Genomic DNA, 72,089 nt, shown 5'->3' on the forward strand with positions numbered 1-72,089 from the left:
TCTTGTCTTCCTAGTTTTCTTTCAGTTAGAAATAATTTTTCGCCTGGAAGTGAAATCTTGCATAAAGTATCATAAGCAAGCGCAAAGTCAAGCAAATAATCTAATGATGGATTCCAATAATTTTGTTTTTGATTATTGAATTAGAATTTTTATTTTCTTTTTACTTTCTTCTATATCTAATATATAGAAGAAAGTATTGGATTCGTGCAAATTTTCGAATTTCGAATTTTGACGGATTCGAACGTTTTGAGGGGTGCTGAGTCCATTTCGACCATTTTTGGAAAATGTCTGTCTGTCTGTGTGTGTGTGTGTGTGTATGTATGTATGTGTGTGTGTGTGTGTGTGTGTGTGTGTATGTATGTGTGTCACGTCTGTGTGTGACCAGTTTTTTGTGGCCGCTCTACAACAAAAACTACCGCATGAAATCGAACGAAATTTAGTACACATATGTGCCCCTATGTGAACTTGTGCCCATTAGTTTTTGGCGCGAATTCCTCCAAGGGGGGTGGAGCAATGGGACGTTTTTCGAGTTAGGCGTGCTTGCTATTCCTCAGGAAGTTACAGGCGGAATCAAACAAAATTTGGTCCATATGTTGGTATTAACAGGAACAGGTGCTGATTCAATTTTGGTGTCAATAACTCAAACGGGGGTTGAGCTGTAGAACGTTTTTTGTCGTCAATTGTGACTGCTGTATCTCAAGAAATAATGAACGGAATGAAAGAAAAATTTATCGGCAAGTAGCCCTTAGTGGGTATAAGAACTGATTTTATTTTTGTGTCAACAGCTAAAAGGGGGGGTAGCGCAATCACCCGTTCTTTTTTTCCATTTTGAGTGCCCTATCTCAAGAAGTAATGCTACGTTCTGGTTGAAATTTGGAATATATGTGAATCCATATGTAAACAGGCTTTGATTCTATTTTGACGCCGATCGCTCCAAGAGGTGTTGATTTTTTTTTTTTTTTTTTTTTTTTTTTGCGAATAAAAATATTTTTTATTAATGCAACAATAAGAAAGATAAATCGTAATAGATTGTCGTCTGCGTATTTCTCGTGATTTTAATTGTATGGAAATGATAGGAAATATTATCCATAGACTAATAATAAGAGTAGACCGAGCTATGACAACCCTTTTGCTGCTCATAAACCAAACCATGTGACTGGTGGATATCCTAGCAACAGCGGGCGTTGATCGTAGCAGACGATCAACGCCGGCGAGAAATAAAATAAATGGAATTGATGGAACACGGAATCTTTTATGGAGTCCGATTTGTAAATTAGTTATTCTAAGTTGTAAATATTTTGTTAATATAGTGAGTTTTTCGTTTAGATAGTATTGTGCATTTTCTTTATTTAATTTCAATAACTCTCTAAGAAATTAAAGATGCAAGTGCTCCAAAAGAATCGGCAAACGGTAAGATTTTTACCTACAATTTCAATTTAAGATACCAATTAGTACATTTTTGCGTTAACGCAAAACGTTTACGCCATTATACGTTCACGCCAACGCTGACGTAGCAGTTCCGAATGAAATTAAAGTTACTGAAAACTGTGATAAAAACTAATTACTAATGTCAAAATAATGCATAACTAAACGAAAAACAGTTCAATATCTGCACCTGGAAAAAAAAATTATAATGAAAACACATTACGTCTTAAGATACATGTCGAGTGCCAAACTATAGATAATGTTGCCATCTAGCAACCATGCCGCCAAAGTTTTCGCCAAGCCTTCCACTAGTCACATGATGTATCCATGAACCAATTTTTTCATCAGCAAGTCTGGGAAAGCTCGGTCTACTCTTATTATTAGTCTATGACTCCCTGCGGACTTTTTCGGGTTGCTGTTTCTTATTTTGGTGTTGCCAATTTAGGTTTTTTCAGCTTTTAGGTTTTTGCTGTTGCCAAATTCAGTATTTTCTTGTATTTTGTACCATTTTTGGAGGTTTTTTTTTTTTTTTTTAAAAGTTTTGTGGCAACAAAACAGGTATTTTGCTTGGCGAGAAAAAGAAATTCGCCAAATTTCCTATTTGGGGGGTACATCAAAGTAGTTCCAAACAGCTTTTTTTAATGTGAATTACAGTCAATTTCGCATGTGATAATTCCTACTTCCCAAACAAACCGAGGGCGTTGCCCAAATTTGGCGATCACTTTAAAATCCCAATTATCGAAACGTCCCTCAAAATGTTTATCACCGATGGTTTTGTAGAGATTCCTAATGTTGCAAAATAAAACCATAGCAGAGCCGCCTAATAAATTAGTTGTTGTGACCTTTTCTTAAGACCTGTTTAAATTTATAACGCACAAAAGGCAATTTTTAATTCGAATTTTCTATATTGGACATTTTTTAGACCTCAGTCAACCTGATATTATGTTCGAGAAACCCATGCTTATTAAGAGATCTTAGCAATTTCCGAAAACAGATGCTTATTAAAGAAATAAGTATGAAATAGTTTACCATGAATAGTTTGCTCCTTTTTGTTTTCCCAGCCAAAAAGCTTTTTCAAATTTAGATGCTTCATAAAAATGAGATCAGAGAAGCCTTTATCTAAACAGCATAAAAATATAGCAATGATAAGTCGCATAATATTAATAAAATCATGTTAATCAGGTTAGTTCCATCGAATTATAATAATTATTATTACGTATCGATGGTTGTGGTAGTTAATGTTTACTTTCCACAATGTGTTGCGTTTCCACCAAATTGGCGGATAAATATCATGAGGTTATTTTTAATCAACGAGAGACGGGGCTTTTCTTAAGAAATAGAAACCCTGTTACTCTCAAAAGCACGAAACTTGAACTGTTAGTACTTGTAAAAACGCTGCGCCTTAGGAAGTAAAAGAGAGGCTTCACAAAAATCATGTGATCGAGTTTCAAAAAATTAAAAGAAATTATTTATGATAATCTACATACATAAAACAAAGAATATATGTGTATGTATGTTCTCTATACAAATCCACAGTTTACGTCGGATCTCGACCAAATTTGGCAGGGAGGTACTTGGGCACCCGAGAAAGAACATAGGGGGGAGGGCGGGCTCGAATGCCAAAACAGTAGCGAACCGCCCGAATTTTAATTCAGCACCCTTAAATGGCTCTTTCTACCGGAAAAAGTTATCCGTTTTGATCTTGATTTAAGTCTCATTTAAAAGCTCACGAAAAGTACCCCCTGATGTAGATTTACTTCTCTCAGATTTCAAAACCACCAAGGCTGTAAAATCACCAGGAGAAAAGTTGAAAGCATTTTTATGTAAGGAACATCAATATTAAATCGAAAATTTGTCAGCCTCGAGTTCAGTTTTAATTAGCGTGAATAAAACCATTGAGAAGAAAAATCTGCTAAAATCTTTTCCTCGACTGTAAAAAATAAAATTCTTGCTTTTGTTTTGAGACTTTTCCTTCAACTGGATTCTTCCAATTGCAAGCCTCCAATTAAAATTTTTCCTATTTGGTTATTTTTCCAGATTTTTTTTTTTTTTTTCGAAGTCTGATTGTTCAACGCGCGTCACTTGACATAACTTTTATTTTCGAGGTGGACCGTGCAAAGCCGGGCGACGTAACTTGGATTTAAAAAAAACATGCTTGAATAGGGGAAATTATCATAACGTAGAACACTTGGTACGTTTTCCAAATGTTCGCCAAACCAAACAGAACAACACGTTTATCTGCTTGTCAGGCGTTGCCAAAATCAATATTGCTGAAGTTTAAAAGTTACTGTTTAATTTTTTGACAAAAAAAAAGCTGAAGACTTAAGTGAACAGGAAAAAGCATCCAACCAATTGAGAAGAAATATATCTGTTTTTAAAATTAGTATATATGCTTTAGTATTACATTAGTATATAATAAACTCCCGATTATACGAGAAATTGGATGCCACAAGTGCCACGGATCAGCACGAATAAACCGCAAAAAGATTAAAATGAGGGAGAAATAAGGTAAAAACAATCCTTCCTCGAAAACTTAGCTGTTTGATGCATAATACTTTCTTCAAACAGTGAAAATATACAGTGCAGTATACCCATCAGCATTCTATGTCGTTCAAAAGAGGTTTTTTTAAGCACTTTTTCATTATACTTAGCCTGATTATCACGTAAAAAATCTGAGGCCTGCTGCATTTGCTTATATCTCAGCAACTATACCACTTTAGATTTCGAGATTTAACTAAATGATTTGCTTAATCTTAAGGTACAACTTTATGCTAAAAAATTCAATTCTAAAATAAAATTATTATTTCGGAGAGGGTGGAAAACAGCAAATTTCATGTAATTTCCCCATCAAATGTTTAAATATAAAACCCATTGTTACAAATTTTGTTGCCTTATAACAGCAATAATAATAAGTAATCGTAATAAAAATTTTGAATCAAGGCTTCTCGGAAGCAAGCACGAAATTTATCCACTATCCTTGCTTTCTTTGGATTTTTATCCTCTTCTATGCCTATAATCGAAAACGTGGCTAAGTAAAGACACATATTAGGATCTTTATCACGAGTAACTTGAATAAAGACACATATTAGGATCTTTATCACGAGTAACTTGAATGCTGTGAAATATGAATTAGTTTGCAAACCTTTAATATTGAACTGGTTCTCATTAAATTATCGCACAAACAAATCCTATAGGAGACCAAGGATTAATTTTTACTGCCAAAGCTTCAAGTTTTAGACGCGTAGATAGTTTTTTTTTTTTTTTTTTTAGTATGAAGCATTTATATGAAAAAAGGAGGTGAAACTTCGAGGTGGAAACATTACTCTATTTCTAAAACACATATACTAAAAAGAATAAAATAACAGACTTTAAAAAAAAAAACTAAGCACTTTTCATAATGCACTCAAAAGGATAAAATAACTTTTCTCGGTCAGAAAGGACAATATATAAGTATTCCTGTAGTTTTCAATTATTCCAAGAAAATGACTCTACAACCGAGCAAAAGTGCGGCTTAAATCATTTCCAACCAAACTTTCCCAGAAAAAAAAGTATGTTTCAGCACTCGAATTTATGACAGAAAGTAAGATAACGATAAGAAATTCTCTATTGACTTGAGCCACACTTTTCCTCGTTTGTAGAGTCATTTTATTAGAAAAATTGAAAACTGCAGAAATACTTAAATATTGTCCTTTCTGGCCCGGAAAAGTTATTTTGGGGATATTTCGATAATTGGGAATCTGGCGATCTTTCTTCATTGGCGTCAATTTTTGGCTTCAGCTCCTGCGCGAGAGGTATTTTTCATTGCAAATCTAAACAAAGAGAACGGAAATATCTATTCACATAGGGCTACTATAAATCAGCAGGGTTACCAAAATAAAATTATTTACTCCAAAAATAAGACGGCCGCGCCAGATTCCCAATTATCGAAATATCTCCGTTATTTTGTCTTTTTGAGTGCATTATGAAATATATATATTTTTAATTCTGTTATTTCTTCATCAAATAAATAAAGCTTGTTCCAATTTTCTCAATTTATTGAACAGCAGAAACAAGGGTTTCTATTTTGACGAAAAATCCTAGGCTGAGCTCAATCCAAGCCCAAAGCTAAATAGCAAAATGCACAAGAGACTCCGAATTTACAAAACTGCCGTTTTGTAATGCTCAGGAGCCCGTTAGCACCTTTAGTTGTACAAGTTAGTTTGGAACCCAGGAAAGGGGTGCTCTTCAAACCTTTTTTTCTTTCAATGTTTCTTTAATGCATATTCCTATCAAGTTCTTTTTGTTCTCAGGTGAGAGCGGGACTGTGTTCTAACTATAAGCTCTTTACTTAAAATTCTATTTTCTACGTGAGGGAAAGGCGGATTTTTGTTTTGTTCAAAATGAAACTCATAACGCACTTTTAATCTGATTCCTTCTAATAGATGATATAAATCTTGACGAATCAAACCTTTGAGGGTTGGTAAGCGTCAGCAAGCTGTGGGCGGACCCCCCTAGTAGCAAAGAAAAATAAGTTATTCACTTACATGAAAAGTTTCATCAAAATGTAAAATTAAAGTATGAGAAGCAAAACCAGCAACATCTATTTCAACAGTAGGGATTTTTTTCGCCTATTTAGCATGCACTACATTATAATAGTCTTTAATCAAGCATGATTTTTTTTCTTAATTTTTAAAATAATTTTCCCTCTGGCAGTTTTTTGTGCACTTTACCTGCCCGTTTTTTCTATTAGTTTTTGCGGATTCATATCACGTTTCTAGATAATAAGTTTCACTATTTTTCTTGTATAACTCTTATCTCTTGCACAGAAAAAAGGCTAGCTCTGAAACACATATCGTCACCTCAGAGCTACAGTAAGACATCTAATCCCAGAAATAACACTAAGATATCCTACTGTTGCTCTGAGGCGACGATACTGTCATCCCTGCTTAACCTGGTAACGGATAAACGAATACCCAGCTTTTACAAATAAAATCTCCCGGATTCAAATGTTTCCCCATAGGTGTAATGTTAGAGATCCCCGGATAATCAAATAATAGTGATCAGCTTTCACATATATTATTAATTGAGAAAATTTTTGAATACGTTAAAAATAAATTAAATAAGAGCAATTATTGACGTAAAAAATTAAAATAGTATTTTTTGGCAAACAATGGGTGGGAAAAACAACATTCATATTCCATCAAAGCATTTAAACTATTCTATCTAGTTTCTTTTGTAGTTGCCAACAGACACTCGATAACTAAATTTAAAAACACAACAAAATATTAAACATTGCAGACAGTAAGAAATTGATAAATATTAATTACGTAAATTCTAATTGAAGTTGGAAAAGTATTCTCAAAATACCTTGAGCAAGGAATCCACTATTGTGGACTTTCTCCAAAAAATATGAACTGAAAAAAGATGTTGAAACAAAGATTGAAACAAAGATTTAATGCCTCAAGTTGTAAGTTACATATGATTTTTATATGTACTTATATTATATCTACTTAATTATTATACTATTTTGTTGATTACTTAGCTTATTTAAAATGCCTTTTAATAAAAAACATTTTTTTTCTGTTACTTAGATATTGATTTATCATTACGTTTTAAGATAAAAGTTGTCAACCATGAAAGGTAAATAGAATAACCCGCTTAATCAAATACCCCATTCGAATAATATTTGTTGGAACCGAAGGTATTCGTTTAAGCGGGCCCGACAGTATATGCAATTTTAACTGAAATTGGTAATTGGACAGAATTTTGTCCAACCTACACATAATGTGGTTTTCCTATTTTCCGATTCTGTACACAACAGTGCCGTAAGTGCAGAAGTAAACTAATATTTTCAGTAAATATTGACGTGACCTGGTCCGTAATAATACATTATTTTGTACCAAAGCCTGAAGATTTCAATGTTAATTTTTTAAGAGTGTAGGTAGCAACTTTTATTTATCAATATCTACCGAACTAAGATATGAGAATATGACCGATTTCATGTTTTCAGAAAATGCAAAGTTTTTACCTCAAATAAAAGACAAAAATACATTTAGAAAATTGTTAAAAATCTTTTATTGAAAATGTCATTTTTATTTGTACAAAATATTATTTTTCTTCTTAAGCTGCTAAAAAGTCAACAACTTTATACAAAATATGTTCTGCTCTCATGCATAAAATACTCAAGAAAATTAACAAAGTTGAATTGAAAAACAGATTAATATGATTAGGTGGTAATTGTGACTCAAATTCAAAATTTCGGGAATTACAACAATAAAAATATTAACATTGTTGCAGCGTAACCTCTTTTTAATTGAAATCGCTAAAATGTAAGGAATTACAGCTTTTCAAACATCAATGGTGAACTTTAGTCACTGAAGATATTCAGTAACTTTGATAACAAATCAAAAAATCCAGAATCGATTTTTCTTTGAAACTAAGACCCCCAGCAAGATCATTACAAAAGCATTGTCAAAGATGATTAAAGACTTTTTCACAATATTTTTTTTACAAATTGGACGGATGAGAAACAAGTAGTGTTTCTGCACATAAAGTCAGAAAATAGCTGCAAAATTTCCTCTAAATCCTCACATGACTGTGGGAAAAACAATAAAATAAATATATGTTCTGTCTAAAAACAACTCTACATACTTAACCAAAGAGCTGGGGAGAAATACTAAAATTGTAAAAAAAATAACATCAAAACAACAAAACATAGTTAACATTTAAAAAAGGTTTCTTTTCACTTCTTAAAAAAATAACAAAAAAAAAACGCCTTTATCTTCCCACAGCAATATTAATGAGTAAAAATTAATTGCAGAAGTGAAAAGCAGTGTGGAGATAAAAACACAAATAACCGCCACCTGTAAAGACTAAGGAAAACTTAAAAACAGTATGAAGAAGTAACCATTTGAGATATCGAAAAACAAATTAAAAATGACAAATATGACCAAATCATAAAATATTTTTATATGAATTTTAAGGACATTTGACAGATGAAAGTTATTTATAAACTGATGTGGATTTCGGTCACAAAAGAATTATTTTTTCACTATGGACATTTTTTAACTGAAAATACAATACTTATTGTTAAAATGATTTTCAACGCATTTCATAACATTTATTTAGTCAAATAATTAAGAGTTAAAAAAAGAACGCTTTCTAATCGTGCTCAATTATAGATGTGAGGGGTGTTTTGAACATACTTTAAAAATAAAATTGGACTTGGATCGCTACTGATTTGCCAGATCGCTCATTAAGTTCACATGCACCAAATCCAAAATAATGTAACATTTCGTTCTTGGCGCATTTGTCTGTGATCCATGCACACTGTGAGCATTTTTTTCGACATTGTTTGATTTTGGAGCTGGGTTCCAACATATATAAGTGGGCGTGGTTTGTGTTGTTTTGTGGCATTGAGTGTACACTGTTTGCCCCACCCCTGGAAAAATTTTAAATGACAGGCCTGTCAGTACTACTTATCTCGTTAAAATTTGAACAGTAAAATTTTGCTTGGAATAAGTTGTTTAAATGATTTTCAGAATTTGTTAGCTTTAACAGTTACTTTTTTAAAAGACTTAATATTTGAAATAATTTCTTTTTAATTGCAACAAAACCTTTTATCAGAATGCTACATTCAAGAATGCAATTGAAGAAAAACCAGTGGCTAAAAAAAATAGTGGACGTAAAAAATGCTGTACTCATCAAAGGAATTAAGAAACCCAAACTAGATGATAAAGAAATAATGGGGAGGTTTCCTTCAGTCAAAAGTACTACTTTTAGTCATTGAAATGGATAGAATGAGCAAAAAAAATTACATGAACCCAGAAAATACTTTCATTTTCCCTAACAGTTTTTTTTTTTTTTTTTAATTAACTTTTTAAAATGTCCGATTTTTCAAACAAGGCGTGGTCTTTATGATGTCACAAATGATGCAATTTGGCGCATCTTTCTACTACGTTTCCACATTATGATAATCAAGCAGCGAATTAAAATTGCGCTCTACGCTTGCTTCAACCATATCGTTGCCAATACACGTGAGTAAAGATGCAAATTAAATATTTTGTTCTGTGAATGGCAACATTGAATGGCATTTCATCATTTGTGATGTCACACGACAGAAGTGTAAACAATGAAAGTGCAACGACTTAAGTAATTTTTTAAAAATATTATACATAAATAAGTTATTTTAAAAATGGTCAGATTCTATGTTTTTAAGCATGCTCTTTCAGAAAAAAATACTTTTAAAATTTTGGAAACGACCCCATTGGAAACAGGTAATGTGGCAACGGAGAATGTGATATAATGGGGGAAAAAATGAAATTGCACCTACATGTTTACACTATCAGAAACTACAAAAAAAAAAAATTTAAAGAAATTTCATAAAAATGCTTTTTTTTATGTATATTTACAAATATGAATAGTTATACTCTTTCATGTAACACTCATTTTTCTTGATTAAAACTCTGAAGAAATAAAAATTAAAGACTTTTTTCTCTCCTTTTTTTTAACAGCTAAAGCAAGAAAAGTTGAATACAGTGGGATTTGAAGAGAAATAAAGTAACATAGGGAACAGAATGCATTATATATTTTCAAACTTAATGAAAACATATTTTTGATTTTGATGCTCAAAAGTATCACAGTTGGTTTCCTTTTAAAAAGGCTGGAATGATTTGAAATCTATGTTACATTATGTCTCTCTTTTAACCCATTAGCACTTAGCATGGTATTTATAAGGCAGTTTTATTTGTACTTCACATCTATAAGGAAACAAACTGCTCTTCAGTGTTTCAATTTTGCAAATCCTGTCAAGGGCAAACTTCCACACCACAATTAGATTGAAATATCACTTCAAACGTTGCTCTTTGCTTCTTGTCATAATTTAAAAGAATTTTGCAAAAATTTATGCTTAAATTAATGCGAGCATTAAAAGATGAAGGAAAAAATAACATCAAATTAGAATCTTCTAAACATAAAACATTTGAGCTACATTATACATTTATAATGTTTAGTTTTGTTTACACCATCAGAAGTTAGTTTCAACATAATTCTACTTTATCCGAAAGTGGTGTATGTCTAGGTTTAACCATCTGACGGTAGACAGTATTAGTAAATTAGAACAGCAGTAGTATTTTGTGTATATAAACGTTAAGAAGCCATTTAATTACAAACAATCTTGTTTTAATAACCTACACTACTTCCGCACATACACTCATCTCAACAGCTCATGTGTTTTTTATGAAATAAATTTAATAAAATGTAAGTTTGTTGGAAGATTAAAAAATCAAGGCATTAAACAAATACAGATATTATAAAAAAACTTGAAAATGCAGTGTTAAAAAAATGTTTTGGAAATCAGGTCAGAACGATATTATTATACACTTTAAACATACACTAACTGAGTGACAATATAAAATGAATGTAAAGTACATCAAACAAACTACATCATTTGAGCGAGATAAATCAATGACAATATAACCATAACACAGTCCCAAAAACTAGCTAATGTGAAATTATTTTTGCTAATGCACGTTTATGTATACATTTTTAAATATGTAAAAATCCACTTTTATATACATTTTTTTTTTAATATGAATATATGTGGAATATACATATTTCTCATACACATATGTTTGTGTACATGATGATTTTCTTGAAAAAATATGTGTTAGTGAATATTTAGTATACTGGTCAGAGTTCATTCCCTTAATGAAAATTATGCTTTAACCGAATCATACACAAAAATTATTGAAATATTGACAATTTAGTGATATCCAGGATAACATAAAATGAAAATAAGAAATGAATTACTTCACAAATGATTTCATGAACATTAGTAACACAAGAAGTTGGAAACAATATATAAAATAAAAGTCCCTTTCCTAAACATTTTCTAAATTGCTTGTCAACAAAATTTGCTGTTTAATGCAAACTTTTCAATAAATAGGATATAAATATGGTAGAGAAATAGAAATGTACTTTTTAAACAACATTGATATAATATAAATTTATAGTAAATATGAAGATCAAAACAACAAATTAAAAAACTTTACATCTTAGTGATACCTAACTACATATCTCTATCAAAGGAAATATAATTTATACACTTGTTCAAGAACAAAGTTTATCAGAAAAGATTAAGAACAAATATTATCAGATCAACAATTATTTCAAATAACAGGTATTCAAAGACCAACAAACCCAGTAAAGAACAAAACAAAGTCTAAATTTAGACATTATGCATCTCACATACAAAATAAAATAACTACATAGATCACATTTTACTATAAAAACACACTTTTAATGATGATATCTGTAAAAATATATTTCGGTACACAGGCCAACCACAGGTAGAAGGAGAATAATATCATATAACACATATATAGAAAAACACTATTTCAAAACATTAAAGCAACAGTTTACAGAAAGTTTCACTATAACATATTTATGCAGATAATTCCTGAAATTTTTATAATGATTTATAATTCATAATGCTGATATCTGAAGAATTAAAAAAGTATATGCACCGGGAAAAATAATACTGCATAATACAAATTTAAAAAGCAAAAATATATTAGTAACAAAGAGTGTTTTTCTGTCGAAACAAAACAAAAAAATGAGATTCTGTAATAATTCATTTTCTACATAATGGTCTTATGTATATAACACTATAAATATCATGAAAACAATATTTTTTAAAGCAACATATAAAAACTATCTAAATACTATTTTATTTCCTTTTTCTGAAAAGAAAATATTTTTGAGCAGATTTATGAAAAAGAATTGTTAAAGGGCAATTCCACAGGTAACTGACTGACATTCACAGAGCAAAACGATAAGTATTTTGAAACATAAACCACAAAATATTAATTTTTAATAAAATATTTTTTCAACGATTATTGTACGTTTTAACCCATTCTTTGCCCCGGCCGATACAGGATCGGCCGCGCAGTTTGTGTTAATACTGCCCCGGCCGATTCAGGCTCGTCGCAAGAAAATGGTTCCTAACTGCCTTCGACGAACCTGTGTCGTCACTGCGTTTCTAGCAGTTTTTGCCTCGGCCGAATGTGTGTCGGCGGTTCTTCCAGGGGCAAATCCTGTTATTGCGCTTCACTGTTGCGCTCAGGTGCTTTGAGGGGAGCGATACTCAAACTCTTTTACCTATGCAAAGAGACGTTACTTATTGGGTTTTAAGATGCTGCGGCTATTATATAATTTATTTTACAAAATATTACATGATCCTTTCGGTAGTTCTTAGATAGTATGAGTATATTACTTCAAATAATCAAGCGAGGGATTTCTATTTTCACGGAATATTTGTTTTTAAGCATTCTGGAATTTGAACTCATTAAATGAACAAGTCTGAAAAATATTTCCCAATGATCGCTATTTTCAATCTTGCTTAAAACAAAGAAATCGAAGTTTTTTTTTTCCTTTTGAACTAAAATCCACCTTTTTTTAAAAGCGTCCTTCGCCATGTCTATAATAGTACTCAAATCTAATATCTTATTTCACACAATATAATTTTTAAAAATTACCTCATATATTTCAGATTTTTATGAGTATGTTTTACATTTTTTTCAACTTACATCTTTACTATGCATTTTGTTTTTACGAAAATGATCTTGAGTTTTTTAAAGACTAGCTTCGATTCTCAAAACTATTCGTCAGGTCTCAGTACTTTCAAAAACGAATTAAAGGTCTTTCGTAATTTCGTGCTATTATTATTATTTTTTTTTTTGAGCAATCACGATTGTTTATTGTTCTCATTTGACTGTTTTCATTTCCTATCATTTTATTTTCCCGCCAGCACCCTCTGCCAGCACCACCGTCGCGTCGACCGACCTCACGATGCTGCTCCTCTTGCGAAAACCATCTCCAGGTTGCGTCCATATCCTACACACACCCGCATACACACACGCCTACACACACATACACACACTCATGTCTGCGCACAGACACAAACACACACTCCTACACACACATACACACACTCATGCCTGCACAGACACAAACACATGTCTACATACACACACACACACACACGAATGCCTATACACAAACGCGCGCACTCACAGCACGGCATACACAACCCGCACACACATGCATACATACACACGCACCCACACACATGCGCCTACACAAACACACATGCGCCTTTATACACACATGCTCGTGATTGCGAAAAACATAATTTGAATTCAAGATGCCAAAAATTCAAATTAATATTTTTTTTTTCTGGAATGCATTCATGACTTTTATGGTCGTTAAAATAAAAAAAAAAATAGTAAAACAGCAGAACGAGTATGTGCAAGAGTTTCATGCCAAATTATCTCGAAAATAAGTGCATGATGATTAAATACCTCTGCAAAAAAAAAAGAAAAAACTAGAAAATCAAAAACAATGTTCATAAATTCTATCCCGCTAAGAGTAAATAATGTGTACAGAAATAAAGGATATGCAGAAAAAATAAAAGTAACTATGTTAATTAACATATTTTCAAAATGATGTTACATACACTAGAATATTAGGTAATTATTCAAAAATATGCAACACCTGTTTCTCTCCTGGCTGCTAATTTTGTATATCGGAGGGGACGTGAAAAACAGAAAACGTATATGAAAACACAAATGAAATAATAATATCTAGAGTTATTATTTTTTTAACATACGCTTTGATCATACTAAATGAAATTCTTTTCTCCCCCCTCCCTTTTTCCCTACTATATTTATTGTCTGAAAACTACTCCGACGCATTAGTTGTACCTTTTTCTATGAAGATTAAAATCTACAAATTTAACACATGGTTGCTTATTGATATCAATTAGATCCTTATAAAAGAAGCTAAAAACTATCAAAGCATATTTTTAAAGAAATCCTGACTCGATTTCAAGCAAGTTTTTCAAAATTTCTTTCGTATTTCAATTATTTTGTGGAAAAAATAATAACAAAGAAGAGATGGAAGAGGGCAGGTGACTTTCTGGCTATAGTTTTAAAGGAATATGCACAGATGGTTTTAGAAAAGCGCTTCATACAACTGAGGTAAATGAGACCTCCCAGAGAGCTTTTAGTTGTACAAACACAAATATTCTTTATGGAAATGGGGATAAAGTCGCAAGTTTTGATCTTTTGTAATGACTTATCTTTGAAATATTTCACAAGCTTGAGAAACTTATGTTCGTGGACTCAGTGTGGGAAATAAGTTACCAGAAGTTAAGATAAAAGGACCGACGAGCATAGGATATCTTTTTGTGTTGTTGGTCGTTTTGAAGTTTCACAATGCACAAAAGTCACCGAAGATCGTTTCTTACTCTCTTATAAGAAAATCATTCACACACTTCTGTTTCCTTCTTTTCTTGTACGTCAAACGTTCTGGAAAAATAGAAAAGTAAACCTTATTTAAGCTATTGAGTTCAACTTGAACAGTCTCATTGTAACTAACCATGTGGAAGGGATTAGTGCCGCACTTTTATTTAAATCCCATGGTCCGATTTGATTCGGACAGCAGGTTTCTTCCCAAAAGTATTCCTCTGGAATGCGGCAACGCGCCTTTCATCTTTTCTCTTTCTCAACTGCTCCTTGGGTGTACCTTAGGGACCATGAGTGGAGGGGGATTTAGGTTGCTCCAACTCGAATGACTTTCATTCACAGTAAATGTCGAAATAGTATTCAGTTTTTATCTCCTGTGATTCTCTTAGCTTTTAAAAATTTTCCCATGCTTAGGCAAATGATTTCGGCTCCCTTCCCAGGAGGGATTACATTTGCTGCATTTTAGAATAAATGAACAACAAGCAAGAATTCTTTCCTTTGTTAGGAAGCTTGAATGCATCAAAAGTCACCGGCAAGTGACGCCTCTTCCCATTTAGGAAACCATTCAAGCAATTGCACTGTTTTGGGTTATTTCATTCCTTTGCTGTGCATTGGAAAAGATATTTGAATGTTCTTCAGTCACTTCCTTATAGAATTCTGCTTCACAAGTTACTGAAAATATAATTACATATATTATTTAAAGTTTTTTATTGAATATCATAAAATATGGATGATTCATTACTACTTGATTCATCTGATGAAGAAAATAGTAGTTATGATTCGGATGGCAACAGCTATGAATCCGATTTCGACGATTCCCAAAGTGACTCAGAATCAGATTCCAGCGATATTTTATCAAACGCGAGAGATTGGTGTAAAATCAGCAAAAATGATGTATTACAGCCTCCTCCTCCTCCTCGATTCCCATTCACGGGAAGTCCTGGTTTAAAAGAACGTATCCAAAACGCTGCTGATCCAATGGAATATTTTAACATATTTTTTAGTGATGATATTGTTGAACATATTGCATGTGAAACGAATAGATATGCCAAAGATTACCTCAACGATGTGACTTTAAAGCCCCACTCCAGAGCTAATAAATGGAAACCTACTTCACCTGAAGAAATAAGAGTTTTGTTAGCGATTTTCATAATTCAGAGCATTGTACAGAAGCCGAAAGAAAGTCTTTTTTGGACAAGAAGGACGTCAATAGAAACACCTTTCTTCAGAAACGTGATACCTCAGAAAAGGTATTATTTATTAACGAAATTTTTGCATTTCGTCAATAATGATGCTGCTTCAGAAGAATTTCCCGAACCAAAACTTAAAAAAATTTGGCCCATTTTTGAGCACCTTGGCAAAAAATTTTCAACTGCATATATTCCGGACAGAGATATTTCTATAGACGAGTCTCTGATGAAATTTCGAGGAAGATTGTCCTGGATCCAGTTTATTCCTACAAAGAGGGCGAGATTTGGTATTAAGTTTTTTGTCTTGTCTGAGTCAGCATCTGGATACGTGTGGAAACTGACTGTGTACGTTGGAAAAACAACATTATTTGATGAGGAATTTAAAGATCGGAACTTGGCTACAAAGAGCGTTTTGACTTTAATCAAACCTCTTTTAAATCAAGGATATTGCTTGATCACTGATAACTTTTACACGTCTCCTGAGTTATTTGAAGAACTCATCAACCACAAAACAGATGCTTATGGGACGGTAAAAAGAAATCGAAAAAATTTACCCGCTGAACTCAAATTTTCTCACTTGGAGAAAGGGGGCACAATAGCCTTTCAAAAGGGAAAAATGCTAGCCCTGAAATGGAAAGACAAAAAAGATGTATGCATGCTATCTACTGTACATGATGCCACTGAAAAACGCATTGAAAAAAGAGGACAATACGTCATGAAACCATCAGTTATTGTGGATTATAATGCGAACATGGGAGGAGTTGATAAGTGTGATCAAAGACTCTCATATTATTCGACTATGAGAAGGCAAAAAAAATATTATAAAAAAATGTTTCGTCACCTTCTCGACATTACCATTTTTAACAGCTACATATTGTATCGAAAAAATAATCAGAAGTACTTGGAGTTTTTAGACTTTCGCGTCTTGCTTGCAGAAAGACTTATTGAGAAATTTCATAGCCCCGAAGTTACTACAGTTCCAGCAAGAATGCCAGTTACTGTTAATATTTTGCGCCTAACTGAAAGGCATTTCTTAAGTTACATCCCACCTACACCATGTAAAATGGAACCAAGAAGGAGGTGTATCGTGTGTGCCAGCAAAAGAACTGCTAACTTTAAAAGAATTCGAAAAGATGTTCGTACAATGTGCAGTGATTGTGATGTAGGTTTGTGTGCTATTCCGTGCTTCGAAATTTACCATACTAAAGAGGAATTTTAAAGACTTTAAATGAACTTATACAGACTTCAAAAGGTAACAAGCATACCTAATATCTTTACTACAATGAACGTGATATAAATTTAGTGAAAATAATTTTAGAGTGTACATTATATTTTTAGAGAGATGATACACGACAACTGTATGTAAAATTGTAAGTAGTTTTTTTTAATTTCTTTTGCTCATCTGTTCGTTGAAAATTTTCTAAACGTAAAACGTAATATTAATTGTTCATGTATGCATATAATGGGTATGAAGATATAATTAAGGAATAATTTCTATTTTGTTTTGTAAAAGCTGTGAATACTAACAATTACCATCTAAAATAATTTTAGAGTGTATGGTAGATTTTTCTAAGATTTGGTAAACGACAACTCTCTGTATTACTGTATGTGGTTTTTAAAAATTTATTTTGCTCATTTGTTTGTTGAAAATTTTTTAAACATAAAATTTAATATCAACTTTCCATTATTTAATTGTTATTTCCACGAACCTCTGTAGACGTACACATTTGTTTCATAAAAAAAAAAGTATTTTCTAACCAAGAATACTGATTGCAAATATAAATTTCAAGTTCATGTTCGACTGCAAAAACAACATTCAAATCCCTGTAGCAAAACGAGGAGAAAAGGGTTATCATAGTGTAGCGAAATGCGACTGGTTAAGTAAGGTACGGTGTGTTCGCTTTGAGGCGGAAAAGATTTTTCGCCTGGTTCAGGGAATGGGTTAAGCCGAATTTCATGGTACAGTTCAGTTTCCAAAATACATATTGGGTGATTTTAGAAAAATTTTTAAAAGCATGGTAACTGACAGACATGAATGCAATTTATGTGAAAAGTAAAACTAATTCAATAAGAGATTTTTCTAAAAGAAAAAGGACTCTTTATAAAATTCAAATCATAATCAAAGAACAATGAACAAACTTTCCGCCTATGGCAGTTGAGTTGGAAGATATTGCTACAATAAAGAATTACACTAATTAGAACAGCTTGGTTAACAGACTGACATTTCTGAATTTTTCTAACTGTACTAATGCAAATGTTCAAAATTAAGCAGCAAAACCAATAAATAAGTTTACATAAAAGGTAAGCAATGAAAATACATTTGTTATATTTGACAGAGTCGACTCCAGTCAATTGAATCAGTGGTTAATTGAGCCAACCGCTTTAATGAATCAAATTGCCAAAAACAAAACAAAATCCAGCTTTATTGAACTAGCCGTTTTATTGAATCAGCCACTTTATGGAATAAAAACTGTTTAGAACAAATGTTATTCATAAAATCACTGACCACTGTATTGCTAAAATAAATATTTGCAGTATTTACAACAAGTTGGTAACTCACTAACATATTGGCAACTGACTGATATTACAAACATGCCAACACAAAATATTCATTAAAAAATTAAAAAATCAAAAAACATTTTCTCCTAGTTTATTGATTTTTTCAAGCTGAATTTAATGGTATATTTGATTTTTTAAATTCATTTTAGATGATTTTTAAAAAATGTTAAAATTATGGTAAATGATTGGCATGAATGCAACCTGTGGAAAAAGTAATATAGATTCAATGAAAGAGATTCTCCTCTAAAAGCAAAAGGAATTATTCAAAAATTTAATTCGGGATCAAGGAAAAATGAATAACCTTCCGGCATATGGAAAAAGATTTCAAGAATATTACTAAAATAACAAAATTACCGTAATTAGAATAGCTTTGTTTGCTAAATGACTGACATTTCTAAATTTCCTATATATCCTAACATTAAAAAATTCAGAATTACGCAGTAAAACATACAAATAAGTGTGTACAAAAGAAGAGTTTTCTTTACCATTAGGGCTAATTTAGGGGGCCTTCAGCCTATGAGGACCCCAAAATAATAGACCATATAGAAAATTACTACAAAATAGTTTTAATATGCTAATTATAACGTTTAAAAGCAAGGGCGATGCAAAACGAATAAAAAGATTGAAATAGTTTACACCCTCAGTGTACCCTAGCTGTAGTATATGAAATAACAAAAACTGTAGGCACTTGCAACTCTGCAGCACTTCCTTCCTTAGTATTTTTTTGTAGCATCTATTAATGTGTTTGACCGAATATCTATCAGCCTTAAAGATTGTAAATAAAACTCTACACAAAAGAAAAGCAATTAAAATAAGATTTTTTTTTTTATTGATAACCTCTTTTCCCTTCATAGTTTTTTTTTTTTTTAATTGCTAGAGGATTAGACAATCTTTTTTTTTTTTTTTTTTTTTTTTTTTTTTTTTTTTTCAGTGTTTAAAAATAGATCACATCCTTGTAAATTTATTAAACTATTAAAGGTAAACTATTTCTATTTCCTCTACATCATCTTAGCCACTCATATGATTGAACAAGTCCTTTTCTTCAAGAATTTCACCTCAACCTTTCCCCTATTACTATCTATCAGTAATTAGTCTTTCTACAAAATATTGTAGATCATAAGAAACTCCATAGAAATGTTCTTTACTAGCAGTTGCTTACCATATTTTGAATTTTTTCCCCCCTGTGAAAGTTGTGATATTATGAATTTGTCTTTTGGCTGTACTGACTGTAAAATGCTTTCCTCTTCTCTTTTGAATTGACGTATTTTTTTTAATATTAGGCTATTATTTTTGAAATTTAGGCCCAAACATTACTAAATTATGTTAGAATGAATAATGAATAAAATCAATAAAATATTATCTTTTTTTTTTAAATTTAAAGAGTTGATTTGTTTGATATCACTTAAAAGGCTAAAAATAAAGGAAATCTGTTTTCAGGAGCATTAAGTTTAATACATTGCAACCATTTTTAGTTAATATCAGTCAGTTACCGTATCAAGTGCGTCAGTCAGTTACCAAGGAGTTTTCGGTGTTCTGGATGTAAACTTCAAACTCTACTTGCTCAGTATTTAAATGTTCCTGGTGTAGGCAGAGAATACGAATTTTGAAAAATTTTCACCAATTATTTTCATGCTGAGGACTTCCAGTATAAAACTGCATTATGAGTATAACAAAATACCCTAACCTGCTTTCCTTTTAGTTAGAATTTGTGTTAGGAAAAAATTTGATTACTACATACCAAATTTTCCCCCAAAAAATCCGGAAAGGACATAGGGATCTCTTACTGCTTATTTTCAATACAAAAAGTTATAAATTAAAATTTAACTTGGTACACTTTTTGAATATATATTTCAAGCTTTTAAATGATATACAATACTTATAGTTTTCTTAATACTGAAATTTTGATGCTCAAGTTGACATTTTTGTGGAATTGCCCTAAAAGATTCTCTGTAAATAGTACATACTGCAATGCATAAAATAGTTCAACTACCAACCATAAAATAGTTTAGTAATTTAAATCTTCTGAAAAGTTCAACGCTAATGAATGATGATATTAGTTTTACATATTCTGTAGCTTAAGGTACTTGTGCAAGTTCAGATAACAGTACAAATGCAAAACATGATTGCATTTGTAAAATTCACCTTGAATCATCAGTGTAACTTTTTCAACAATGGACGGAGTAAAGTATTTCCATATTCAATGTTTATAAGGTCCTATTAGAGCCTTTGAAAAGATAATTAAAAAGGAAAATTCAGCAGAAAACTGAAGAACAATGCATGTTAATATCCACTAACAATGCATAGTATGATCAAGTAAAATTAATAATTGAACATTGTTCTAATATTTGCACTGCATTTTCTTAATGTTTGATTAGAAAACACTTTCAAAGACTTAGAACACATAAAAACACTCTCAGTAATTATTTCCTATAAAAGGCAATAAAATATGCTGAGAAAAAAACTAAATGCACTTAGTAAAACAAAATTGAAGCCTTGGAATGAGCTTGCTTCAGACAGCCCACAAGCAGGAGGACATTCAATCTTATGTGACTCTGTAAAGTTAAATAAAAAAGTTAATCAAACATAACATAAGTTTTATTAAATCATATAACACATATACATTTAAAAAATCTGTGAAACTATAAAAGAATTACGGTTGTTTTTAGTTGTAAGTTACTGCCCCTAAACCAAGGCTAAGGCAGAACAATACTAGACAGCCCTGTTATCACACCCTGAGACTGCAGTTTCGTTCTTATTAGCACTCCTCAGTCAGGAATAGTAAATAATTGAGCCAGAGGCAGATGCCATCTCATTGAAGCTGAGAGCGCCAACAAACTGGTAGATAAAGTGAAATTAACTCACCAGCAAGTGTTTATAGCATGGTGTGGTTTGACTCATGAATTGAAGGCTAAGCTTGGGTATATTTGGCAGTAAGTTACCGCCCCTAAGCTAGGGATAATGCAGAACAAAATACCATATACCAGACAGCTCGGTTACCACATCCTGAGACTGTAGTTTCGTTCTTATTAGAACTCCTCACTCAGAAATAGTGAATAACCAAGCCGGAGGCAGATGCCATCTCATTGAAGCTGAGAGCGCCAACAAACTGGTAGATAACGTGAAATTGTCTCACCAGCAAGTGTTTGCAGCATGGTGTGGTTCGACTCATAAATTGAAGGCAAAGCTTGGGTATATTTGGCAGTAAGTTACCGCCCCTAAGCTAGGGATAATGCAGAACTACATGTCATATACCAGACAGTTCGGTTACCACATCCTGAGACTGTAGTTTCGTACTTATTAGAACTCCTCACTCAGAAATAGTGAGTAACCAAGCCGGAGGCAGATGCCATCTCATTGAAGCTGAGAGCGCCAACAAACTGGTAGATAAAGTGAAATTATCTCACCAGCAAGTGTTTGCAGCATGGTGCGGTTCGACTCATGAATTGAAGGCTAAGCTTGGGTATATTTGGCAGTAAGTTACCGCCCCTAAGCTAGGGATAATGCAGAACTACATGTCATATACCAGACAGCTTGGTTACCACATCCTGAGACTGTAGTTTCGTTCTTATTAGAACTCCTCACTCAGAAATAGTGAATAACCAAGCCGGAGGCAGATGTCTTTACCTACCAGTTTGTTGGCACTCTCAGCTTCAATGAGATGAATTTGCCTCCAGCTTTGTTATTCACTATTCCTGACTGCGGTGTTCTAATAGAACGAAACTGCAGTCTAAGGATGTGATAACCGAGCTGTCTGGTGTATAGCATGTAATTTTAGTTGTGTTTCTTAAACAAATTCTTAATCACAGAAAAAAAATTTAATACGTTGGAAACCTAATACATGTAGTCACACTTGGAAGGACCTGAATGTAATGCCATTCTTTTCAAAATGGTTAAATTTCTACTAGAGACGTACCGAGTATTTGGTAACTACTCGGTACTCGGCCTACTTGGCCAATTTGCCAAGTACTGGTACTCCTGTCCTATTTTGAAAACTAAAGAAATTTTGACAGCTATACAAGTGATGCTTCTAAGTTCTATTACCATAAGAATTAGCTTTTTCTATGAACTAGAGTTGGAACATCAGTTGAACAACAGTTCACATTTTTCAAAATAAAAACCCTTAACCATACCCTTGGGGCACAGGGTAAATGACAAGTTACAGGGTAACTTGTAAAGTAACAAAGCACCCCTTCCCCGGGTTTCAAAATAACTTGTACTAACTTGCAGAGCCGTAAGGGCTAAGGGGCACCTGAGCATTGCAAAACAGCATTTTTGTACGTTTGAAAAGTCGTTTTCATCTAAGATTTTCCGTTAAAATCGATATCCTTAAAGTTTGTGAATAAAAAAGAAGAAAAATGCAAATCGAAAAGACGTAACTACGGCAACGCCAAATAAAACATCAATAATTTTAATGGAGATGCAGATTATTCGAATTGGATTTTTAATGGCTTGTAACTTTTTTCCTTTGGAGATAGATGCTTAGTTTTTCGACCTTAGGTCAAGTTAGATCAGGAGTAAAAAAGCCGATTTTTCCTGTGGAGTAAAAAAGAAAACTGTGGGACAATTCCTTCGCTTTTTATTGATAGATTTAATGAAGAAAGTAGTGCCTAAATTTTAGCTAAGCCTAAAAAAGCAAGAGCTAAAAATGTAAATAACTCTTGCTGTATTTAAGTTACAGCATTGAAACAAATTGCGTATAACGCGAAAAAGTCTACTTTCCAAAGAAATATAATATTAATAAGTGCAAATAATTTTTTACCCCTTTAATAGGCAATAATAGGCAATTTACATGAAATTTGAGCTTAAAAAATTAATTACAAAAAAACTAATTTGAATTTTAAAAAATAAAACCCCATGTGCACACCTCCGGGGCTCGAGTAATTTTGTACAAAATTTCAAGGCTGTAGGTGCTATGGGGTCTCCTGGACGCAGGCCCGCCACAGACTTTCATCCAGAATGTCTTTAAAACCTTACTTTTATTTACTACTAGTGGTACCCACACGGCTTTACCTGTAATAGAAAATTAAAAGGTCTTTTGGTTCGCCTGTAAATTTACAAATAATGCATGGTTAATTTTCTCACCAATTGTCTTGTGCCCATGTTACCGTTACATGTCATGATAATTTCGTAATTTACTCATCCTTCTTATGATAGTTTTGTTCTTAAATTGGAATAGAAAAAGAACCACATCGATTTTTTGAAAAATCGCTTCGAGGTGCACCCCCCATGCTACAAACTAACTTTGTGCCAAATTTCATGAAAATCAGCCGATCGATCTAGGTGCTGTGCGCGTGACAGAGATCCTGACAGACAGAGAGACTTTCAGCTTTATTATTAGTAAAGATAAAGATCAAGAGATTACTTACCATCAAGCCTGATATACTTTTGGTCATGGCCTAGCTTATTAATAGCTTTACATGTGTATGTTCCATAATCGTCACTTTCTATTTCCGCAACTCGTAGTTTTGTTTCGATAAAACCAGGCTCAGAGCTAAATGTTGTGATAAAATGCTCTCTCTGATTGTCAAAAATTTGAAGTTGATCTTTTAACCATAGGATGGATGGATCTGGATATGCTTCTATTTGACAGTAAAGATCCATGTCATACCCCAAAGCTTGTCGATAATGGGTGAGAGGAACAGAAACAACAGGCGCAACTAAAAATATATAATTCAAAAGAAAAAAATATTAGTGGATTTAAAGCAATGGCGCAGTTTTTTAATCATAGAATGAAAGTTCACTAATCCAATATTTATACTTATATGGCTTCATGCATTCACTGTATTCATAAAGAGTTGTAGAAAACAAAGTGCATAATGAGAACTGCTTTTAAATTGATCACTTAAATCGAGGAACTTCTTGAAAACCTGGATTATTTTCGAAATTTGTTAAGTGTTTCCATCACCTACTATTTTATACTTGCTTAGGTTTATTCTTGACATTAATTTGTAAACATTTTTTAACAATTAGCTTTATAACTGAAAGACTTGCTGCAAAAAGGAGGTAGCTCCAATTTGAATGTTTTCAAAACGTTTGCATAACAACTTAAAACACCAATCCACTTTTTTTCATTTTATATTTTAATAACTTTCCTTGTATGCTTCTCAATAGTTATGCAAGTGAAGTCACAAAAGTTTTTTTTAAACTTCAAAATATGATTTGGTGTTTTAGGCTTTTATTTATACTTTTTAAAAATGGAAATTTGGAAATATCTTTTTTTGCCCCTCAATCATTATTATTCGTTTGTGTTTTTGGCATTGATTAAAAAGCTTGTCTCACCTACCACTGAACATCCCATGACAGAGCATGTAAAATAAGAGCAGTGTAAAATACAATTTCCCACTTTGGCATTTCCCTGACATTGAAATCTAAGAGCCTGGTTGCTATTTTTTACATTCTAATATTAGTAAAAGACCGCAAACAAAAAGGTTTTGTGCAGTTGGTTAGAAAAACAACTGAGGGCATTAGTCAATGTGAAACATTGTAGTGTAGAAGAAAAAGTTCAATAAATCATTTAAAAATTTATACCATTCTGTAAGCCGAATCCAAGATTTTCATCTTACTACATATTTTTGAGAGAATTTCATACTGTCTTTGTATTTCTGAGGAAAAGCTGAGCGACATTCTATTTTTGTAAAAAGGTTTACACTAACATTTTATTTTATGTAAGAAATTTAGTGAAACCTAAATTTAAGCTGAAGAAGAACAATGTCAACTAAAGAATTATTTTTTAATTACACATTTAAGAGGAAAAAATGTGTACTACGTAAAATAAGTAATTGAACTTAAAAGTAAAGTTTATTCTCATTTAGTAGAATTTTGTTTGCTGTCAAAAACAAATTTCAATACTTGCATCTTATCTGCTTCTTTTTTGTTTAAGTTTTTTTTTTATTTTTTTATTGGTCTTTTTCTATATATAATATAAATGAGTGATTCTCAACAGGTGGTCAATGAGCCATTTTCAAGTAATCTGCAAATACAGCTAATGAAAATAAATCTATATCATTTTCACAGTTATAGTAAATTTATTACAGAAAGCTCTTTGATTCATTTACCTGATATACACTCCTGTTTATGAAAATTGCAACACCATGAAGGGCTTACGCAAGTGAGCTGAAAATTGCAGGAAAGTAGGGCATGATATGCAAATGATTAGAATTGCAGACCTGTAGTGCATGCGTATGCTGATCAGCGCCCTCTGAGCGGTCGATCGAACCAAATATAAATAGACAGCTGAAACGAGCCTTGCATGATTATTGGTGGTTATATGCTAGAGTAAACGTTAACTGAATCTTTACTATGCCTCTTCGACGAAAGAAAGCGAAATTTGAGCAAATTTTGGAGTTTGAACGGGGCAGAATCGTCGGCCTTCGTTTAGCTGGAATTGTCTTATCGTGCAGTAGCGGCTCGTGTGCAGCATAAGAGCAGCACAGTCATGCATGTTTGAAAGCAGTGGACGGAAGAGGGTCGGACAGCTCAGAAATCTGGGAGTGGACCATGAAATGCGACGTCAGCTCGCAATGATGACACCTGGTGCGTATGGCGCTGACAAACCGCACAGCTTCTTCTAGACAATTGGCAGCACAGTGGTCAACAGCTACAGGTGTTTCATTGTGTTATTTCTATTGCATGTGGTTCGTTTAAGATTTGTGCAGGTACCAAGTGGTCCTTAGTAGTGAAAAGGGGTTGAGAACCACTGGTTTACTAAATGATTCAAAAATCCTACTGAAAGGTCCCAAAATGTATGCTGCTGTCATAACATGTGCCTTCTACCTTGTATCAGAGAACGATTTTATGACACAATCAATTTAAATTTTTTAATTCTTTTAAGAGTTTCCTATTGAATTGCTGATATTGAGTAACATAGCCGGAAAAAAAGTTAACAGCTTTTTTCACTATTTTTTCTATTTATGGTTAAAAATTTAATACATAAAATACAAAAAAAATAATAACAACAATAAAATTACAGTAACTGCAGATTACATTTGTAAAGAGAATATACAGTCAAACCTCATTATCGCAACACCCGGATTTAACGACACCCCAGATGTCACGCCACCTTTTCAAAGTTCCGAACAAATGCCATATAGTTTTAATGTTAAGTAGCTCCAGATTTAACGACAGTTTTTTTCGTACAACTCCGTTTACAATGACACTTTCAGCTGCGCACACTGGATCAAATATTTCTTTGCAATTGAAAAATTTTCAGTAAAATAATGAAGACATCTGAAAATGTTTGTTGTAGGAACTTGGAACTTCGGACTCTGACAAGAGATTTGACCAGGCATGATGCCTCAAGAATGGTGGGGGGCGAGTAGATAAGTTCTGGAAGGTATAGGTTTCAGACTTTGACAAGAGGGACAAAAGAAAGGAATTCAAAGCCGGTGGATTGTAGTACTGGACGAGGGAAACAGCAAGAGAAGAGAAAGACCATAGTACATTAAGCTGTAAGTGGTTACAACAAGCTTTTCCCATGAGAGAAAAAGAGACAAGGGGCTCCTCATTAGTTTGAAAAGGGACACACAACTCTTAAAATGGATAAAAGGATTAAAAAGGATTGTTCCACCTTCAGGTGGGGCTTAGCCGTCAAAATCGAATCAAGTTGCAGACAAAAGTGAAGAGTTTTCAATTGGTTTCTTTCTTGTTGGTAATTTTGTGGAAGGAGTGTGACAAATGTTATTCAAAAATTTATCGAACATTTTATTGGAAAGCATTGTAGAATTGAAAAAAAATAATAAGTGAAGGATTTTATTTTTTTGAATAATTTTTGTCATATTCAGCAATAATTCAAATTTGCATTAGTTAAATCTAATTAAAAACATATAAACAGTATTAATTTCTTCATTAAATCTAATTCTATGGTAAACTAATGTTAAATCATGAATTTTTTAAACTATTCCAGTTATGACGTCGCTCTGGCTATGACGACACTTTGTTGACAGTCCCAAAGGTGCCGTGATAACGAGGTTCGACTGTATTAACATAAATTTAAAACCAATAATAATAATAATAATACTAAGCAATACTTGTGCATTGTGCAAGTAAGCAATAAATATGAAAAAAACCTAACAATTAAGCAACACATTAGTAAACAAAGAACATTTCTTAATTTTCTTGTATTAAACATGCATATTAATAAATGATACTGTTATCACAAAAAACTTCATCTTTTAGCACCAGAAACTACTTACATTCTACTTCGACACCCACGTGTCTACGAGCTCCTTTACCAACACCATTTTCAGCAATGCAGTAGTAAGTACCCCTGTCATATTTACTAATGTTATGTATAGACAAAATATTTCCTCGATAAACAGCTCCTCCAGTGGGTAAAATATCGTTGTTTTCCCTTCTCCAAGACACTTTTGGTTCAGGGTACCCAGTTGCGTAACAATGAAGAGATACTGTAGCCCCAGACGTAGTTTGCACAGTTTGCGTGCTGTTATCTAAGATTATTGGTGGAACTAAAACAGAAATTTAAAATGCAATATCAGTCGTATTTCAAACAGTAAAAATCAAATGAATACACTGATGAAAAAATAGCAATTAGACAATAACTATTTTACATATGTTAGCATTTGAACCAGTGGTTGGAAGTAGCGCGCTACAAGTAGCGACGCTACTGTAGTAGTGTTAGGCATAAATGCCTGTTAATAACAACAGTAAATAATCCTATCTCATCACCTCACAACACCAATAGTAAAAGAATGTTTTTCCTTACTTATAATGTATTACCAATCATTCTGCATGACTGGGGTAAAAGAATCTTATCAGCACTCATTCACATTGGTCGAATCGACCGAATGTTTGTTTCACTTTCGTTCACCCTTGGCGGGAACTCCGTTGTGGATGACGTCATAGATGCTTCTAGAAGAAATCTGAAGGCATGTGTGCTTAACGATAGCAGTGATGTGTCTGTTCACGTGACTCTGATATGCTAATGCCTCGGGGGGGATATTTAAACTGCTCGCGGCTTTAGTTCTCTCTCTTTGATCATCTCTCGTCGTGGTAGGCGGTCGCTCGATCGGTATGCGAACTTGCTTGTTCGTGCCGTTCGCCCTTTATTAGAAATGATGAGCTGGACTTAGCTTATTTCCCAATGGGTCTATTTCATCGAAGTTTTTAGTCAATAGTCATGCAGTTTGCGTTGCACTGTTAGTTATCTCATGCAGAAGTAGCATGTGGAGAGATTATATTGTTAGTATTTATTTTTATCATTTACAGCATGTTTTTAACTATTTACATTATCGTTTAAATAAACTTCATGAAAGTTAGAAATAGTTTGTCAAGTCTTATTTCCGAACTCACTCTGCTAGTATCAAAGAAACATTGGGAAGATATTATTAGATTAGAAATTCTCCCCAACACGGGTTATGGGCCCAGTCCCTTTCCTGCGCAGACCTAGTGAAAATATTTTTGGATAAGACTAGGAAATGATAAAGAGTGTACATGCATCTGTAAAAAGGCGGGGTTGTACTGCTGCCAAAAGTACATGTACCGTTGGATGGTGTACATTTCGATATTTTTCAGAAATTTTGAAAATTTTTTTTTGGAAGCTGCAAATTCGATGACCCATCTGAAGATGAAGTTATTGGAATGTTTGAGATGGGGGGGGGCGACCAAGATAGAAGCGACTTAAAAGATTTTACCAAAATTCAAGAATACTAAAGTTTGAAAAAAAGAAAAATGGCAAATTTCGCGATTCAGATTGAAAAGCTCAACAACAAGAATTACCTCGAATGGTCGACGAATATGAAGTTCCTTCTCATGGAACGGAATGTATGGGACATTACTAACGGAAAAGAGAAAGAACCAGTCATTAATGAGAAGACGAATGTAACAGAAAAGGATGTGAAACAATTTATTGTGAGGAAGCGAACTGCAGTCTCTCTAATCTTCTTGAATATTGAACAAAATCTGAGAAAAATAGTTGAAACTATAGAAGATCCATGCGAATCTTGGAAGAAACTAAAATTACATTTTTTTCCGGAGAACAGATGTATAAGTATGCAACTCTTCATTGAGCTGAATCAATGCAAGAAAGAGAATGGAGAAAAGCTGAATTTATTCGCGGCGCGTCTGCAGAGAATTTTCGACAAAATCAAAGTTGCTTATCCGAATTTCCCGGAGGACTGTATTTCTCTTAAATTACTGCAAAGTTTACCAGAAACGTATGATCATCTAATTCAACAGATTTTGATGAGGAAAGATGAAGATTTTACATTCGAGAAAATCCTGGTTGATCTAATTATTGAAGAAAACCGTCAAGAAATGAAAGAAGAGAAGACAAATGAGATGCAGGTTTTCCAAGTTAAATCTAAAATTCGATGTTACAAGTGTCATGAAGATGGACATAGAAGAAGCAGATGCCCTTATGTCAAAAATGAAGACCGTCAAAGATTGACTTCACAAGAAAGAAATAAAAGGGGAAACCAGCACCAATCCCGGAAAGAATGGAGGGATGAAGGTACGAGCCCAAGGAGTAGAAATCGCCGATGGAGTTCTAGAAGGAAGTTCCAGGAGCGTCGCCGATCGCCTTCAAATAACAGATGTGAGTATCCTTTGTATTTCTTGTCAGAGGCAAATCTTAGTCAGACCCAAGATAAAGGGAATACATTTATTTTTGACACTGCCGCATCAAATCACTGTTGCTCAAATAAGAACTGGTTTAGGACATTTGAACCCCTAAATGATGTAAACATGGCTGTTGCCGTGAAAAAGCAAATTTTCCCGATTGAGGGAAAAGGGGAAATCAAAGTTAAGTTCGGTAAAAGAACTGTAATTCTCAAAGATGTAATGTATTCTCCCCGTTTGAGACGAAATATTTTGTCTGGCACCAAGTTTGACCAGGGTGGTGCAAAATTTAAAGGTGGGGCAGGTTTCGTGGAGGTATCCGACAAACAGGGATTAATTTTTAAAGCTGAACTCAATAATGGAGTTTATAATGTTAATTGTAAAAAGTTTAAAAATTCTCCTAGTTCTAGTCATGTAAATAAAGAACCTTCGATAGAATGCTGTCAAAGTGACATTGAAACTTGGCATAAACGCTGTGGACACGTCAACACTGAAAGTATTCGTCAAACTAGTAATCTTTCAGCTGTTCGTGGCCTACCTAAGTTTAAACACGTTAAATTAAACTGTGATGTTTGTAAATTAGGAAAATTTAAGCGTGTTAGTTTCAAGTCAATTGATAGAGTAAGAAGTACCCAGCCATTGCAATTACTGCATATGGATGTTTGGGGAAAATGTGAAGTAGAGGGTAGAAACGGAGAAAATTATTTTCTTTCTATTATTGATGACTATTCTAAAAGGTGTTCATTGTATCCTATTAAGTCAAAAAGTCAGGTTCCGGGAATTGTAAAACAACATATTCTGAGAGCCGAAAGATTTATCGGCAAAAAGGTTGTCAGTATCAGATCTGATAACGGGACGGAATTTGTAAATCAGGAACTAGACGGGTTCTGTCAGAATATGGGTATACATCATGAACTCACAAATGTGTACACACCAGAGCAAAATGGATTAATTGAAAATTTTAACCGGACAGTAACAAATAGTGCACGCGTTTTGTTAAAAGAAAGTGGTTTGCCAAACAGTTTTTGGCCTGACGCGATGTTATATTTTGTATACACATGGAATAGAATTTGTCATTCAAGTCAAGAAAAGACTCCTTTTGAACTTTACAGGGGAAGAAAACCGTCTGTAAGACATTTAAAAGCATTCGGAACTACTTGTTTTGCCGGTATCCCACGACAATTAAGAAAGAAACTAGACCTAAAAGCCGAAAAAGGCGTTTTAATCGGATACGCGTTCAATCGTAAAGGATTTCACGTTTATCTTCCAGACAAAGATAAAGTCATTGAAACAATCAACGTATCTTTCAAAGAGAATTCCTTTTTCAAGGACGAATTTACTTCCGAGCAGGAATCACGCGGAAAAGAAAATACCCTTTTCTGGCCTCTTTCGCCTCAAGTAGAAGATAAGAATTCTTCGGAAGAAAGCGAAGATTCGAATCGCTTCAGAGAATTAGATGTTGAAAGTAGCTCTGAAGGGGGGGCGGAAAGTTCAGACAGTGAGGGGGATGATTCTAGTCGCAAACCAATGCGGGAAGCTAGGTGGATTCGGAAATTTGTCCCTAGACCTGATGGTTCAAGAAACGACGTATATTATTTTGAAAAGGGGAATAGCAAAAGATTAAGATCGTTGAATGATGTTCAAAAATATTGTCTTCGTGAAAACATAGCGTATGATCCGGAATTATTTAATTTTAAAGGCAATGATGATTTTCAGGGTGAAGTTTCAAATCAATCTAAAATTTTAACTCATGTTTCCTGACTAGACACAGAAATTCAAATCCCTAGAACATATAAACAGTCATTAAAATCTAATGAAAGGGGGGAATGGCAAAAATCAATGGAAATAGAAATAGGCACTATGCGTAAAAGAAATGTTTGGAATTTAGTCAAATTACCGAAAAATGTTAATCCTATCGGATGTAGATGGGTTTATAATTTAAAGAAAGGGGAAAATGGTGAAGTTTATAAAAGTAGACTAGTCGCTCAGGGGACTAATCAAGTGAGGGGACTAGATTTTGATCTAACCTTCTGCCCAGTAGTCTGCTTTAGTACCATTCGCTTTTTCTTTTCTTTGTTGGTATCAAGAGAAAATTGGCTACATATCCAATGTGACGTTAAAAGTGCGTACCTATATGCTCCTATTGATGAAATAATATATATGAAGCAACCCCCAGGTTTTATTGAAAAGGGAAAAGAAAATTATGTGTGCAAATTGAATAAAGCTATATACGGCCTGCACCAAAGCAGTCGTCTGTGGTTTTATGAAATCGAAAATATATTGCTTAAAATTGGTTTTCGTAAATTTTTATCATGTAATTGTGTTTATTATACTGATAATGTGATTTTACTCTTATATGTGGATGACATTGTGTTATTCAGTAAGAAAGACAGGGATATTAAAGATGCTTTGACTTTACTTCTTATGTTGAAATTAAAATTTTAGGTAAAACTAAAAAGCTACTAGGTGTAGAATTTGAAAATGAAGGAAATGGCTTAAATTTACATCAAACTGAATACATTCGTGTAGTTTATGAAAGATTTAGTAAATTTAAAATTCCTATTTCTTCTTTACCTATTAGTAAAGGATGTGTTTATTCAAAGTTAAATTGTCCTACTACTCCAGCTGAGATTGACGAAATGTCAAAATATAAATACAAGAGTTTATTAGGGTGTTTATCATTTATTTCTAGTAGAACACGTCCTGATATATCATATGCTGTTAACATTTTCAGCCAATTTCAAAGCAACCCAGGAATGGTACACTGGGATGGATTGTTGAAATTACTAGGATATGTTTATCATACTAAAGATTTAAAATTAAACTTAAAATGTGAAAATGTTCAACTTATAACTTTTTCGGATGCTGATTTCGCCACAAATAAAGATGATAGAACCTCATTAGGCGGTCAACTTGTTTTACTTGATAAAGCTCCAATTGAATGGCGCACGTTCAAAGAACGAAGCGTTAGCCTTTCAACGATGGAAGCTGAATTTATTGCCATGACCGAATGTGCAAAAGAGCTCATGTGGTTTGATCGTATAATTGACGAATGCATCAAAATAAAAATTGTTAAAAGTTGTAAAATTAAATCTATTTTGTATGTGGATAATCAGGCTACGTTAGATTTTGTTAAATCGCCTATCGAAAATCATCGTAGTAAACACATTGATATCAAATTGTTTTTCATTGGGGATTTAGTTCATAAAAATATTTTTAACGTGAGATATGTCAAAAGCAAAGATAACATGTCGGACATATTCACGAAACCTCTCACCCGATTAGAAATTCAAAGATTTATAGAAAATTTTTTTTGTACAAATATAATATAATTTAAAAACATTTTTAGATATTTTAGAAAATTGTTTAATGTACTTTAAATTTTTCTTCTTTGCATCATGTTTTGTGAAATGTTTTTGCAAGTTCTAACAATTTAATTGTCCACCTGAATGTTTCGGTGGCTTTTTTCTTCCTATCAACCGGGTTGCGAACAGCTTTTTGTTACGTCTCGTTAAAAGTGAAAATGTAATTGTCAGAGTCTTCCCGGGAGTTAGGATAGAGGGAGTTTATTGTTGCATGAAGGTCTATCGCGGGTGTATTTGTTTTTCATTTTGTGAGACCCTATTTTGGAATATTGGAAACACCACTAGTTCCCGTTAGAATTTGTAATTTTCCTTCATTAAATATATTATGGTGCAAAAATGTTATTAAAAAAAATAAATAAAAATTTGAATTAGTAAAAATGAAATTTTAATCAGTTAAAATTATCATACAGTCTTTAAGTATAGATGGGAGCATTTTTTGATTTAGATTTTTAGAGATCTATTTGTAAATGAAATGATTTAGTGAGAAATGGATAGTTAGTAAAAGAGCTTATTTACATTTCGTCATAAATATTTCTCAATAGATGCTTATACTATACTATTTTCCAGACTGTGATATTTTATATGCTGATTCGAACAGTTACTGTGGGTTTTTATTTTATATTTCAGATTAATCTACTGTCACTGTTATAAATTAAACTGGAAAAATGATTGAAAAAAATTATAAAGGACTTTGATCAAGAATTTGTTTTCGAACCTTTGGTGAAAATTCGTGGAAAACGTACTATGAGTTACGACGTACGAGAGAGTACGAAAGAAAATAAAAAGGACATTTTCAAGATGATTGTTCTTTGAACTTTTGAATTTTTTTTAGCAAAGTGTATTGTATGTTGTGTTTTTCTCAAATTTTGAGATTCTAGATCTATAATGGAAGTTCGTAATATAGAGTCAAGTTTATATTTTAAAAATTTGTTCATTGTTTTTGTCATATAGTTATTAATATGTGGAAATTGTGTTAATGTCTAAATGAAGTTAAATTTTTTTTGAATGTTTTCATTGTGAGATGATGAGAGGGGGGACCTTGTTAGGCATAAATGCCTGTTAATAACAACACTAAATAATCCTATCTCATCACCTCACAACACCAATAGTAAAAGAACGTTTTTCCTTACTTATAATGTATTACCAATCATTCTGCATGACTGGGGTAAAAGAATCTTATCAGCACTCATTCACATTGGTCGAATCGACCGAATGTTTGTTTCACTTTCGTTCACCCTTGGCGGGAACTCCGTTGTGGATGACGTCATAGATGCTTCTAGAAGAAATCTGAAGGCATGTGTGCTTAACGATAGCAGTGATGTGTCCGTTCACGTGACTCTGATATGCTAATGCCCCGGGGGGGATATTTAAACTGCTCGCGGCTTTAGTTCTCTCTCTTTGATCATCTCTCGTCGTGGTAGGCGGTCGCTCGATCGGTATGCGAACTTGCTTGTTCGTGCCGTTCGCCCTTTATTAGAAATGATGAGCTGGACTTAGCTTATTTCCCAATGGGTCTATTTCATCGAAGTTTTTAGTCAATAGTCATGCAGTTTGCGTTGCACTGTTAGTTATCTCATGCAGAAGTAGCATGTGGAGAGATTATATTGTTAGTATTTATTTTTATCATTTACAGCATGTTTTTAACTATTTACATTATCGTTTAAATAAACTTCATGAAAGTTAGAAATAGTTTGTCAAGTCTTATTTCCGAACTCACTCTGCTAGTATCAAAGAAACATTGGGAAGATATTATTAGATTAGAAATTCTCCCCAACAAGTAGCTACATTTTTTAGTAGTTTGTAGCGTAGCGCACTACTTTCTTAAAAAGTAGAGTAGCGAGTAGTTCGATACAAAAAAAAAGTAGTTTGTAGCGATTTCTGGAAACTACTTTTAAATAAATTTTCAAAAAAAAAGAAAGAAAAGAAAAAAAAAAGAGGTTTCAAGCGAATCTGACGGGTGCAAGTTTTACGCAAGTGTAACTTGCACCAATCAAATTTGTAAGACTCTGAAAAATTTGAGCTGACCTCAGACATATTATTTTCGTGCCATTCGTTCCATCTATGTCGCCGTTAGTTTGTTTGGCATCGAAATTTTCACATTTCCCAAATATTCGCCTTGAATAGAGCATGAGAAAGAAAAGAAAAAGCGATAACTGCCAATTTAGTACCGCGTTTGCGTTTTCTGAGAGAGGGGTGGGGGAGGGGGCTCAAAAAAGTGTCTATACGATTTTCCATGAACATACCTGTAATTTTTGACATTTAAAAACATCCCTCAAACTGTTTCAACCCATTTCTTAACTTCATATTACCGAATTTAAATATAGAGAACTGAAATCTTACTGTATTAAAAATAAATAAATAATAATAATAAGCTGTGTTATTAAATAAAAGCACTATTAGGATGCACAAACTCATTGGAGGAGAATGACATAAATTGAAACAGTATGGTACATATAGTATGTAGCTATAATAAAATGCAACATTACAATAGTACTGTACAGTGGATACAGTAATTATATTCTACACACTCTTTAGTTGTTCTAGCATATCGAAAATCTTTACATTTGATTAGTTGCCAGAAACTTTCTATTTTTCCCTCAATTTTTGAACTTCAGATAAACTTATGGGAAGTGATGTATCATCAACTTCATATTTAGAATGAAAAAGAAGCGGAGCGACTTGTACACTGACAAAGCGATGTTTCGACTAGTACGGTGTGGGGAACTTCCGCTTTCAATGATTGCTAAAGGGAAAGTTTATTCACGAAACTAATATTAAGTGTGTTGCGGGTGAGGAATTCGCGTTAGTTCCGAAATTCGTTACTCGAGGAAAACTCCGCATAAACCGAATCGCGTTGCCGCGCGAGTTCACTGTAGTTTAAAATTGTACATTGAAGAGAAGTAAGCTTTTATTTCATATTTCGGATATTTATTAATGTTCGATTATAAATACTAGAACCGTTTTTCATATTTTTCTATTTCTTTTTTTTTTCTTTTCTTTTTTTTAAAACTGATTGAGTGTGTTGATACATTAACCTAATAAAAGTCAATTATTAAAAATTTTAGTTTTTGAGACTTTCGGTAAAATTGAAAAATGCTTTTATTTCATTTTATCAGTGGCATAAGGTGGGAGATAGAGTCCAGGTCCGGACCACTAACTTGATGATCAAAACCAATTAATTAGTTCAAAAAATATAAGTTCTCTATACGATTAACTCCTGTAATAATAGTTAAATTTTGTTTAAAAAATGTTTTTCATCGTCTAAAATCAATTTTATGAATGTGTATGTATGAGTAAAATTTAAATTAAATTATGACTGCATCTATTTACATTTTCAAGTAGCCAAGTTGCACTTCTTGAATTACATATTCACTGTTAGGAATGGATTAAAAATTTAAAGGTTGAATTCTTTCAACTTTTAATCCTTTCCTGAAGCGAATACAGTAAAACCTGAAGTTGACCACCTTTGTAAGTTGGCCACCTGTTTAAGTTGACCACTAAATTGGTGCACCGCGAGTGGCCAACTTACACAGGGTTCACTGTATTCGTAAAAATTGTAAAAATGCTTCGAATGACAAATTGGCTAATTGAAGGAAGGAAAGAATAAATAATTCTTAGTAAAATTCCATGTTCAAATAAGCCAATTTATTAGTCTAAACCACGTTTTGAATTCTTTTCGTTCAATCCTCAAACGGTGTGTATGTGTAATGTTTTTATTTATTTATTTTTTAAAAAGTAGCGAAGTAGCGACTACATTTCAAAAGTAGTTTGTAGTTGCTACATTTTGAAAAAAGTAGTTGTAGTTGTAGTTAACTACATTTTTCATAAAGTAGTTGTAGTTGTAGTTCGCTACAAAAAAAAATGTAGTTTTTCCAACCACTGATTTGAACCATGAATAATAACAAATAATAAAGTAAATTTTATGTGCATTCATTCATATTATGTACCCATAAATATTAGACTGTTAGGTGTTTAAACTATTTACAGAGATAACCTATCTGTAACAATATTTTTTTAGTGGTTCTTAAAAAAATTATTGTAAAGACAGTTTACATAGGGTACACTTATATCTTTCAACATTTTAACACATTTTATTTTCATAAATTTAAAAATATTAAAATGCTTAAATTGGGGTTTTCAGATTGAAACCACTTCCTTAGTAGGAATGAAAAATACTAATTTTTATGTTTTTGAAATAACAGCAAAAGCTTAGTAAGTTGCTCTAAGGTACATAACAGTCATGAATCTTTGAACATTTGAGCATTGTGAACCAACATACAGATATACTGTTAGTCACACTGAATCAGATAAACAAATGCCCAGCAACAGTGGCGGCAATTCGAGGGGGGGGCAAGGGGGGCGACCGCCCCCACACTTTTTTCATCAATAAAGGTCGCCTGAACCTTTTTAAGATTTTAATTTGAAAAGAATTCTGGGAGATTACCCAACGATAGCTTGAAACTGAATTTTTTAGACTTCAGTTTCAAAAAATTTCCAAAGGAGAACCCGTAAACATGCTCCCTCCTTCTCATATCTTTAAAGAGGGCCTAAATTTTGTGCAATTATAAGAATCGGAAATTTTTCAAGGAAGCGAACCCGCATCTCCCTAACATTAGTAAAAATGTGTTTTTAAACCTCCAATCAAGAAACATATTCGGAAGTAGTCCTCCGCATTTTCCTTTGAAGTCACCAGAGGAAGTCTAAAATTGATGTTATAGGGCTTTATCAGTTCCAAAAAGTTTTACCAGGGGAAAACCTCCGAAACTCGTTCTTTCCTCATAAAAGTCATTCAAAAGATATCCTGAAATACCATTTTTAAGATGATTCAACTCTGCCCAAATTTTGGGGAGAGAACCCCAGAACACCTTGCCCTCAATTTGCTAAAGATGTCCTAAATTTGCTTTTTTTAAGACACCAGTTGCAGGATTATTTTTGGGACGTTACCTTTACATCACCAAAGATATTTCTTTTGATACTTCAGCTTTAAAATTTTTTTGGGGAAAAGTTTCCGAAGCCTCCCCTCCCCTTTCCCCATAAAACACCTAAAGATAGCCAAAAGAACAAGTCTTCAGCTTCCAAAAAATGTCTTGCCCCTGCACTTATAATCCTCAATCGCCGCCTCTGCCCAGCAAGAATAAAACCTTCTTGAACCGAAATATTTTCTCATAAACACAATTTCAAAGATCCCCGTTTATTCAAATAATTTCTGCGGCCAATCCAATAAGAGTGGTCAGCAAAAAAAAATTATAATAATAAATGAATAGGCAGTATGAAAAGAAAAAACTTTTTTTTTTAATGGGTAATACTAGAAGCACTAAGGGGAGTTAAAAAAAGCTCTCATTCAAATGTATAGTTGATATTTTTCCCAGCTAACACAACTGTCAAAAGATAGCCCCTTAGCCAGGGGAGTAATAGGCACTTTGAAAATCTAGTGGAGATTATAAATATAATGTTCTTTATAGTTTTGGAAAAAAGAGATACAAAATAATTCCCAAAGCTCTTTGATCAAGCAATTCCCAATTATTGACTTATTTCAAAATTTAATGTAGGAAAAGAGGTGCTAAAGCAAAGATTTTGTAAGCTAAGTTTGAAGTTACTTCCATTTTTTAAATTTTCATCATGTTTTTTATAATTATATTATTTTGTTGTTTAGTGACCTCATTTCAAAAACTTTCAAACTACTAACATACATTACTTTAACACCAACCTGTCCCGATTTTAAAAGAAGGGCTTAACTAGGGGACTTAATCTGACTTAATGGGAGAAAACTATGTATGTTGTAATGCATAATTCTTTAATTAACAATCAGTCCCAAAAAAAAAGAATTCTTAACTTCGTTCTAAAGGAATTCTCAGGGTGTTTACTCAAAAAAAAAAAATCAATTTCCCTGACTTTTCCAGGTTTTCCATACCCCAAACGAAATTTTTCCATGTGCTTTTTTAAAGGTTGGTTTAGCTACTTTTACTATTTTTTTTAATGGTTGGCTGTGCTTATGTGAAATTTTATACACGTTATGCTTATATTTCAAACTATTACATCCATCCATCCCCTAAAACAGGCTTTGTTTTTCTGGGAAACTTTGCAAACTTTTATGAAATCACTTCATTACATTGTTAAACATCAAATACATCTCTTCACACAGGAAAGGGGCCATTGGTTTACCAGCCTGGAATCTTATTAAAAAAACTTGCAATTCTGATGCCGCCGAAATAAAGAAACCCAACTTTGCTTTCAAAAGTTCACTGCACTTCAACATCAATTTTACTGTATCATAAGTATTTGTATTTGCTTAACGTTTGCAACCTCTGCCTTTTGAACAAAGACTTCTTATTGTGGAAAAATGTCTAAAGCCCTTTGTGCAATGGCTGAGCTCTTGAACAAGATTTCAGAGAAAAAAACACTTCTTTGGTGACATTTTTAAAGTTTGTTTGGCTCGCAATCAAAAGGAATTGTTTGAAAGCATTTAAACATAAATTGACAAACACATCTCTACAGAGATAAAGAACAACACAAACACCTAAGTAATACTGAAATTGATAAATAATCTATAAACTATTTTACCCTTACTTTGAACAGGCTTATTTATAACTGGTATGGGAAAATTAAAAAAAATTTCATTCGTTGTTACAGAAGCAACCTAACTACCACTGTTATGGGGTGTAAACTTCCCAACCCCCATGAGAAACTGGAATGTGCAAAACTAAAGAACAAAAGGTGGGGTTGAAGAGCTGGTTGAAGGAAAGAAGAACAGTGAAACCTCTTTAAACGGACACTCCCCGAATAACGGACACCTCTAATTAACGGACATTTTTGCAAGTCCCAGTCCCTCAATATAGGCCATTCCATGTAATTCACTCTGAATAACGTACACTCCGAATAACGGACAGTTATTTCACAAAAAATTTCCCTTGCGATTGTAGCACTTCCGGTTTTTTTTTTTCTTTTCACAGAATATCTTAGTAACTGTTTGCATTACAAAGCTTTTTCATCCTCCACAACTGATATCCCCCCCCCCCCCGTCATTTCCTTATCACTGTTTTCTTGGAATTAAAAGGGTGGTAATGGGCAGAGGCAGCGATTGGGGCTTAAAAGTTGGGGACAGAAAAAAAAAAGAACTAAAAGGCACGGTACTTTTTGCGGGGCAGCAAAAAATGAAAAAGAAAATAAAAGTCCTAATTTTGTAACGGCTAGTTTTGAGAATATTGAAGCAGATAAGTGAAAACTGATGTCAGTCTAACAATTAACGTACGTTTTTCTTAAGATTTTAATGAATTTTGTACACAATAACTATTCAAAAGTTACGATAAAAAAGAGGAAATTTGGGCGCTTTTTCTAACTGGGGCTCTCAGGAGATGCAATTGAGCAGACCGGCGCCGGTAGTAGTCGGCTTTATGGCGCCGTGGTTTCGTTGGGTTGTTTAATTTTTATACATGAAAAAGATTTGCCCATATTCAAGGTCATATTGCCAACTGTCAATCATGCATCATGCAATAGTGATACTCGAGATAAAATAAATAAATTAACCATAAAAAAGTGTGGGGGGGGGGGGGGGGGGTTGCTCCGCCGAATCGCCGCCGTTGGTAATGCAAAAAAGAGATGTCAAACTGCTTTAACTGTTTACTTTAATTGATTAAATGCTTTTTGAGACAAGTGTGTGCTGTCAGTATACCTTTATTAAGAAGAAAACAGATTAATTACACTTGACGTAAAATGTAGTAAACCTTTCGCAATTGTTTCGATTGTGTTCTAAAAAGGGAACAACAGCCCATTTTGAAAAAGGTAAATTAAGTAGTTCCTCCTAATAGCGGACACCTTCCCAATAACGGACAAAACTTCTGGGCTCCTTGACTGTCCGCTATTGGGGAGGTTTCACTGTATTTTCTTTTAGTAATTTCAAGTTGTATGAATTTCTGATCAAATTAATTTTACTAAACTGCAAAAAAGGAAAAATATTTTGAAACTGGTTCTAGTTTTTTTAAAAAATTCCAGGTTTTCTGCATACAAAAATTCATTTTCCTGACATTTCCAGGTTTTCCAGGTGCGTAGACATCCTGAATTCGAAAGCTTGGCTCTGATAACATAAATCCAATTGATGAATAAAAGATCATTCCTGCCAAAATTCCAAGGGGGAAAAATGTATACTTGGGAAAAACCTAACCTGGCAGTGTCAGAATGTCGTGATTAGGATCTGCATAGCCTCTACAATGCAGCGAAGTTAGATTTGCCCCAGCCAGTACAATAAAACACAAATTCCTCACATCATATACACAATCAGGAAAAATGCTTAAAACCTAGGATTTTGCCGGCAAAACCGGTCGAGTTAGCAGGTGTGAAAGATTGAAGGTTTCACATTTGTTGAAGTAGGGAGGAGGAAAGCAGGTTTACTTTACCAGTTAACAAACTGGTTGATTAAAATAAGAATTAGAGATAGTTTTTAAAACTTTAACAGAAAAAAGGAAAATTCATCAGTAACAAATTATTGGTTCCAATGCTTCACAGAACACCAATCAGATGTCTTCTCAGAAGCAAAGATAATAAACCAATTAGAATCAACACAATTAAATGTAAAATTGTGGCCTATCCAATGAGAAAATTAGAATGTTAACTAAGAGTCAGAATTCTCATTCGAGTCAATTTGGAAGAAATCTAACACAGGTCATGCAGTACATTATCCAGAAACATCCAGGATGAAGTAGTTTGCTGAAGTCCACCACCAAACCGAACATAAGTTTAAGCACAGGAAAATAAATATGTTAAGATCAGATTACAAGGCCCTTTTTCTTAATGCAGCCATGCAAACAAAACCTGCCCTATGTATACAGAACTCAGCTGTACGAATGGTTTCCTAAAAATCTAAAAATAAATATTAGCTATCCCCCCCCCCCACACACACACCTTTTTTCTGCCCATTAAATGTTGCCAGGCATTGGCAAATACTCAAACTTTACAATTTGGATCATGCTTCTGGATGATAAAAAGATAATACCTATTTTAACTTACTTCTCACATGTACCCAAGCATCCTCACTCAGTTTACTGGCTGACCCAATAATAACTTGACATTGGTACAGCCCAGTATCAACCTGTTGAATTTTGCTAATCTGAAAAAGATATAAAGGAAGACACAATTTATATAAAACATTACTATATCTGCAACATGAAACACAATATAATCGCATTAGAACAGTAATATGCAGTGCTTGAGCATACAGGTGACTTCCAAACAAAGAATTTATAAAATATTTTGGTAGAAGGTCCTTTACAACATTGAACTCTTTCAAATATCAAATAATTTGAAAGGTAATCAGAAATCTTGAAAAAGCAAGGAAAAAACTACATTTTAGTGCCAGGGTTTGAAATGAAAACAGAACAGGTAAAAGCCACATACTGCACTGAGACTCTTAGATTTAGTGACATAATTTATCGTAACACTGGTTTATCAAAAGGTTAATGTCTTTATCGGAAAAGCCACAGGGAGCCTTACACGTTTTGGGGGACAAAAAGTAGAAAGAGAAGAATATTTTCCCAAAATGATAAGTAGTAGTAGTACGTTGAAAAAGAATTGGATTGGTTGGATAAGGGGACGGTTAAAGAAAAAGAGAAAAAAAGGGAAATTTGAGGATAACATTTCTTTTTTCAAAGGAGTTTATTTCCACTCAGGGAAAAATTAAAATTTCAAAATTTCTAGCACAGTTATGTGTTCAGAAATTCATTACACTTACATTAGAAAATATTACATCAATACTATCAGTTAATCACTGGAAATGTTCAAGTTCAATATATGGTCATTTAATGTGTATATGTACGAATTTATAAATGCATGTCCAAAAAAAAAGATAAAAATAAATATAAAGCTTTCTGTTTAAAAATGTCACATGTAAAAAAAAATCTGCAAATTACTCAAAAAAAAAAAAATTGTTTTTACAGTGGGGTTGTGAAAAATCATGTATATTTCACAAAAAACACCTATATAGATGAATTTTAAATAGTGAATTTTCATATAAATATGATATTTCTACATTATTAATTTCCATCATTTAAGATTTATCAAAAATAAAAATACCATAATTCTATACGCTCTAAATATAATCTTTATAGTAAGTGCACAAAAGCAAATTAGCCATAATAACCATATCTTTATTACCACATCCTAATTACTATTTCTTTTTTTATAAATATGCCTTGTATTACTTAACCTAGAAAATTACCAGTCACAATATGACTGGTGAGAAGTTCTTCTCATTTCCATTTGTAGAAACAAGAAATCTAACAAATAGGGTACTATCTCAATTTGTGATTGCAAAAAACCTAATTTGAATTCAAGACATCAAAAATCAAATGAATGCCAGGGGTTGGATGTTTCTTCTTTATTCTTTGATTATTCAACAGAGTGCTCAAAGCAATTCGTAGCACATGGACAACAGATTACTTGAATATATAGAAGAAGCATTTGAAAACTTTGTAGAATGAAATGCATAAAAATATGACAGTGTGTGTATATGAGGCAGTGAGAAGCAACAGGATGTAAGTGAACATTTTCAAGTTTTGAGCAAAACGGGTTTAAAGATAACATCCTAAGTAGGCTTTCATTGAAATTTTTTTCTAAATCATGCTGTATAGAAGCAACCAGGGCCACTAGTACCATCTCTTGCCCCAAGACAGAAGAGAGGTTCACCTGCCATGTGCACTGTTTATCTCCGGATTTTTAATTTTGCCATTTACATCCCTTTGCTTCTCACTGCCTCATATGTAAAGATAAAAGCATTTAAAGAGTTTAAAAATTCTGCAAACAGCTCTTTTGGGGTTGAAAATCAAACCCCTTCTTCAGTGCATAAAAAGAGCGATGAAACAACTAAGTCCGACAATGGACAAGTGAATGAGAAAAAATAAGGCATGGAAGAATAAATACACTGAAAGTGGCCAGAACTGGAAACAGTGCCAGCAGAAAACAGCAAAGGCATCCTGTACCTAGAAAAAACATCATACACTGAAATATTTTTTTAAAAGAAAGATTTCCAAACACAAGGGGTGTGCTCTACAAATCATTCACTAATAAAGTGGAATTTTTCCAGATACAGTAAGATTCCAAAAAATCTAAATCGTAAGTGGAAGAACAACCATGGATAATTTTGGTAGAAGCTATGGGTTCAGGACCAACAATGTTGGGTGATGGAGGAACGTTTAAAATCCTGTTTTTTGACAAAATTTTCATATTCCTGCATACGGAATTTGAGAGCACGTCTGGTCTGTCCTATGGATGCCAATCCACACTGACAGGAAATAATGTTTCCAGTTCCCGCCACTTTCAGTCTATTTACTCATGTCTTTTTTTTTTCTTTTTTGTCCACTTGTCTGTTGTCAGACTTGGTTGTTCCATCTCTATGCAAAGAAGAAGGGGCTTGATTTTATAAAACCAAAACAGCTGTTTGCAATTTTTAAACTCTTTTTAAATGCTTTTATTTGTGCATGCATACAGATTGTCATATTCTTACTCAGATTACTTGAAGCATGATATTGGAAGCTATGCTGGAGAAAGAATATTGAAAATTGATTTGATAAGCAGCTAAACAATTGAAGGTGATACTCACTTGCAATGTATAAGTACTACTAGCATCATCATGTCTAATGGAGTACCGCTGGTCAGGAATGATTTGTGTACTGTCTCGTGATATAACTGACGCTGAACCACGTTCATTTACTTTCACCCATAAAACCTGCAAAAATGAAGCAAAAGAAAATCTTTTAATTCTAAGCATAACTCTTGGTGGTGAATTGACAGTAGAGCAAGTACAAAATACAAATGTGATGCCCAGCAACCGGCTATGGACCCAGATAGGCTGGTCCTAGTCAATTTATTAGACACCAACCAAAACCAATGGCCCTCTTAAAGCTATCCACCCCCTTGTCAATCAATAATCAGAGAAAAACTAACTTTCTGACTGAGCTTTATCAAACACCATTTTTATACTCTAACCACTAAATTCAACCACACACAATGAGTAGAGTTAAAATTTTTCGTTTCTTTAAAACAGAAATATTCTCCAGGAGAATGACAGCAAAAATGTTTCATACTCTATTCTTTAACTTCAAAATGTTTACGAGAACAACAGACAAATCATATTAACAAAATACTAGAGTAATCCAACAAAATGATAATAATAAACAGTTTTATAGTACACCAGATTAAAAATTCCTTTTTTTAACTTTAATAATTGAACTCATTCCTAGGACAGGAGAATGACATGAAAACCTGGTGAAAACGATGTACTTTGATGATTTAAATAATTAAATTTATTTAAAGAATGCTATTTTACACCTTTAAGTATGCTTAATTCTGTACTCCAAATTGAATTTGCGGAATGTTGATACAAATTTTTAAAATAATTTAAGTCCATTTGAAAAACGGATGGGGATACGTCAAAAGTGTGACTTTCAGGTTATTCAAAAAAATTTTTAGTAAAAACTAAATGAGTTAGTGTTTTAATAAGAGAAGAATAACATCAGATAAGTTATTTCTAATTAAAAAAATGAAAACACTTTTTGGGTTAAACAATTTTTGTGTTAGGTTATGGGGACAATATTGTTAAGATTTTGGAGAATCACCCATATATATATAATCACCCTGAGGTTCTTGACGAGTACCTTGTCCATTTAACATGTAACTCTGATATTGCCTAATTGTAAGGTGGTTAACCAGTTCACAGTTTAAAAAATACTCTTTATCAATAGAAAAATAAATATTAAGTATAAAGGAAATAAATCGTTATGAATTTATAATACTACAAGAAATTTTAATCATTTGCAATTATTCTAAACAATTTAGTGCATAAAAAATTAATTTATCTAATGTACAAAGAACAGCTAAAAAACACATACCGGATATTGAGAAGCATAATGTACAGAGCAATGCAAATCGATGGTGTCACCAAGATTTGCATATTGTGTCTTTGTAATGTAAGAGATGGATGGGTTTTGCTGTCCTTCAACTAAAACAAAAATATTTAATTTTAATAGTAGAAATAAATAACAAATATAAATTTTGTACTAAAAGGAATAACATATATTTCACAAGGTCAGACACATGATCTAAACAAATGGATTAAAATTAATAAATTTATTCATGATTAAAATTTATTGATTTTTCTTTTTTTTTTTTTAAATATATATCTATGATTGAAATCAGGTTTAACAGCAGTTAGAAATTCTCATCACAAATCTAAATGTTCAAATTTTTAAACCCTCCAGGAGGCAGGAACATGCCCACTTATTGTTAAAACTCGGTAGAACAGCTAAAGTACATTCGTGCTTGCCGCCATAAAAGACTTTTCAAGAGAGGATCAGTGAGATTTTAAATGGAATCTCCCTCTTCCACAATGAGTATCAATTTAAATATAAGACGCAATACAACCATAGCTAGATAATGTAGACGCACATGTGCTTGTCGCGCACTGATATATTTGCCGCTATGCATATACATTTGCTGCAAATATGTACTTCGCTCAAAATTTTTAAATTAATATCCATATTAAACAATGGTTTTTTTTTTTTTTTTTTTGAAAATTTGTAATGAAATTCATCTCTTGCTTTCATGGATACATGGTTAAAAGCACAAAAAGCATTGCCTTTTACTGAAAATTTTATCCACCCACTGTATATTTTTTTAAGTACTTGCAGATAGTTTTGAGTTGTGTGCACAGATATTTTATGTTTTTATCTTACTATGAATACAACAAAAAAGAAAAATATTCCTTTTCAAGCCATGCTTTTCCAGAAACAAATTAAGTACTGCCTGTTTTTTCTTTTAGCAGAATTGGACTGACTTCTTCTGGAGTTGTCGGCTAGGTACTGGATCAGATGTTACTGAGGATCCTTTCCAATAAAAAATTTTGAAATTGTGTGCTAAAAAACTGCATTTTGTTACATTTTGGAGCTTGTAAAGTCATTAAACTGAAGCTATATTTTTATATACAGTGGGACAGCAATTTTACCACTGTCCGTTTCATACATTATCAATGATAAGGACGAATGATTTGAGGATGCCCCCACAGCTAATCCAGGAATTCTAAGCATAAAACTCAACAATTTTTGTTTGGGAATGCCAACAAAGAAAAAAATTTGCAAACAGATTGTGCTATAAGCTATAAATGAAATTGTATCTAAAATAAGTAATTATTACACATTTTCCCCAACTACTTTATTGGATCCTAGCCGTACCTCCACAGTTTTGCCCATAGTAGAAAATTAAAATTTCATTTGGTTTGCCTGTATATTTACAAATAATGGATGATGAATTTCTCGCCAATTTGCTATGTTTTTTTTGCTCACCAGTGTTCGCGCTCAATTATCCGTAACATGGGTCCCAGGGACCCATTAATGAAATAGATTTGGGTCCTTTGGTGGAAAAAATGAGTCCCTTAAATTTTAAACAGAAAATCTTAGTGCAAAAATGAATAATATAAAAATATTTATACTTGGGGGGGGGGGGGAGGCATGAAATAAAATAAATTGGTTATTTTTGCCCTAATTTTTTTGTGATTTCATCATTGTAAAATTATTTTCAAATAATACACTTGCAAGACTCAGTTATGTGAGAAACTATTTGGTCAGTTACAATGAGATTAACTCAAAATTTACTTTAAAAATGGGTTTTACCATAAAATATAAAACAAGTGCCTCTGATTGATCAAGCAAAAAGCACTCCCTTAACTTTTGTTTTCCTGGAAATTTTTCTTAGTGAAAAAAGCAAACAGACCCCCCCCCCCCCCTTCCCAATTATCATTGGCAATTACATAATAATAATAATAAATCGCAAGCGAATGAACCCAACGCAAAAATCGCGATCGCAAAAACGAAACATTTTCTCATATGAGTGTGAAAATTGCTCATTTGCAATCTTAAATCAGTATATTTGACTTTATTTTGACTTGTTCAAAATATCTGTTTTGATTTTTGTTCTATTTTTAAAATGGTCATTTTGAAAATGGCGCGATCGATTAATACCCGACTTTTGCAAGTGGGTCATTCCATGTCAGTTCAACCACACCCCAACACCCACCATCTCGGATTTCAATGAAACTTTGTATACTTCTATGTTTCATAGTCCTATGCAACCTCCTAAAGTATTTCTTCTCTATTTAAAATTGTTTTTATTTTATGACCCTTCAAAGTTTTGAGATTTTGCGTTAGTTGTCATTCACAGTTCTCTCAGAATGAACTGCAGCTGTTTGCAAAAAAAATTATTTCTCAACAACTAAAGATAAAAAGTTTTTGAAAATTTTCACATTATACATTAAGACTTCAAGCATTTTAGAAAAAAATATATCAAAGATCTGAATTTATATTCAGCAATTGAAAAAAATTAACAAACTGAAAATTTTAAAATTTTTTCAATAAAAAAATGATTTTCAAAATTTTAATTTTTTGGCATGAGGGTCTAAATTAAAATAATTTATATATTTTTTTAAATGATCAGTAACATGTGTGCTAACATATAAAATGAGAATCTTTAGGGGACTTTGAGGGATTCTGCCCCTTTGCCCCCCTTTATTTTGATAAAAGAAAAAAAATCGATCACAATCTTACAAACTTAGCTAATTACTAATAGCATCAAAAAAAATTTGAATAATGACATACATTGGTGTTTAAACCCAAATTTAAACATTTTAATACTCAAGATTTTTTTGAATTGAAAGTAGTTAATTAAATAAATTAATAATAAACAATAAAAACAGGTTATCGCGAAATTCGAAATTTTCCTACAACAATTTATGCATACTAAAAATTATTGTTTAGTATGTATTAAGACAACATAGAAATTAAAAGAGAAATCATCTAATTCTAATTTATAACTAGGCAATTAATAAAAAGTATCACAAATCCTATAAATACCAGCTCATAGTTCTTAAATTCCTTCTACCTTATGTCTGTTTTCCTACTAAGAAGATTAGAAAATATGTATGTCATTCTAATTATTGTGTTGTGTGTAATCAGATCTAGACCAAATACAAGTAAAAATTTGATATCTGTCCAGTAATGATTTCTCTAACCAACTGGGCAAAGAACAGACTAAAAGACAAATTCGAAGCTAGACATTTCTAGTTCGCAGAGCTTTTAACTTGTTTCATTAATCTAATGCAATATCAAACTGAAACATGGATTTGTTTTCCGCTTATCAAACAGATTAGCCCAGAAAAGTTCAATTTCCCGTGCCCCCTCCAAAAGATTTTTCTATATCCGCCCCTGAATTGCGGTATGTTGTTTAAAGCCACTCTTTATTTTATACAAATGATTTATAAACATTCTACTCTAAATATTCCTGTTTAAATACAGTGAAACTTCAGTAACTGGACACACTGATAACCCCTGTAACTGGACATTTATTTTTCTTAGGGTTGGCCCAATGCCAAATTCAATGGCTGAAAATCTATCTAGCTTGACACACATTTGCGAGAACCCCCTATCAGTCCACACCCAATTGCTATTCTAGTTCAATTTTTGCTACCAACATTCTTTCATATTAACTTTTTCTCAGAGTTTTAGGAAATCTCTTTTAGAGAATTCTATCTTTTATCCAGGGGAGTAAGCAACCACTCTGTGCTGTTAGTGCAATTCTAAAAGGATAGGATAAAATATACCAAACTGTAGAGAAAGAAGGCACAATTATACCTGTATTCTAAATAAGTGTGAGCAGGACTTTTTATCTTTAACAGACATGACTAACAAGAAGCTTTTATCTCTTTTCAACAATTATGTATTTATGCTTCACAATATATTCAAATATATTATTGATTTTACTATATACTTTTCAAAGAAAGAAAACGAAAAGAATAGAAAATTCCTTTACTGGAATTAGTTTTCATAATGTGAATATTAAGCATCAGTAAGTAAGTTGTACACACAGAAACTCTTTAGGAATTAAAATTTTAGAACCCCAGTAAGTTGACGTCCACTTAAGTCGAAATTTTTTCATGTTTCCTTGGTTTGTTGAGTTATGGAGGTTCCGTTGTAGTTTGAATTAGCACATTTTATATTAATTTCTTTTCTCTATTCTATTTATTGCACTTAATTGCATTGCACTAGTGTACACTCCCAAAAGCAGTTGAGGAAAAGATGCAAGTTATGTTGGGGGGGGGGAATCCGGACAAATATTGTTTTTTTCCCTTGCAAATACTAATTTAGTTTCTTATTCTCATTAAAAAATATACAAAAATCCATTGAATATGAGAGATGCAATTTATTTCCTCATTTGCTATGAAGGGAGGGGGGAAGTTAATTTACTTTATTTAGAACATATTATTACTAAGCAATCAAGCTATTAACTTTTAAGGGGTGTTAACTATTTTCAAGAAATGAAAAGGATGAATTTGTTGCTGTACAGCAGTAACACTAAAATGAAAAACAGTTCTACTATTCTTAAAATACACCGCCAGCTCAGTTATTCCATCCGAGGACTGCAGTTTCGTGCTTTTTAGCACTCATCAGCCCGGAATAGGAATCACATGAGCTGGAGGCGAAAAATCTCTTAAGGGAGCCAAGAGAGCCAAACAAACTGGTAGCTAATACAGAATTAGCAAGCCAGGAGAATTAGGGCGGTAACTTACTACAAAATACAGTTCCATACCTGCCAACCTCCGAGAAAAAAAATCCGGAAGATTTTTTTATTTTTATCCACAAGATTTTAACGCAAAATAAAATCAAACAGGACACCTACCCTCTTTACATTTAACAATATATTAGTTATGAATTTCATATCAATTGAAATTATTTTCGTTTAGTAAATATTACTTTTATTGCTTTCTTTAAAAGTTTGGAAATAACATTTGTTACTCATCTTAAAAAAAGAACGAAGCAAAAACAGCTCGAATTGAGAGAATGAGAAGATAATTGGCGCCGAAATTGTGCCCCTAGTTGCCCGCCGCGACGCTTGCTTTGATTGGATCCCGACGAAGTCATGCGCTGTATCACTCAGTGACGTCATAATCTTGCCCCGCTTCTTCTCGTGCCATTCTCTTACGGCAACCTTTCCTTGGCTACTTGGCCTAAAACGCGGTGCCGCGTTCCACAAAAGTATCGTTAGCGCCAAAATTGGCGAGATAATTATTTTTCCTACAAAACGTGAAAAATCCGGAAGATTTTGCTCATAACCGGAAAAACGGAAAAGGACATAAAAATCCGTAAAACTTCCGGGAAATCCGGAAGGGTTGGTAGGTATTCAGTTCCACTATGGGCAGTTCTCAAAAGGTGGGAGCAAACACAGACCTCAACTTTGAAGCTTCAACACCAAATAACTTTCATTTTAATTAACTCAAAAATTTTTGAGTTAAATTATAATACTGTATAGAGACAAGAATTAACATAAATTATGGAAAATATGCTCTTTAAATGCCCTTAAAAAAATATTTTCTTTGCTAAAAGGCGGAATTTTGGACATACCAAAACGTTAACTGAGCAAATGTACCATTAAAGAAAAATTTTTTAAAATTATTTCCATATGTTTCAAAAAAAATTTAAAGGTATGAATCTTACACTGAATAATTTTTTGTTAATATTTTACACAAATAACAAAAGTAAAGACAGATTATTCACTTTGTAAACGATTTTAGAAAATAGTAAGTTTGAAATTTGATGCATGTCCAAAATTTACGATTTTTACAATGCTATTTTTTGAGAACTAAGTATATGATGTTTTCATTTTAAAGGTGTTTATCGAGCCTCAGAATCAATTTTTAATTGTTTAAAAGTGTTTTCATAAGCTTTTATGCAGTATCTTAGAAGAAAAATAATTTTTTTTAACCGTATATGTGAGATGTCCAAATGGCGTTACGATCTTGACGACGAATAATTCTGTCCATTTATTCATAATTTTTGATGATCTACTGTCTTCTAACCTCAATAAAAAACGTTATTATAATGTTATCTTCTTTAATCCATTGGTATTTTGCATAATTAATATGTTACACATTGAACAATACATAAATTACAGTAGAAACATGGCTGATTATGATCGAACCGAAAGCCATTTTGCGCTAAAATCGCCAAGCAAACCTCCTCCGGCGACAACACAGTATACGATAAGCGAAAGGTTACCAGAGAGGAATTCCAATTTGACAAATGTAGTGTATCGTCAGCTGTACCAATTTTGGCGACTTTATCACCTGCGCTAGCATTTTTTTTTTTTTTCCGCTTTTATTATTTTAGAATTCTTTTTCTCTTCTTTCTTTTGAAAACATAATTTAACGATCTCCAAATAGAAATACGAATTTCTTTCTTCAATTATTTTTTTAGACATCATTTTAATTCTTATGACATTAGAAAAAATAGTCATTATTAAAACTGATGTCACTTTTTACAATTGTATTATTTTTAGTTTGAAGCTTTTTTTTAACTTTGCATCAATTTCTTCAAAATCATTCCAAAACTTTATTATATGTAAGGAGCAGCATGTATAGCCATTCAAGTATTTCATTAATATCCTCTTTATTATTAAATTGCAAAATTTAAAAAGTAGTAAATAAAATTTTCATTGGAAAAGTTAAAAATCAGATTAACAATTGTCAAAAATGGTGAAACTTACGTTATGATGATGTCCAAAATCCGTCACCTACAGGACAACAATGTCCAAAATCTGTTACCTACAGACTGCTGATTTAATTTGCTAATTAACAATTTTTACAAATACCTGCTGTCTTTTCATGTTCATATATTGTGTTTTAGGTATGCATACTATAGAATAAAAGCAAAATTGATGTCAAATTCGAAAATTTTTGAAATTGCTCAAAGTTAACTTTTTTGTTCCCACCTTTTGAGAACTGCCCCTATAGCAATTTTTCGCAAACATAAGGGTTTAGGTGGGAGGGGGGGGGGATCCTGAAAGTGCTAGAAACTGCATGATTATAAATTGGTGTTAAGAGTTAATTTTTGTTTTTCGTTGTCTTAACTAAAATGCAGTAATCTGTATGCAGATATTGTCTGTAACTTTTAAATTTCATGATATCTTATTTTCAGAATGTCTATATTTTAAACAATTTTTAACTACTTCAAATTTAAAAAAAGCTTAAATATTAAATTTATATGTCTGACTTCAATATTAAACACACTTTATATATATATTTTTTAAAAAATAATTGTTGGGAACTCTGTTTTCAAAGACATAGAAGAGCTTTTCTCTGATGCTTTCATTTTTTCTGAAGAGGGGGGGGGGGGCAGAATCCCTCAAAGACCCATAACTTTTTTCATAGGGGAAGTTAGGACTCATACTCATGATCATTTTTCATTGTTAAACATGATTTTTAAAACTGACCCTGATGTTAAAAATTTGACAATGGCTTTTTTCACCAAAAAAAAAAAATCAAAATTTTTCTTTTTCCAATTTTTTAAAAATTCTTAGTATAAACCAAGATTATTATAATATTTTTAATAAAAATATTCAAAATCTTAGCCTTTTTTATGAAAATTTCCAAAAAGGTAAGTTTATTAGTTGCTAAGAAACAATTTTTTCCCATTAAACAACAGTTCAGTTTGAATGTCTTAAAAATGACAAAGAATGCAAAATCAAAAAATTTGATAAGTCTATAATATCAAAATACATTGAGATTGAAAGAAAAAAAAACTAAGGGATTGCTTTTTACCACAAAATAAGGAAGTATACCAAGTTTCATCAAAATCTGTGGTGGTACATGTTAAAATCCCATTTTTACGGTAGATTGGGTGGAACTACCCCATATTTTAAGTTATTTCAAATGAAAAAGAAGCTTAGATTTTTTTTACATTTGAGCCTAATGTTCAACACACTGTATATTTGAATTTTTGTCGTAATTGCTGACAATTCTGTTTTTAAGAATATGGAAGAGATTGTTTGTATGATGTTTCCTGCTTTTTTTTCAGAAGGGGGGGGGGGGGGGCAGAATCCCTCAAAGTCCTCTAATGTTTTTTATTGGATAAGTTAGAATACATATTCATGATCATTTTTTTAAAAAATTATGATTTTTAAAGCTGACACTCTTGTTGAAATTCAGAATTATGTCAGCACCTTTTTTTGACAAAAAAAATTTAAAATTTTCACTTTTCTAATTTTTTAAAAATTTCTTATGTAAACTAAAATTATTAAGATATTTTTTATCAACATGTTCAAAGTCTTTACATTTTATGCAAAAATTTTCAGAAAGATTATAGCATTACTTACCAAGAAACAATTTTTTTAATAAACAACATCTTCTCAGTTTGAGTGTCTCAAAAATGATAAAAAATGCAAAATCGCCAAATTTCAAAAGGCTATAAAATCAAAACGAATTGATATTGAAAGAAAAAAAATTAGGGGGTTGCTTATAACCATAAAGGGATGAAGTATACCAAGTTTTATCAAATTCCGAGATGGTGGGTGTTAAAATCCCATTTTTGTGGTTGATTTGACGTGGAATGACCCAAGTCCAAATAAAAATAACCCATCAGAAAGAGATGAATTATTAGAAAAAGAACAAGGTTAAAGTGCTTTTGTATAAAATTCAAGTATTCATAAGCAATTTAACAAGAAAAATGTAAAGTTCCGAACTCTTTGTGTTTAGCGCGATCTGGAAAATATTCGCCATTTTTTTCTCCCCTCTTTTTATTGGGGATGCAAAATGATGATTTTCAAAAGTAATTCTGGTTACATGAATACCAAACTGCAATATTTTTACTGTACAATTGTCTTGTATTAATCCTGAAGATTGCATTGAAAACCTCTCTCATTTTTAGTCTTCATTTCTGTTTTTAGGAATTTCCTCAAGACAAAAGTTGAGGGAAAGCTTATTCTTAGAATACAGTACAATGGGCTTTTTGTGAACTTGCTCCCTGAGCTCTGCCCAAGAGGTCACTGTAAGCTCCAGTCTTATCACTAAGATTCCATTGACTGGTCCACAATTTGGGTGTGATTGAATAGCTGATAAACAGATAGGGTCATTTTAGTCCCTTTCTGTTGATTCTCCTGGTCATTTTGAAGCTTAAAAGCATTTACTAAATAGATCTTTAGCATTTTCTCCCATTTTTTTTCTGGTTCTTATCTTTTGGGTTTTCTGGGTCCCTGGGACCCGATTTTTCGCGGAAGTTGCGTCCCTTTCCCGCGAATTTGCGTAAAAAACCCGCTATAGCGCGTAAACGCGAACCCTGGCTCACATATGTTAAGATTCCACGTTATGATAACTTGGCAATTTACTCCTTATATAATTTGCTTGGTAAAATGTCCTTAATATTGAAATAGAAAAAGAACAAAATCAAATTTTCAAAAAATTGCTTTGAGGTGCTCACCCCTATGCTACTAACTAATTCTGTGCCAAATTTCATGAAAATCAGCCAAAAGGTCCAGGCGCTTTGCGCGTAACAGACATACAGAGATCCAGACATCCAGAGATATAAAAAGTTTTAGCTGTATTATTAATTAGTGGTACCCGCACGGCTTTGCCTGTAGTAGAAAAATAAAAGGTCATTTGGTTCACCCATATACTTACAAATAATGGATGATGAATTTCTCGCCAATTTGCTATGCTTGTCCATGTTACGGATCCACGTTATGATAATTTGGTAATTTACTCGCCCACGTTGTGATAATTTGCTCGGTGAAAAGTTCTTAAAATTGGAATAGAAAAAGAACAAAATCGAATTTTCGAAAAATCGCTTCGAGGTGCACACCCCCATGCTATAAACTAATTGTGGCAAATTTCATTAAAATCGACTGAACGGTCTAGGCACTAAGCGCATCACAGAGATTCAGATATCCAGACAGACTTTCAGCTTTATTATTAGTAAAGATAAAGCAGAATCTATGCTTATATTTTGAACAGGGCCCAATTTTTAAATTTTTCCGCAAGGAACAAGTTTTACTACTGGTCCAACAGAAAAAGTAAAATCGGGTTTCCACTGTTTTCATGTTTTTAATTTTCATGTTAGTTACCGACTTGCTTTTTTTTTAATATTTGGCAGATTACTCTTTTACTTTACATTTAAGTGACTGTTACCAATTATGTTGCAAATTATTTTTCATTTTCATGTAGCTTTTCGTCTTGCTTTCTTTCTTAAAAAAATTTTAAATTTCAGCAATATTAATTTTGGCACCATTTGACAAGTAGATAATCGCTTTGTTTTGATTAGTTTGGAAAATTATTTTTATAACAAGTCAACTGTTCCAAATTATGATAATTCCCCCATAATGCATGAGAGATCTGCACTTACATCGTTGAAAAATATTATTAAAATTTACCTTACACTTTAAAGGAACCACACCCAAATAAAATTCATAATATATTTAATAAAACCAGCCTTATTTACTCACCCGTGTGAAACTCTAAGATGAAAAAAGTGCAAATTATTAATAAAATACACAAATTCATCATCGAAAACCTTTTTTTAAAAATCACTATCCCTATAAAAAAGAAATTTGAAAAGCAAATTCTAATGTAAACAAACTTCTAGAAGGAAAACGTTACGGTTAGAGCTAAAATTTGGATAAGATTCACCTCTACTGATTTGATTTTTCGTCTGAGGGCTTTTCGCTTAAGGGTGCGTTCGCATACCTCGAATGGTCAACCGGAAACTAACCGCTGCATCCTATCATATACCAATCGACCGCAATTTCAGCTAGTTGATTGAATCAAGTCACATTTCTTCTTCTTCTTCTTCTTTCCGGCGTTTCCACGCAAAAAGATAGGCGATATGGAAACAGAATCAAGTCACATTTTTGACAAAAAATAAGTATCTATCCAATGTTCCCGGTTCCCAATCTTCCCATTTCGGTTTAAATAAACCAGCAAAAGCGCCATCTAGAAAGTTTAGGATTAGAATATGGGAGTGTGCGCTCTTCAATCCGCTCTGCATACTGCGGCTATTTACCGTCTCTCCAGTCATTGTTTTTGTTGACACTTAGCGTGATCAAAATTTGCAAAATATTGGAGACATTTAGATATGTTTCAGTACCTTTCGTAAGTAACTGAATTCTTTAATATTTTACAAAGTCCAAAAATAAACGTTCACTTGAAGTTTTTAACGTTATCAGCGGATATTTCTGAAGTTTTCCTTGCTTCCTGAAAATGGAGAAGAAAGAAACGATCTTCTTGTTTCGTTTTTTTTCTTACTAATCCATGGATGACTTTAGTTCGTTTATTTACTATATTTTGGAAGTTATTTGAATTTCTTTTGGATCTTATGTTTTACTAAAATTTGCCTATGCAGTTGTCACAGAATAAATCTGATTTAGACATCATATTATCATTAACACAATGCTCTGTATTCAAAAAAATTCCGAATTTTTATCATAAATGGAACATAAACAATGTTTTCAAACCTATGCTCGATTAATAATACTTTTTGTTAATATACTTGTGACTGAGAATGTTCAAGAAATGAGATAATACACCCTTACTGACTATTTTACTGAAAAAATTGTTGCTGATCTTTTTTTAACATTGAATTAATCATTTGTATCAATATTTGTAGATATTTTCAATAGTGAGGATTTTATGTTAGTTAAGTCAAAGAGCAATCTATTAAAACTTAGCAAAACGTAAGTCCTTAGTCCTTATCTAATTCCTTATGAACACAAAATCCTCTCAAGTAGACTTGCAATGGTGAACTCCACCATGTATAACCAGAGATGAGGTTTCTTTACCGCAGGAGACCAGATTAAGTGGCGAACTAAGGGTTGGCAAGAGCAAGAAATGCGACATATTGCCATGATGATTTCAGGGGAAAAAAATTCTTATGATTTTTTTGTGGAAAAAAATTGATAAGAACAAAGTTGGAAGGGGAAAAAAACAATCCCTATTGAATTTCTATGAAATAGCATGCGGGAGAGGGGTGCCATTCTTATAGTTTGCTAGGACAGCTAAACCCCATAGGTACGCCACTGACTACATTTAAGTTAGGCAGTCTTAAAAGAGGCTGTATCAGTTCATATTAGGGCTGGGTGATGTAGGAAGTTCTACATCGTGATGCATCGCCAACCTTACATCGCGATGTAGTGATGCATCACGATGTAAGGGGTTTTTTTTAAAACTAAACTTGCTTGTTTAAGTTTTACAAAATATATACAAGGTAGAAAAATTATATATCATGCCAGATATGAATTAACAGATTATAAAGCAGTGATGCTAAAAGCGCAAGTTAGTGAAAAATATGGAAGAAAGGTTTTGAGATTACAATGAGCCTGCTTTTTCAATGCAAAAAAGATGTAAGTAAATGGACGCAAAGTCATGCATTCCATTCAAAAGCTCACATATTCTTGCATTAAAAAAAGGTTCCTTGTAATCAATAGCAAGAGAAAGGAGCCGCACCGGGTGACACTCAAAGAGGATTTCAGATTTCATAGTTTATTAAAAATATAAATACTTTTATTCTGCAAATTTACACCAATATATTCTAAATTATATTTAATTCAACAAATTTAACAAAAATAAAGTGCATCTAGGATAAATTTTGCATAAAATGGGTTCACAGTCTATATTTGTCTTCAAAACTTTTGTTATGCCACAAAAATAGAACTGAGTTGTTTCTGAAAATTTTATAAAGTTCATTTTTACAAAAACACATGTATGAAGTTTTTGTTTGGGGGTGGAGTGGCGGTCAGTGACACTACGAGTTGCCGACCAGTGTGACATCTGTGCTAGAATCTCTAATTCTTGTAACACCAAAATACATACATGTTACATTTTTTGTTGCTATTTTGCTCTTTAATTATTTTTTTTTTCTGGCAAGTGACTAATGAAAAACAGTTGATCAACATATCTTTCATTTAAGAACACATGTGCAATTCTTACATGTTTTGGAAGAAATGAAGGTCTAACTCTTTGCACTTTCATTGTTAAATCACATTGGAGTGACACACTGATAATTAACATCAATGTGAAAAAATTAGAGATTAAAACAGCAGCAACCCTGGATCGGTGTCTGTACATCGGAGCAGTATCGATACATCGGTTTAGAGAAAAATTTTAAACCAATTTAACAATGTAGGATGCACACCGGTTTTCAGTGATGTATCGCCAAAGTCGCCCAGCCCTAGTTGACATATGTACAAATAAAACTTTTGTGCAATTACAGTGAAACCTCTCGAAGCGGCCACCCTTGTTTAGCAGCCAGTTTTCCACGACACGGAATTTTCGGCTTACCTGCATAGTGTTAAACAGGGTTTGTATTTCCTTAAAAAACCCTTAATACACCCTTAATTTCATCATCAAAATTAAAGTCCCTAAAAAAACTTAAAAAGTCCTTAATTGTCTGAAAATTTCCTTAATTTTTTTAAACAATGTCAAATTTGGTCCCCCTTTTCTAATTTAACCCTTCATATCTTCATTCTCTGTGATATTTGCCAAAAACGTACGTTTGGGGGACATGCCGATAATGTCAAACATGTGTTTCGCCGAAAATTGCATACCTTGTATTAGATTTCAATCTTTTTGCATCCTGCAAATTTTTCAATCATATTTAATGTTGGAAGGTTTTTCATCACATGCCACTTTATATCTGCTTATTTTATTCATTATTTCAATCATATTTTTATTTTTTAAATTTATTTTAGAAAAAATGCAAAAGACAATAAAAAAATGTGTTCCACTCCCAGTCTTGGCTTGTATTGAAACTCGGCATGGTTGCTTTTTTTTATGTGTTTAAGAAAGCGTTAAAAATATTTATGGTGAATCTCTAGTGGTTTAGGTTAGGCTTTACAGGCTGTGAAATGTGTTTAATTTCATAATTAAATGAAGCAACTTCAAGGGTTTTTTTTTCTTTTTTTTTAAGTCCTAAAATAGTGTTATGAAGTTTTTAAAACCAAATTATGAGTTCCAATGCAAGGAAAATTGTAATCAATTATGTATTTATTTATTTTCAATTCTTACTATGAAAAGTATGTTCTACCTTATAAGGAAAACTTTACAAACAAACCTAATTTTAAAATTTACGTTCTTATTTTCAATACCTTAAATTCAAATGTTTTAGATAAAAAAAGGTATTCTTCTCTAAAAAATATATAAGATTGACCATATTGAGTGGTGCAGCTAAGATTGAACTCCGGCTCCATCAGCCCCTTTTTTCATGCACTTATGAGTTAGAAATAGCTGCCTCTCTTTCAAAATTTAAATTTATATAGAAATAACAAACTTGGGAGAAATGGTGCAGTATAGAAGATTTGTACAAAATGAGATTTTATTAACAATAACAAATGAAAAGCAATAATAACAAAATCGTAATTTAACTATCATGTAGAAAAGAGACTTTAGTTCTTTTTCTCAATTTGCCTCTCACTCCAATAATGTATGCCAGTGGCGCAGCAAAGAGGGGATTTTGGAGGTTAACCCCACCCAGAGACATTAGTTTTAACATAAATGCTTATTCTAATACAGTAGTTTAAGCATATGAAAGGACTGTTTTAATCACGAAACTCCCAGAAGAAAATAGTTTTGACCAAAAAACCAATCCCAGAAGACATTTTGGTTCAAAAACTTTTTCCAGAAGGTATTTTTGATCAAAAAAACCTCTCCAGAAGGTTTTTCTGACTGTGCTAGTGATGTATGCTAAAAAAAATATTGCTTCAATCTATATATATAATTCTCTTACGTGCCGGCAAATGAAGGGGTGAATTTCTAAACCTCTGTTGGCAACACTTCGCCGATAAATCATGTAAACAAACTTCTACGTTGTTTTGAAATCTTGAATCACAGAATACTCAACGAACTTTTTTTTTTTTTTGAGATGAGTTTGAGTCGGGCTGTGGCCCATTTCAACCTTAATCAGCAAAGAAAAGCTCAAAGAAGGCAGGAAACCGTTCTTGAATCCAATTTAAGACGAGCCATTTCCAGAGTTGTATTCTCTGATTCGCTGCCGATAATTTTTAGCGGCTGGGGAATTTTCAGTCAGCAGTTCCTTCAACAGATCAGGTGCGTCACACAATGCCGGTAACCGCACCTTTCCGTCATGGCAACATTTAGTATATTTATTTGCAGTATTACGCTCTTTCTGCCAATAAAGAGCACCACAAAATTCGCATTCTTCACACATTGCTCCACAATCATGTTCATCGGCAATGTTGTTTTGAACGCGTAGGCGCTTTGAGCGTCGTCTATTCTCTGCTTCAGTACGACAGTTCAGTTCAAAATGAATAACCGAGAAAGAATTTACTTTATTCCTTTTATTCTCAGCTGAAAGGTTTCGCCAAATTTGTTTAGGGTTATAGTAGTTTTAGTATTGTGCAAGCAAAGTAGCCTTGGCGAGTTTTCGCGTTTTTAGTTAAACCATTTTTTGTTCGTGACGTGGCAAGGATTCAGAATAACAACAAGAAGGACAAACGTTTGAGAAAATATGTTTGGTGCTCTCTGAGCCTGTTTTTAGTCATGGCCAGCTCTATGTGGCATTATCAAGAACAAGATCTTTTGAAGCAGTGTCAGTTGTGGCTCCCAAACGGGACATTTTTAATTGTGTATATGAGGAAGTTTTCTCAGATTAGAATATATAAGAGTGTAAATATGTAAATATATAAGAGTGTAAATAATGTAAATACATCCCTCGGGGGAGCCTGTAACCCCTAGAGGGCGCGTCCCCAGGTGGCGGATAGGGGAATGCCTTCATTGGTTTTCCAATGGGTGGTAGAAGGGAAATAAAATACCTTCCGCGGACCAACAGGTAGAAGTGCAATCTCTCCAAAGCAATGACAGACACTTTTGTATCTATAATGGTAAAGTTGTGCACATTGCCAAGGCAGTCATCTTACATACAGCAAAGTTAAACTGTCGAAAATCTGGCTAAAGCAGACAAATTAACATTATGAACGTAATTTTCATATTGGTTAAATGGATGGTGACCTAAATGCAATTACCAACTTTAATTTTTACGGAAAATTTTAGCTAGGCTAATGTATTGGCATACAGCGAGCGAGCGAAGCGAGCATGGATCGCGAAGCGATCCACAGGGAACTGCGTAAGCAGTTCCGGGGGTTGGCGAGCGATAGCGAGCAGGGGGCGATAGCCCCCTAGTATACAATTAATTTTCTACAACTATCCCCATTTTCCTGATTTTTTTTTTTTATAACTGATATTTGAGAAATAAATGCAATGCTTTAAGAACAATTTGCCATGCATTGTATTAATTACTAGCTAATCCTTTCAAGCATAAATAATAAAGAGAAAAAAATTTTATAATATTTTTGAAACTGGTTATGGCTAGTTGGCCATTTTTTGTTTAATTTTGGAATGTCTTAAACTTTTATAGCTATTTTGATCTCTTCTCTTTTCTGCTTGATTTTGAGTATTCTTTTCTTTTCTTTTCTTTTTTTTTTTCCTCCATTTTTCTCTCTGACCACTCTCATCCCTATGATGTATGACATTTTAAAATTTTAATCACTGATTTTGGGACATCCCAGTCAATTGCGCCTCTTCCTGCTTTTTGGAAACAATATTCTGCATTTGTGTATCAAGTACTGTGCCCCCCCCCCCCCTAGAAAACTTTAAATGGTGTACCTGAAGTTATGTAATTGTTTCCAATGAATCCTTGAAAATTTTTGAGTCCTTAATAAGTTCTTAATTTTCACTTTTAAAAATGAGCATGAACCCTGCTAAATCAACCCTTAAGAGCGGCCACTAAAATCATCCCTCTGAGCGCCAGGGTAGTTGCCAGTCTGGGCTTTGAAGTAGATCAGCGACTGCACTTTTTTTTTTTTTTTTTGACCTGAATGCTTTCGTTAAGCGAACTGCTAGGAATTCTCTATATCTTTTTGTGGTGCCTGGTTTTAGTGTGTGTAAGGGAGGAGGGCATTTTGAGATATAGACAAGTGTAAGTGTAAACTAACGCCTCTCCAATTGGCTACTTTAGTAATCCATGAGGACTGATATTTTTCCCCAGAGAGGAAACAATTTTAATCTTTTGGAAAAATTTAAATTTTTACTCATTGATTAATGATTGTAAAAAAAAAAAAAACTTTTCGGCAGTATTTTGGAATTAGACGATGTCGCTTTCAATATTAGTTGTGATAGACAAAAGTAAAGTTTTCAACGCAGCAAATTTAAGAAAATTTGGGATATCACCGGTAATTCGAAAGCTATAACTGATGACTGGATTTGAGATTCGCTTTAACAAGTTAAAAAATGTATTTGAAAAGAAATAGTAGTTTCTGTTAAATTGTACATAAATGCAAACTGAATCATTTTTTCTAAAAAAGAGATATCATTTAATAAAACATTTTCTTTTTTTCCTTTAAAAAATATTAAAAAGTGTTGAATTATATCATTAGTGGTATGGATTAAGGTGGCACCCTTTCTGAGCGGCTATATTTCACGGAACGGAGGGGTGGCCACTTAGAGAGGTTTCACTGTATTATGATTTTGTCAATATATTGCCGGAAAATTCCTTTTCAAGCATTTATAGTCAACAATACAGAAATTCATTTCAATAAAATTATATTGTATGTGTCTAGTGATGTGGATCGGGTAAATACCCAGCGGGTAGGTAAATATTTTTTGGGTATTTACCCGGGTATTTACCCAAGGCCTGGGTAAATACCCAAAAACTGGGTATTTTATAAAAAATGCAAAAAAGTGAATGAGAATTTTCTTTAAAAATCTAAATATGAAATAATTGGTAAAACTGATATATACATATGTATTACACAGTTTATAATATTTTTTATTGAAAGACTTGATGAAATCATGAAAGAAACATATCGTGAACCAAAGAATCTTTCTTTTCAATGTCATAATTGGAGAAGTATAAGCAATTCATTATGAACTACAGGATTTCAAAATTACAATCTAGGTTAGTCATATCCAAAATGAAAAAAAAAGGATGCATGAGGGATGTTTGGAAGAATAAACTGAGAAGTTATTAAGACACTATGGTGTTATTTTTTTTATTGATATTTAAGTGATAACATGGAAAATATAGAAACAGTTTTCACATTAATAAGCAAAAAAAAAAAGCAAAATTTTCTTTTCTGTTGCCTTGCTCATTTGCATTTGTTAACCTGTAGGTTCCCCTGTAGGGTGGGAAGGTAAATATTTTTTTGGGTATTTATCCGAAGGCAGGGTAAATCCCTTAGTAATTGCGCATTTTGCAAAAACTTTTTAGGTAGTGTTAAAAGGTGACTATTTTCTTTTTTAAACATAAACCCTAAAATAAAAGATTAAAAATTTTAAATGAATTTTAAATGTTTATGTATATTATGTGTGTGTGTGTGTATATATATATATATATATATATATATATATATATATATATATATATATATATATATATATATATATATATATATATATGTGTGTGTGTGTGTGTGATACAGAATACACCTGAACAATTGAACTAAGTTTGGAGGAAATTTCTGCATAAGATATACGTAAATAAATAGTAATAATAAATTGAGCGACATTTCGTTACATTTTGATGTCATGTAGAAACATATTATTGGGTTATAAAAGACTAGGACCTTAAAAAATTGATGTTTGCTTTTTTTTTTTTTTTTTTGCAACCAGTTAAGCTTTTTTTCTTTTTGTAGAATGGCTTTTTATATCTGAAATTTGGCTATCAACGTTGATTAGGCATATCCAACACATTTAATGTGAATATCATATTAGATTGCTAAGCTGTTTCACACAATAATTCTTTAAATATGTGATCAAAATACAATTTTTGGGCAAAAACTTATTGTTTTGTATATGATTGGTTGCATATATACATAATGAAATACATACAGAAAAGTATTTTAGTTGAATATAAATTTTTGAAATAAATACCCGGGTATTTACCCATTTTGGGTATTTACCCGGGTATATACCCTGGGTATTTACCCCTAAAAATAAATACCCGGTATTTTACATCACTATATGTGTCCCAATTCCACTGTAAACAGGGGTCTGGCCAGAGCAAATTTGTGTCCGTTAACGGACCCTTCACAAAAATCCGATCAACCAAAACGGACCTTTCACAAAAATCCGATCAACCAAAACGAACCCTTCACAAAATTCTGGTAAACAAAAACGGATCTTTCACAAATTGTTTATTGAATGAGCAAATCTCAAATTAAAATAATACAGCATATTTAAAGTTAAATTAGAGGAATCAACTTATACGAAATCAGCTAATTTTGCAAAAGAAAAAAAAAAGCGGCACTCTTGTGATGCTCCTGCAAGCCATAAATAATTACTACCGCCAAATAAATATAATGCCTGTTGTTGGTTTCTTTGAAAGAAATTAACAGCTGAAAGTCAGTTTGGATAATAATTTTGCTTGTTTGTTTTATGCAGCGGTGTTGTTGTAAACTTCTTTGGAAAAGCGTCAACATTCTCTGAATAGGCGTAGTGAGCACTTTTCTCCCCACTCATGATTTAATCATCAATAATATACAGCGAAATGAATTTAGAACTGCAAAGGATAGTATGGGTGGGGCGGGTGTGATCGCTTCAGATAGGGTTACAAAATTCAAACTTATCGTCACTTAGTGTCTGGTGGTGCGATGTTAAACTGTTATTTTGGGAGAAAGTTATATGGGTTTGGTTTTTCAATACTAAAAAGGATAATTAACTTTAAATAAACTTTTATTTACAGTTATTTTTTTCTATAGATGCCTACATTTTGAAAAACGCAATCTTTTTACACCCGATATGAGAATCATATTTTTATTCTTTTTTTCAAGCTAACTTCGCTTTATTAGGATCAGGGTTGGCTTTCTGCCGGCAGAAACTAGTTTTTGCCCTGCCAGTGGTAGAAACTGGTTATAACCGGTAAAAACCGGCAGAAACTGGCAAAAACTTAAAAGTGTCTTTAATAACTCTTAACTTTACTTAACTTTTAAAGTAATTACTAAATGAGATATTTGTTTAAATAAACTGAGATATCAAACTTCATTTCATCATTGTAAAGAATAAAATCCTATGCCAGTGTTCTTGATTTAGTTCAAAAAGGGACCTTTTCAATTGCAGATGCTCGTAATATTTGCATTAATCTAACAAAGGACAAAAATCAGATGGGTTCTTAGGAAAGAGGAGTGACATACAGAACTAAAAACAGGAAATTACCGATTGTAATTTGCTCGTTTTATATGCTTCATCTAAATTGCTTGTGATTCAAATTATCACATGCTTCAAGAAGAAAGTGTGAGAATTTTACTTGCCAATATTAACCTAGATTTTGTATGTACCTAATGTCACAGCTTTGCAAAACAAATTGGCCCCTTTTCTCGAAACTTATTTTTCTAGTCAAATTTTTACCACTTTCCCAGTTACTAGATGGTGGACCATTTTGAAAAAATATACAACAGATGAAAGTTTCACGAATATTGCTTGTTCCTTGATGCATTGCCTGCTAGCTCTTCTGTTGCAAGAATAGTCTTAAGTTCCTCATTTGTGCACATTAAATCAAGAAACGTGTTTGGATTTTTTAAACCACCTTTTCTCAGAGGCAACTGCAGAGACCAAACAATGTAACATTTGTTGCAAAGTAACAATCGATATATTGTACTTTAATTAACAAATTAATTATTTTTTCCATGTATTTTCTACTGTGTGTCAATAATTAATTTTTTATCATTTTGTGAGTTTTTGCCAGTTTCTGCCGCAAAAGTGGCAGAAACTGGTTTTTGCCATGCCGGTTTTAACCGGTTTCTACCAGTGGTTTTAACCGCCTTGGCAGAAACTTGCCAACCCTGATTAGGGTTCTCTTTATTTTTGTAACAAAGCTTATTTCAAGTTTTTAAAGGGGAATTCCATTTTCTTTTATGAGTCAATAATTAAAATGCTGAATCGATGGTTTATTTTTTATTTTATTTATTTATTGATTTTTGCTTCAACTGTGTCCAGATATTAATGATATGTTTATCATAGGACTCTAAAATGCAATTCAAAAGTAATTTTATCAAAAATATTTATTTTACAAGCCGTTTTTATACTTCCTATTCCTTCACTTTGAGGATTGCAATCTCTTTGCATCCGCTGTGGAAATCTGATTTTTCGAATTTTCGATGTTTAGTACGCTTAGTTAAGAGGTAAACAAATAAAATATTTTTTTATCTTTGTGAAAATCACGGAGTTTATAAGGTTTGAACGAAACTCTGTGCTCTTAAACAGTGTTTTGAAAAGTTAAATGCTGAACCCCTGCTTAATTTTTTTTCTTACAGTGATTTTAAATACTATACAAAACACATTTCTAGTATATTTTAACATGATGTAGAATGGTAGATAAATATTGATACTTGAGGTGTGCCCATCTCCCAGTGAGCGATGCCTCCCCCCGCTCCCCAAATACTAGAAAAACACTCAAGAATGATATTCTCTACAGAAAAGAGAGAAAACACTCAATTTTAAGTGTCAATGATGCAGTTTCCACCATCTCAAGAGTCAAAACTTTCGTTTTTACAAGAAAAAAAAATTTTTAATTATTTTATTTTTCACAAAAATAATTGATTTTTCACAAAATTATTTTATTTTTCACAAAAAACGGACCCTGTGAAAAATCCTGGACAGACCCCTGGTAAAGGGAGGGAGGGGGATAGTTTGATACACAGATCTAAAAAGTTGAAACTTTGATATGCGGAATCAACATTGAACATATGGTAAAAAAATAAGATTTACTGCAGATTATGATGACGCAAAGAATTTAGTCGAATATAATATACAAAAGCAATAGTTTTGTGTAATTTTTCCTTAAACACCTTACAGTTTATGACGAGATATCTCGTCCATTCAGCATGTAATTCTGGGACTGTCCAACTGCAAGGGGGTTAAACACATTCTTGAAATTTTAATTTTAAAACTTTTGTCCCAACCATCCCAAAAAGTCACAAGTATTGGAGATCAGCAATGATAGAGATGAAATTTCATCTCACATACATCCCATTCCCACTCTCGTTAATTCTTGTAGTGAATCCTATTCTTAGTATCTGAACTGTAAGCCGACAACTGTCGATGGTATAACATGGACTTATATCTTTTTTTTTTTTTTTTTTTTTGTATGTACCTAAACTGAACTACTTTATGTGTAAAAAATTTTTAAATAGATTTTCAAAAAGTCACAATCTATTTAAAGTTAAATATTCGTACTAGGGCTAGTTTTTATAAAGTAGGCACAAGGCACAGACACTACAGGTTCCCCCACCCCTGGTTCATTCCATCTATAGTTGAAAAAGCTTTTGACAGCTCATTGAAAAGGACTCATAGGTCCTAATCACACCATTACAAATGCTGCCAGGGTAAGTTTGTTCCAACTTTAGGGTTTCACAGATTAATTCCCATAATGGAGCATAGAAAAACTCCTAGAACCAGGATTGGTAAGGTTTCGGTCATTATAGTAATAAACCAAATTTACTATCCTATCCAAAACCCTAGTGTCCAAAACTATATTTTTATTGAAAATTTTATTTGTGAGCAAATATCAAAAACAGAATGAAATTTATTTAAAGTAATATTTTATTGATTATTATTTTTTTTAATTTAAACTTAACTTATTGAATGTAAACATTCAAATGTATGCATTCAAAACATATAAAACTTATACAGCTGGTTCTAATCTAGTTACAGAAGTTTTGTAATTCATTAAAAATTTCAGTTGATTTGCATGAGTTAAATACATATTTTTTTAATTGTAGCCAGATTTCCTACATCAAGGCATATAAAATGCAAATTAAGGTGTCCAGAATATAGTACTATATCTGACTTCAATGGGTTTTTCAACCGAAAGGAAGAAAAATGTATATTTGAGACTCTTTTACTTTGGTGTAGTTTTTCCTCTTGACTATAGTGATGAAAAGACTATATAGTGCTATTTCATGACCTGACACTAAATTACCAACGCAAATTAACAATGAAAATGCTGTAATTTTTTTTTCTTCTAATAATTAGCAAGTTACTATATTTTGTTGTCTATCCTGATGGAATCGTTTACCCTGTTCATTGCTGACATCACCCATATTTTCAGGGAAGAAATCCAGGTGATAATGAAGAAAGTATTTTTAGGGACATATTGCAATTTAATTCTGCAAATGCTTTTAGCATTTCGTCCGCAATATTTCTGTAATTTTCAGATTTTCTGTTGCCTCAGAAGTTTTCCCTATTTCTTTAAAAGAGACCCATGTAAGTTTTTCTAAATCATTCAGTCTTTTCCAAAAGTGCTATCTTTCACAAGTTCTTTAATTTGTAGTCCTATGAAAATGCCTACTTTAATTTTTGCATCACTAATTTTGGGAAATTTCTCTCTCTAGCACAAAAACCCTTTACCTTTTCTGTCCATCGCCTTCATAAAATTTTTCATTAAACCCCGTTTTATCTGAAGAGGTGGAAAGTTTAATATGTTTGATTTTGACTAAAGTATCATTCTTTACTTTTTTTTCCCCCTCCAGGAGTAAGAGATTTACATGAAGAAGAAAAAAATTTTTATAAATGATTTTGGCCATCCCTGTTGTCCCACTCGCACAAAAAAACAGCAAAATTTTGTGTAACCTGACCATAAACCGAGCAACAAAGTAATTAGTTTAAAGTCTCCGCATCCACCAGGGACGGATATAGACATGGGTAACAGGGTCCAATGCCCAGGGCAGCAATTTTTTAACTAAAAATCTGCTATAATAGCAAAATATATTTTTCAGAACTATTTGAACGGCTGAAATCTGGAATATATATACGATACTCTTTCCAGGGATGAAAATCTTCCGCGGATCAGCGATTTTCCGCTTTTTGTATTTTTTCTTTTATTTCCGCGGTTTTTAGGTTTTAAAAACCAATTTTCAGAGACTTCATACATCAGTCGCGACATCGGTGAGACGACGTGAAACGATATAGGGAGATATCAGAACTGTTGGCTAAACGATGACGATACGATATCGTTTACGATACAAAAAGCGGGAATCGTCACAATGCCTCATACGTACGATATCGTCACAATGCCGCGAAATCGATATAGGAAAATATCGGTGTTAAACAATAACAGCACAGTATGGTTTACGTCGTCGGTACCAGGAATGAAAATCTTCGGCAGATTCGCGATTTCCGCCCCCCCCCCCCCCTTTTGTGTGTGTGTGTGTATTTTTCCATTTCCTGGCCGAGAATTTTCAAGCGATCGATCCCCTTCCCTCCCCCTGCCATGATTTTTGTTGACTCACGTGTTGTAGAAAGAAGAGAGGAACTTAGTTTCCTAAGTGAGGGAAAGGCTTGAGAATGACGTAGCAATCGTCAGCATTTACGCATTTTTGGAATCCGATTGCATCCACTTCTATAACACTCGCTCATTTCTGTCTACTATGCCATCCTACCACTCAGACCTCTACGACTTTTTGTAGACTATTATTTTCAACTTTTTTTTTTTTTTTTTGCTGAAGACTTGTACGCTTATTGTTTTGCCACGTCCATTGCATAGTCGCTTTCAAGCGATCGCCCAAATATCCCCTCACCTCCCTTCTTCCCCGACTTTATCATCAGGAATTTTGCTGAGACAATCGTTCTTTCTTGGGTAGAAAGAAGGAAGTAACTTGCTGTTGGTGGAGAAATTCTGGAGAGTGACGGTGCCATCGTTAGATGTAGCTTTTGAAATTCGATTGCATCCGCTTCTTTAACACTCAATTTTATCTGCGCTGCTATTCTACAGCTTAGACATTAATACCTTTTTGTAGACTATTATTTTCAACCCTTCTTATATAGATATTTCCTGAAGACTGCCACGCCCATTCAATCCAACATCATTTGTCAGATCTAGTTTTAATGCTTACCAGAGATATAGCTCTTGAATAAGATTTTACTGAATTCTAATTTATTTTGTTTATATTGTGCTATTTTATTATGATATGCATGTAAATATAGGAAATTAAAAATGCATATACTCTCCAAGCATGACATAGTGTTTAAAGCTGTTTTATTGATTTTAAAGTAATTTTTTATGCTAATGCTTAAAATGACCATCAAAGCTCAGAAACAGTTTTTTTTTTTTAATTTGATTTTTATATAATATACCCAGCTGCTCCACAAAACTTCAAAATGCTTCTCAAAATCACCACAGGTGCTCCTCAAATTGTTTCTCCAAGGCTGCTGGCAACACTGATAATATCATTTTGTATTTGATTCAGCTTGTATGGTGTGTTTAATTATATAGAAGTTTTATAGCATTTGACCTCACATTATCAAGTTTTAATTTCGTCTAATTTGTGGGCTGTGGGAAATTGAAAATGATAAAACGAATTGAAATATCTGTTAAAATCTTGAATAAATGCAAGCTTTTTTTATATATATGCTAGTATTTCTACAAGTAAAAAAGAATAAAACAATTTTGTTTCTATTAATATTTAAAAGACATCGTCATCTATATATATAAAAATGGACTTTGGTAAATTTGCTCCCTAAGATCTCAGAAACTACCCGGCAGATTTGGCTGAAACTTTCACCGTTTGTTCTTTTTGGTACTTTTCTCCGCACACACCCCACCTCTTAGCCGTAGGCCTTAGGTTCCATCTCACGGGGGGTCCGCGTAGCGGGCCCCCCGCGGGACTGAGTGCGTCGGTCGATAGTCGTCTGTGCTACGGACGGGCTTGGTGCTTATTGCGCCGGGGAAGGTCACCATACTGAGCTTCCGCTCAGCTGGGTGTTTACCCCTTAATGTGTGGGTCTTGCTCACCGTAAGATACGGTATATCTCCCCGTACCTCGGTTCTTTTTGGTACTGGTATAGACCAGTTCGAAAAAAATCCGATTGATAGCTCCTTTTTTATTCTAAT

At 32.8% G+C, this 72,089-nt stretch overlaps 2 protein-coding genes across 2 annotated transcripts; one reads left to right on the forward strand and one right to left on the reverse strand.

Annotated features, from left to right (window-relative positions):
- Window positions 1–15,437: 15,437 nt before the first annotated feature.
- LOC129226902 (piggyBac transposable element-derived protein 4-like) lies at window positions 15,438–19,906 on the forward strand. The gene is made up of 2 exons (XM_054861532.1): window positions 15,438–16,430; window positions 19,898–19,906. The coding sequence occupies exons 1-2, from the start codon at window positions 15,438–15,440 to the stop codon at window positions 19,904–19,906; spliced, it is 1,002 nt and encodes a 333-aa protein (XP_054717507.1).
- LOC129225653 (lachesin-like) lies at window positions 17,850–56,826 on the reverse strand. The gene is made up of 7 exons (XM_054860124.1): window positions 56,701–56,826; window positions 46,275–46,384; window positions 44,987–45,112; window positions 42,400–42,499; window positions 27,652–27,924; window positions 23,827–24,117; window positions 17,850–21,012 (listed from the first exon to the last, which is right to left on the reverse strand). The coding sequence occupies exons 1-7, from the start codon at window positions 56,759–56,761 to the stop codon at window positions 20,888–20,890; spliced, it is 1,086 nt and encodes a 361-aa protein (XP_054716099.1). The 5' UTR covers window positions 56,762–56,826; the 3' UTR covers window positions 17,850–20,887.
- Between the last annotated feature and the right edge of the window lie 15,263 nt (window positions 56,827–72,089).

The sequence above is a fragment of the Uloborus diversus genome, chromosome 7 (assembly GCF_026930045.1).
Source record: "Uloborus diversus isolate 005 chromosome 7, Udiv.v.3.1, whole genome shotgun sequence".
Classification (NCBI taxonomy): domain Eukaryota; kingdom Metazoa; phylum Arthropoda; class Arachnida; order Araneae; family Uloboridae; genus Uloborus; species Uloborus diversus.

Excerpts from the sequence above, each read along its gene's own strand:
- LOC129226902 (XM_054861532.1), top strand. The coding sequence starts at position 15,438 with ATGGATGATTCATTACTACTTGATTCATCTGATGAAGAAAATAGTAGT.
- LOC129225653 (XM_054860124.1), bottom strand. The coding sequence starts at position 56,761 with ATGATGAATTTGTGTATTTTATTAATAATTTGCACTTTTTTCATCTTA. Across the intron at positions 45,113-46,274 it reads ATTATGCTTCTCAATATCCG|GTTTTATGGGTGAAAGTAAA; the intron begins GTATGTGTTTTT and ends TCATTTTTGCAG. Across the intron at positions 27,925-42,399 it reads TGCTTGGGTACATGTGAGAA|TTCCACCAATAATCTTAGAT; the intron begins GTAAGTTAAAAT and ends TTTCTGTTTTAG.